Source organism: Dendropsophus ebraccatus, chromosome 9 (assembly GCF_027789765.1).
Source record: "Dendropsophus ebraccatus isolate aDenEbr1 chromosome 9, aDenEbr1.pat, whole genome shotgun sequence".
NCBI classification, from domain to species: Eukaryota; Metazoa; Chordata; class Amphibia; order Anura; family Hylidae; genus Dendropsophus; species Dendropsophus ebraccatus.
The window spans coordinates 49,968,506-50,040,594 of NC_091462.1; the positions used below are offsets into that span (position 1 = coordinate 49,968,506).

General features: G+C 45.9%; 1 protein-coding gene across 1 annotated transcript; it reads left to right on the top strand.

The window, feature by feature from the left end:
- The first annotated feature begins 16,018 nt into the window (after positions 1–16,018).
- On the top strand, positions 16,019–59,444 carry UBE2G2 (ubiquitin conjugating enzyme E2 G2). Its single transcript, XM_069985230.1, has 6 exons — positions 16,019–16,158; positions 32,663–32,698; positions 33,673–33,718; positions 46,970–47,088; positions 54,607–54,747; positions 58,635–59,444. Exons 1-6 carry the CDS (start codon positions 16,116–16,118, stop codon positions 58,745–58,747), a joined length of 498 nt encoding a protein of 165 aa, XP_069841331.1. The 5' UTR covers positions 16,019–16,115; the 3' UTR covers positions 58,748–59,444.
- The last annotated feature ends 12,645 nt before the right edge of the window (positions 59,445–72,089 follow it).

The window sequence follows — 72,089 nt, forward strand, 5'->3', positions numbered from 1 at the left end:
TATATACTATGGGGGAACACGGGGCTATATACTATGGGGGAGCACAGGGGGCTATATACTATGGGGGAGCACAGGGGAGTTATATACTATGGGGGAGCACAGGGGGCTATATACTATGGGGGAGCACAGGGGGCTATATACTATGGGGGAGCACAGGGGGCTATATACTATAGGGGAGCTATATACTATGGGGGAGCACAGGGGAGCTATATGCTACTGGGAAGCTATATACTATTGGGGAGCACAGGGGAGCTATATACTATTGGGGAGCACAGGGGCTATATACTATGGGGGAGCACAGGGGGCTATATACTATGGGGGAGCACAGGGGAGCTATACTATGGGGGAGCACAGGGAGCTATAAACTATGGGGGAGCACAGGGGGCTATATACTATGGGGGAGCACAGGGGGCTATATACTATTGGGAAGCACAGGGGAGCTATATACTATTGGGGAGCACAGGGGCTATATACTATGGGGGAGCACAGGGGGCTATATACTATGGGGGAGCACAGGGGAGCTATACTATGGGGGAGCACAGGGGGCTATTTACTATGGGGAAGCACAGGGGGCTATATACTATGGGGGAGCACAGGGGGCTATATACTATGGGGGAGCACAGGGGGCTATATACTATGGGGGAGCACAGGGGAGCTATATACTTTGGGGGAGCACAGGGAAGCTATATACTATGGGGGAGCACAGGGGAGCTATATACTATGGGGGAGCACGGGGGAGCTATATACTATGGGGGAGCACAGGGGGCTATATACTATGGGGGAGCAAAGGGGAGCTATATACTACTGGGGAGCTATATACTATTGGGGAGCACAGGGGAGCTATATACTATTGGGGAGCACAGGGGAGCTATATACTATTGGGGAGCTATATACTATTGGGGAGCACAGGGGGCTATATACTATGGTAGAGCACAGGGGAGCTATATACTATGGGGGAGCACAGGGGGCTATATACTATGGGGGAGCACAGGGGAGCTATATACTATGGGGGAGCACAGGGGGCTATATACTATGGGGGAGCACAGGGGAGCTATATATTACTGGGGAGCACAGGGAAGCTATATACTATTGGGGAGCACAGGGGGGCTGTATGCTATGGGGGAGCACAGGGGGGCTATATACTATGGGGGAGTAAAGGGGGCTATATACTATGGGGGAGCACAGGCGGCTATATACTATGGGGGAGCACAGGGGGCTATATACTATGGGGGAGCACAGGGGGCTATATACTATGGGGGAGCACATGGTAGCTATATACTACTGGGGAGCACAGTGGGCTATATACTATTGGGGAGCACAGGGGGCTTTATACTATGGGGGAGCACAGGGGGCTATATACTATGGGAGAGCACATGGTAGCTATATACTACTGGGGAGCACAGGGGGCTATATACTATTGGGGAGCACAAGGGAGCTATATACTATTGGGGAGCGCAGGGGGCTATATACTATTGGGGAGCACAGGGGGCTATATACTATTGGGGAGCACAGGGGAGCTATATACTATTGGGGAGCACAGGGGAGCTATATACTATTGGGGAGCACAGGGGAGCTATATACTATTGGGGAGCACAGGGGAGCTATATACTATGGGGGAGCTATATACTATTGGGGAGCACAGGGGTCTATATACTATTGGGGAGCACAGGGGGCTATATACTATTGGGGAGCACAGGGGTCTATATACTATGTGAGAGAGCACAGGGGGGCTATATACTATGGGGGAGAGCACAGGGGGGCTATATACTGTTGGGGAGAGCACAGGGGGGCTATATACTATTGGGGGAGAGCACAGTGGGGCTATATACTATTAGGGGAAAGAACAGGGGGGCTATATACTATTGTGGGGAGAGCACAGGGGGGCTATATACTATTGTGGGAGAGCATAGGGGGGCTATATACTATTGGAGAGCACAGGGGGGCTATATACTTTTGGGGGAGAGCACAGGGGGGCTATATACTATTGTGGGAGAGAACAGGGGGGCTATATACTATTATGGGAGAGCATAGGGGGGCTATATACTATTGGGGGAGAGCACAGGGGGGCTATATACTATTGTGGGTGAGCACAGGGGGCTATATACTACTGGGTAGAGTGCACAGGGGGGCTATATACTAATGGGGGAGCGCACAGGAGGGCTGTATATAACTGGAGGAGCTCATGAGGGTCTATATACTACAGGGACACCTTAAAACTATGGAGGCACAGAGGGGTGTAACTATGTAGGGGTACAGAGGGGTGTAACTACTGTATAGGGGTACAAGGGACCTAACTACTGTATGTGTTGGAGCCTAAAATATTTGTCTGGCAGATTCTGGAGAGAAGATTCACAGCCAGGAGAAGACTTCAAGGTAGCCCAGGCTGGATGGAGAGAAAAAGATAAGGTGACAGACTCTGATCGGAGAAGACGCCCCCGGTGAGTCACTGGATGTAACTGCACTCTGTTATAGGGTTGTAGTGTTAGGGGTCATGATGTGGCGGTATTATGTAATGGTATCATTGGTGATATCTTTCTGTTTTGTTTAGTGCAGTTTCTATGTAATATGTAATCACTGTATGGTGGAAATAGTGTTATTAGGTAACTACTGTATGTATTGGGGCTCTTGATACAGTGTGGGGGCAAATTCAGTACATTATACAATGTGCCAAAAGGGAAGGGGGGGCCCACTCTTGAGGGTTGTGCTTTGGGCCCACCAATGTATTAAAACGGCCCTGTTATCAGGCAACTTTTGGTGAATGCCCACAACTTGCTACTGCCCCCACCCCCGGCTGCGGAAGTATCAGCACGGACAGGCGGAGGAGAGAAGTGGAGCACTGGAGAGCAGAAGAGACAGGATAAACAGATAACCCCTTTAAAGGAGTAGTTCGGCCAAAAAAAAAAAATCTTTAAAATCAACTGGTGGCACAAAGTGCCAGAGATTTGTTATTTAATTCTATTTCTTCCAGTACTTATCAGCTCCTGTGTGTCCTGCAGGAAAAGGTATTCTTTCCAGTATGGAAACCAGGAGAGGTTTTCTATGGGGATTTGCTGCCGCTGGGACAGTTCTTGACATGGACAGAGGTGGCAGCAGAGAGCACTGTGTCAGACTGAAGACAAAACACCACTTTCTGCAAGGCATACAGCAGCTGATAAGTACAAGGCGACTTGAGATTTTTTATTGGAAGTAAATTACAAATCTATATACTTTCTGACACCAGTTGATTTAAAGGAATTTTTTTTTTGCTGAACTACCCCTTTAAAGGGGTTATCCAGCTCTACAAAAACATGGCCACATTTCCCCCTACTGTTGTCTCCAGTTTAGGTGCATTTTGCAATTAAGCTCCATTTACTTCAATGGAACTGAGTTTCAAAACCCCACCCAAACTGGAGACAACAGTAGGGGGAAAGTGGCCATGTTTTTGTAGCGCTGGATAACCCCTTTAACAACAGCTACTTTAGATCCGGCAAACAGGCAGCACGCCTAACTTTTATTTCTAATGCTGCGTTTACACGGAACAATAATTCGTCCGATCGTACGATTAAGGATGTCGGAGTAACGTTTTTTTTTTCATAACGATCAGCGTTTAAAAGGTGCGATATATCGTACGAAAAAATCGTTTTGCGATCTTTTTAAGATCGCCCGCCCGCAGCCCGATCCGTCCGCAGCCGTCTTTCCCGACGACTGTTTACACGGAACGATCTGCGTATTTTTTGCGAACTACGATTTTAGAACATGTAAGATCAAAATGAACGATTTCTCGTTCATCGTTAGATCGTTATCGTGCGAATTAGCATGATAATCGTTCCGTTTAAACGCAGCATTAGTTAGATGTGCAGCTGTCTACTGAAGCACCCCCCCCAACCGGCCGGGACTGAGGCGACCTGTGCGCTTGCCGCCCTGGTCCCTCTTTGCCTCTTACATGTCCCTCTTTTTGACCTAGGAATAAGATTTGCATTAATATACTTGCATTAAGATCAATGTTGGTCTAGAACAGGGGTGGGGAACCTCCGGCCCGCGGGCCGCATCCGGCCCCTGAGACCTCCCGATGCGGCCCGCGGCCCGCAGCTCCCCTGTGATGCGCGCCGCTCTGGAGGAGGAAGGAGCCGGCATACACAGCATCCTCCGGTGTCTGTGACAGCTGCCGGACACAGGAGGATGCTGTCTATGCCGGCTTCTTCCCCAGCAGAGCGGCGCGTGTCTTCAGTCTCCTGCGGGCCGCGCGCGATGACGTCATTTCATCGCGCGCCGCCTGCAGGAGAAAGACCGGCACAGAGGACCTGGGACAGAAGAGGACATGGGCAGCGTGGGAACGGAGGTAAGGTGAGTGGGATGTTTATTTTTTTTTATTTGGGGGTTAACTAGGCCACCAGGGACATGCCTGATGGAGGTTAACTAGGCCACCAGGGACATTCCTGATGGGGGTTAACTAGGCCACCAGGGACATGCCTGATGGGGGTTAACTAGGCCACCAGGGACATGCCTGATGGGGGTTAACAAGGCCACCAGGGACATGCCTGATGGAGGTTAACTAGGCCACCAGGGACATTCCTGATGGGGGTTAACTAGGCCACCAGGGACATGCCTGATGGGGGTTAACTAGGCCACCAGGGACATGCCTGATGGGGGTTAACAAGGCCACCAGGTACATGCCTGATGGGGGTTAACTAGGCCACCTGGGACATGACTGATGGGGGTTAACTAGGCCACCTGGGACATGACTGATGGGGGTTAACTAGGCTACCAGGGACATGCCGGTTGGGGGTTAATTAGGCCACCAGGGACATGCCTCATGGGGGTTAATTAGGCCACCAGGGACATGCCTGATGGGGGTTAACTAGGCCACCTGGGACATAACTGATGGGGGTTAACTAGGCTACCAGGGACATGACTGATGGGGGTTAACTAGGCTACCAGGGACATGACTTGGGGGTTAACTAGACTACAAGGGGCATCACTGGGGGGGTTAACTACAATAGCAGGGGAACTAGGGGAACAATACTTTGCCTTGCCCTGGGTGCTGCAAACCCACGCTACTAACTGCCGCACACGGTATGCGGCCCTTGAATGATTTTATTAATGCCCGACCGGCCCTCGACATGGAAAAGGTTCCCCACCCCTGGTCTAGAAAGTGTCTGGTTTCTTTCTGTACAATAGACCCAAACTTGCCCAAATCATGTGACATTATGGCCCTTTCACAAATCATATCACACATGCAGTTCATATGGCCCCATACACACATCTGTAGGTGTTACAGATCCGTTCTGGGGCACATGTTCTGTGCTGCAAAAAATTGTTAAGCCATTGTGCATCCGTGTCACCTATTTGACAGGGGTCCCTGCAAATGTGGACAGATACTTAAATACATCAGTAATCCTGTCCACAGTTGCGGGTCCGTAATTAACAGTGTTACTGATGTATGAATGAGACCTAAGGATGCTGTCACATATACAGGATCTACTGCAGATTTGCAGATATCGATGTAACTAAATGCATCAATCTGCGGCAGATCCTGTATGTGTCACTGTGTCCTTAAATTAAAAAGAATAGAAATGTCTGTAAAGTTTTCCTAGAATGAAACACAAGTGTCCCCCTTTGGCAGTACAAAAATTTGGGAGGTATGCATCTGAATAGAAGAATTTTTAGGATCCAATTTGCACCATATGATGAAATAATATGCACGTTTGGGTCTATTATACAGTAAGGTCCCTATTCCACCGGACGATTATCGTTTGCATAATCATTAATGATCTCAAACGACCGCTATTGCGAAAGACCTGAAAACGTTCACTCATTTCCATGGAACGATTATCGTTACTTATGATCGTAATTGCGCTCGTTTTTTCTTCGCTATTTATTCACTATTGCGTTTGTATCTATTGCGAACGACCGAGCGATGTCTTATTCAATGCGAACGATTTGCGAACGTTTTGTGAACGAACAACGATAAAAATAGGTCCAGGTCTTATAAAGTGATCAACGATTTCTCGTTCGGTCGTTAAACGTTAACTGCATTTCAACCGAACGATTATCGTTTAGATTCGAAAGATTTAACGATAATCTGAACGATAATCGTCCGGTGGAATAGGGCCCAAAGAAACCAGACACTTTCTAGAGCGACAGAAAAGTTTATTAACCCCTTAAGGACGGGGCACATTTTCGTTTTTGGGTTTTCGGTTTTTCCTCCTTGTGTTTAAAAGGCCATAGCACTTGCATTTTTCCACCTAGAGACCCACATGAGCCCTTATTTTTTGCGTCACTAATTGTACTTTGCAATTTCAGGCTGAATTTTTGCATTTGGTACACTACGACCCAGAAAAAAATTCAAAGTGTGGTGAAATTGAAAAAAAACCACGCATTTCTTTTATTTGGGGGAACTGTGTTTTTACGCCATTCGTCCTGGAGTAAAACTGACTTGTTATGCATGTTCCTCAAGTCGTTACGATTAAAACGATAAATAACATGTATAACTTATATTGTATCGGATGGCCTATAAAAAATTCAAACCATTGCAGGGCTCCAGACTAAAAAATTTACCTAGGAGCCATTGGCTCCTAACCTGAAAAATTTAGGCGCCAAATAGAATATTTGGTCGCCAACATTTTAAACCATGTAAAATTAATGTTATGTTAAATGGGACTTACTGTGTGCAGAGGCCGCGGCAGCCTCCTCCTCCTCCTCCTCCTCCTCCTCCTTTAGAGCCTTTCTTTTCTTAGTTTGAAAATGTTCAACATGGAAACTTGCAACCTGACAACCATATCCAGTCTGACAACCATATACAGTCTGACAACCATATACAGTCTGACTCAGTACTTCAGCTTCACTTGGCTAGCCTTTTAATGAGGCTTACTCTTCTGAACTTGAACTTAAAGGGAACCTGTCGACCCCCGTGCCGGGGTGACACGCTCCCAACCCCCCGTTAGAGCCCCCTATACTCACCTCATCGCGCCGGATCCCGCTTCTGAAGATGGTCGGGTCACGGAGATCTCAGCCGCTGCAGCCCGGCGTGCGCTGAGAGATGAGTCCAACGCTCAGAGAATGACAGGAGAGTCCAGCGCTCCGTCATTCTCTATGAGCGTTGGACTCATCTCTCAGTGTGCGCGCCGGGCTGCAGCGGCTGAGATCTCCGTGACCCGACCATCTTCAGAAGCGGGATCCGGCAGGATGAGGTGAGTATAGGGGGCTCTAACGGGGGGTTGGGAGCCTGTCACCCCGGCACCGGGGGTGACAGGTTCCCTTTAAAAGCTTGCAACAGTCTATACATACTGAGCTAGACTTATATATATATATATATAGATAGATATATCTCTCACCTAGTGACTAATGCAAGTGACCCCCTACAATACAGACACCTGAGGGGCCCTGATAATAATAATTGTGCATATATCTATCTCCCAGTGTCTGCAGCCAGTTTGCCCTACACTTATAGATGGCCCCCTCCCCATTATAGATGCCCCCTCCTCCCCCCCATTATAGATGCCCCCTCTCCCCCCCATTATAGATGCCCCCTCCTCCCCCCCCATTATAGATGCCCCCTCCTCCCCCCCATTATAGATGCCCCCTCCTCCCCCCCATTATAGATGCCCCCTCCTCCCCCCCATTATAGATGCCCCCTCTTCTCCCCCCCTTATAGATACCCCCTCCCCTTATAGATAGCCCCCTCTCCCCCCCTTGAACATGGCCCCTCTTCTCCCCCCATTATAGATGCCCCCCTTCTCTTCCCCCCATTATAAAGCCCCCCCCCCTTTCCTCTATGCTAAGCAGTATTTAAAAAAAATAAACACACAAACTCACCTGACAACCCGCTCCCCCGGCGATCCTCTTCTTCTTCGGGCGCTGTCCCCGGCTGATGCGCGGCTGCCGGGGGTGTCCCGTCCTATCCCCGTCAGCGCGGCGCATCAGTGAGCTCCCTGTACGCCGGGGCTGTGACTTCTGACACAGGAAGCGTCTCTGACGCGCGCTTCCTGTGCCGGAAGTCAGGGCCCCAGGCAGCTCACTGATGCGCCGCGCTGCCGGGGATAGGACGGGACACCCCCGGCAGCCGCGCATCAGCCGGGGACCCGGACTTAAAGAGACAGCGCGCCGCCGCCGGGGCCAGTCGCAAATGGCGCCCAGATTAATAAATCTGGGCGCCATTTGCAAAATATTAGTCGCATTGGCGACCATTTTGGTCGCCATCTGGAGCCCTGCATTGTTAACAAATATACGTTCCTTAAAATCGCTCCATTCCCCGGCTTATAGCGCTTTTATTCTTTGGTCTATGGGGCTGTGTGAGGTGTCATTTTTTGCGCCATGATGTGTTCTTTCTATCGGTACCTTGATTGCACATATACGACTTTTTGATCGCTTTTTATTACATTTTTTCTGGATTTGATGCGACCAAAAATGCGCAATTTTGCACTTTGGGATTTTTTGGGGGGGGGGGGGGGGCTTAGGGTTGTAGTTGTGCTAGGGGGGCTGTAGATGTGCTGGGGGGCTTGGGGCTGTAGTTGTGCTAGGGGGGGGTTGGGGCTGTAGATGTACTGGGGGGGGGCTTGGGGCTGTAGTTGTGCTGGGGGGGCTTGGGGTTGTAGTTGTGCTGGGAGGGGCTTGGGGCTGTAGGTTTGCTTGGGGGGGCTCGGGGTTGTAGTTGTGCTGGGGGGGCTTGGGGCTGTAGTTGTGCTGGGGGGGCTGTAGTTGTGCTGGGGGGCTTGGGGTTGTAGTTGTGCTGGGAGGGGCTTGGGGCTGTAGGTTTGCTTGGGGGGGCTTGGGGTTGTAGTTGTGCTGGGGGGGCTTGGGGCTGTAGTTGTGCTGGGGGGGCTGTAGTTGTGCTGGGGGGGCTGTAGTTGTGCTGGGGGGGCTTAGGGTTGTAGTTGTGCTGGGGGGGCTGTAGATGCTCTGGGGGGCTCGGGGCTGTAGATGTACTGGGGGGGGCTTGGGGCTGTAGGTGTGCTTGGGGGGGCTTGGGGTTGTAGATGTACTGGGGGGGCTTGGGGCTGTAGTTGTGCTGGGGGGGCTTGGGGCTGTAGGTTTGCTTGGGGGGGCTCGGGGTTGTAGTTGTGCTGGGGGGCGGCTTGGGGTTGTAGTTGTGCTAGGGGGGAATTGGGGCTGTAGATGTGCTGAGGGGGGACTTGAGGCTGTAGATGTGCTGGGGGGCTTGGGCTGTAGTTATGTGGGGGGCTGTAGTTGTCGGGGGCTTGGTGCTGTAGTTATGTGGGGGGGCTGGGGGGTTTGAATCAATGGGACAGTTGAAATTTCAAATCCTAGGGTTTCCAGGAAAGTATGGATTTAGCTATAGGCTGTATCAATGTTTTCCAAGACTGTTAGAACCTCTGTTGCAAAGTTAGTTTAAATTAGTGGACAAAAACTGCTACATGCAGCCACTGCACCATTGTACCCGAATAAACCCTAACAGACTCCATTGTCTTTAATGGAGTCAATCAGGTTTTTTGCTTGCATCCATCACTGTAACAGAGAAAGGGAAGTAACGGAGTAATCTTCGCACTGTACTAACACATTGGGGGAGATTTATCAAACTGGTGTAAAGTAGAATTGTCTCAGTTGCCCCTAGAAACCAATCAGATTCCACTTTTAATTCCTCCCAGATTCTTTGAAAAATAAAAGGTGGAATCTGATTGGTTGCTAGGGGCAACTGAGCCAATTCTACTTTACACCAGTTTGATAAATCTCCTCCATAGTGTCTGTCCAATAGCGTGAGGATTTAAAGGGAAACTATCAGCAGGTTAGACTAATCTAACTTGCTGATGGCTCCCTATTGTGCAGGAGACAGCAAGGATGAAGGTTTGTAACTTCCCTTGTAATGTCTTTGTTTTGTTTTATCATTGCAAAATAGAGATTAAAATGTTACTAACATTTATAGCGACAAGTAAGAAGTTTTTATCAGTGGGGGTGCAGGTGCTGAGACTTCCACTGATCACGAAGGGGCAGATGGGATCAGCAGCTTGCGTTCGTCCATTTATCTCTGCTATAAACTGCTACCGAATTATAATGAAAGCCTATGGAACTTCTGGCATTCCATTTACTGGAAATTCCATAGGCTCCCATTATAATATAGACTGCTTGTATTAGCAGTTTGGAGGGGAGATGAAGGGGCAGAGAGCATGTCTGACCCTTCGTTCTAACGATCATCAGGGGTCTCAGCACAAAGACCCCCACTTATCACTATGACATGTCAGAAGTTTGTCTGTAAAATGATAGTTACACATTAGGGCCAGTTCACCCAGAGTAAAACTGGCAAATTCCCGCCAGCCTCCGTCTCATACTGGATGTCTATGGGTGGCTTGCACGCGGAAATATTGACATGTCAATTCTTCTTAGCGGAGAGGCACGGACAGAGGAGGCGCACAAGCCTCCCATAGACAGTTTTACTCTGTGTGAACTGGTCTTAAGCTTTAACAGCACTCATTCTGGACTGCATACTGAGCCAAGGGGTGCTCGGTTGTTTCTTTCACTCCTATAGCAGTGTATGCAGAGACTCATGGACACGTGCAGTCAGCTCACCATTCGTTCTTCACCTGGATTTGGTGACAATTTATTGAAAGTGTTCTGATTAGTGATGAGTGAGTACTAAAATGCTTGTGTGCTTGGTACTCGAGACAAATATTTCCCGATGCTCGGGTGCTCGTTTTGAGTAACGAACCCCATATCATATTAGAGAGCTGCAGAATCCTTTCACAGTCAGACCCACCAGCATTGATCACAGTCAGACCCACCAGCATTGATCACAGTCAGACCCACCAGCATTGATCACAGTCAGACCCACCAGCATTGATCACAGTCAGACCCACCAGCATTGATCAGTCAGACCCACCAGCATTGATCAGTCAGACCCACCAGCATTGATCACAGTCAGACCCACCAGCATTGATCACAGTCAGATCCACCAGCATTGATCACAGTCAGACCCACCAGCATTGATCACAGTCAGACCCACCAGCATTAAAGTGACTGTACCATCAGGCCTGGACTGAAGCACTGGAGGCGGGCCGACCCACCCCAAGTGGGAGGAAACCCCTGGCCCTCTATGATACAGGTCTATTGATTCTAATGGAGCCGTGTCATAGAGTAACTGAGGTTTCCTCCCACTTGGGGTGGGTCGTTCCACCTCCAGTGCTTCAGTCCGGGCCTGATGGTACAGTCACTTTAATCACAGTCAGATTCACCAGAATTGATCACAGTCAGACCCACCACCATTAATCACAGTCAGACCCACCAGCATTGATCACGGTCAGACCCACCAGCATTGATCGCAGTCAGACCCACCAGCATTGATCACGGTCAGACCCACCAGCATTGATCGCAGTCAGACCCACCAGCATTGATCGCAGTCAGTCCCACCAGCATTGATCACAGTCAGATCCACCAGCATTGATCACGGTCAGACCCACCAGCATTGATCACGGTAAGATCCACCAGCATTAATCACAGTCAGACCCACCAGCATTGATCACGGTCAGACCCACCAGCATTGATCACGGTCAGACCCACCAGCATTGATCACGGTCAGACCCACCAGCATTGATCACGGTCAGATCCACCAGCATTGATCACGGTCAGATCCACCAGCATTGATTACGGTCAGATCCACCAGCATTGATTACGGTCAGATCCACCAGCATTAATCACGGTCAGACCCACCAGTATTGATCGCAGTCAGACCCACCAGCATTGATCAGTCAGACCCACCAGCATTGATCACAGTCAGACCCACCAGCATTGATCACAGTCAGACCCACCAGCACTGATCACAGTCAGACCCACCAGCATTGATCACAGTCAGACCCACCAGCATTGATCAGTCAGACCCACCAGCATTGATTGCAGTCAGACCCACCAGCATTGATCAGTCAGACCCACCAGCATTGATCAGTCAGACCCACCAGCTTTGATCACAGTCAGACCCACCAGCATTGATCGCAGTCAGACCCACCAGCATTGATCGCAGTCAGACCCACCAGCATTGATCACAGTCAGACCCACCAGTACTGATCACAGTCAGACCCACCAGTACTGATCACAGTCAGACCCACCAGCATTGATCACAGTCAGACCCACCAGCATTGATCACAGTCAGACCCACCAGCATTGATCACAGTCAGACCCACCAGCATTGATCAGTCAGACCCACCAGCATTGATTGCAGTCAGACCCACCAGCTTTGATCACAGTCAGACCCACCAGCACTGATCAGTCAGACCCACCAGCATTGATCACAGTCAGACCCACCAGCATTGATCACAGTCAGACCCACCAGCATTGATCACAGTCAGACCCACCAGCATTGATCACAGTCAGACCCACCAGCATTGATTGCAGTCAGACCCACCAGCATTGATCAGTCAGACCCACCAGCATTGATCGCAGTCAGACCCACCAGCATTGATCACAGTCAGACCCACCAGTACTGATCACAGTCAGACCCACCAGTACTGATCACAGTCAGACCCACCAGCATTGATCACAGTCAGACCCACCAGCATTGATCACAGTCAGACCCACCAGCATTGATCACAGTCAGACCCACCAGCATTGATCAGTCAGACCCACCAGCATTGATTGCAGTCAGACCCACCAGCTTTGATCACAGTCAGACCCACCAGCACTGATCAGTCAGACACACCAGCATTGATCACAGTCAGACCACCAGCTTTGATCACAGTCAGACCCACCAGCTTTGATCACAGTCAGACCCACCAGCATTGATCACAGTCAGACCCACCAGCATTGATTGCAGTCAGACCCACCAGCATTGATCAGTCAGACCCACCAGCATTGATTGCAGTCAGACCCACCAGCATTGATCACAGTCAGACCCACCAGCATTGATCACAGTCAGACCCACCAGCATTGATTGCAGTCAGACCCACCAGCATTGATCAGTCAGACCCACCAGCATTGATTGCAGTCAGACCCACCAGCATTGATCAGTCAGACCCACCAGCTTTGATCACAGTCAGACCCACCAGCATTGATCAGTCAGACCCACCAGCATTGATCACAGTCAGACCCACCAGCATTGATCACAGTCAGACCCACCAGCATTGATCAGTCAGACCCACCAGCATTGATCACAGTCAGACCCACCAGCATTGATCACAGTCAGACCCACCAGCATTGATCAGTCAGACCCACCAGCATTGATCAGTCAGACCCACTAGCATTGATCGCAGTCAGACCCACCAGCATTGATCAGTCAGACCCACCAGCATTGATCAGTCAGACCCACCAGCATTGATCGCAGTCAGACCCACCAGCATTGATCAGTCAGACCCACCAGCATTGATCACAGTCAGACCCACCAGCATTGATCGCAGTCAGACCCACCAGCATTGATCGCAGTCAGACCCACCAGCATTGATCAGTCAGACCCACCAGCATTGATCACAGTCAGACCCACCAGCATTGATCACAGTCAGACCCACCAGCATTGATCACAGTCAGACCCACCAGCATTGATCAGTCAGACCCACCAGCATTGATCACAGTCAGACCCACCAGCATTGATCAGTCAGACCCACCAGCATTGATCACAGTCAGACCCACCAGCATTGATCGCAGTCAGACCCACCAGCATTGATCGCAGTCAGACCCACCAGCATTGATCACGGTCAGACCCACCAGCATTGATCACGGTCAGACCCACCAGCATTGATCACGGTCAGACCCACCAGCATTGATCACGGTCAGATCCACCAGCATTGATCACGGTCAGATCCACCAGCATTGATTACGGTCAGATCCACCAGCATTAATCACGGTCAGACCCACCAGTATTGATCGCAGTCAGACCCACCAGCATTGATCAGTCAGACCCACCAGCATTGATCACAGTCAGACCCACCAGCATTGATCACAGTCAGACCCACCAGCATTGATCACGGTCAGACCCACCAGCATTGATCACGGTCAGACCCACCAGCATTGATCACGGTCAGACCCACCAGCATTGATCACGGTCAGATCCACCAGCATTGATCACGGTCAGATCCACCAGCATTGATTACGGTCAGATCCACCAGCATTAATCACGGTCAGACCCACCAGTATTGATCGCAGTCAGACCCACCAGCATTGATCAGTCAGACCCACCAGCATTGATCACAGTCAGACCCACCAGCATTGATCACAGTCAGACCCACCAGCACTGATCACAGTCAGACCCACCAGCATTGATCACAGTCAGACCCACCAGCATTGATCAGTCAGACCCACCAGCATTGATTGCAGTCAGACCCACCAGCATTGATCAGTCAGACCCACCAGCATTGATCAGTCAGACCCACCAGCTTTGATCACAGTCAGACCCACCAGCATTGATCGCAGTCAGACCCACCAGCATTGATCGCAGTCAGACCCACCAGCATTGATCACAGTCAGACCCACCAGTACTGATCACAGTCAGACCCACCAGTACTGATCACAGTCAGACCCACCAGCATTGATCACAGTCAGACCCACCAGCATTGATCACAGTCAGACCCACCAGCATTGATCACAGTCAGACCCACCAGCATTGATCACAGTCAGACCCACCAGCATTGATCAGTCAGACCCACCAGCATTGATTGCAGTCAGACCCACCAGCTTTGATCACAGTCAGACCCACCAGCACTGATCAGTCAGACCCACCAGCATTGATCACAGTCAGACCCACCAGCATTGATCACAGTCAGACCCACCAGCATTGATCACAGTCAGACCCACCAGCATTGATCACAGTCAGACCCACCAGCATTGATTGCAGTCAGACCCACCAGCATTGATCAGTCAGACCCACCAGCATTGATTGCAGTCAGACCCACCAGCATTGATCACAGTCAGACCCACCAGCATTGATCACAGTCAGACCCACCAGCATTGATTGCAGTCAGACCCACCAGCATTGATCAGTCAGACCCACCAGCATTGATTGCAGTCAGACCCACCAGCATTGATCAGTCAGACCCACCAGCTTTGATCACAGTCAGACCCACCAGCATTGATCAGTCAGACCCACCAGCATTGATCACAGTCAGACCCACCAGCATTGATCACAGTCAGACCCACCAGCATTGATCAGTCAGACCCACCAGCATTGATCACAGTCAGACCCACCAGCATTGATCACAGTCAGACCCACCAGCATTGATCAGTCAGACCCACCAGCATTGATCAGTCAGACCCACTAGCATTGATCGCAGTCAGACCCACCAGCATTGATCAGTCAGACCCACCAGCATTGATCAGTCAGACCCACCAGCATTGATCGCAGTCAGACCCACCAGCATTGATCAGTCAGACCCACCAGCATTGATCACAGTCAGACCCACCAGCATTGATCGCAGTCAGACCCACCAGCATTGATCGCAGTCAGACCCACCAGCATTGATCAGTCAGACCCACCAGCATTGATCACAGTCAGACCCACCAGCATTGATCACAGTCAGACCCACCAGCATTGATCACAGTCAGACCCACCAGCATTGATCAGTCAGACCCACCAGCATTGATCACAGTCAGACCCACCAGCATTGATCAGTCAGACCCACCAGCATTGATCACAGTCAGACCCACCAGCATTGATCACAGTCAGACCCACCAGCATTGATCAGTCAGACCCACCAGCATTGATCAGTCAGACCCACCAGCTTAGATCAGTGTTCCCCAACCTGTGGCTCTCCAGCTGTTGCCTGGCATGATGGGAGTTGCAGTAACAGCTGGAGAGGGTCACTGGCTTAGAGAGATGTCATTATTGTGTTATTTTTCACATAAGATGTAACTGAAAGGGGCTGAAAAAGCCTTTTAACAACTTGACAGAAAAAAACTGATTGCTTTCCCTTCAGTATTTTTCTATTGCTAGGTGACTGTTCATCCATTAGGCCCACAGGCATTTATTCACCCAGGCCGCTTTCCTTCCGTTTTGTAGTTGATAAGACTCCTACAGAAGGCTGAGGTCACGGTGCCGCATGCGCACACACATCGCTCCTGCTCGCCCGCCTGACATTGAGCTGTAGCGCCTGCGCAGTCGGGGTTTTGCACAAAGCGCAGGCGCAAAGAGACCTCTGTTCTTTGACGTGTCCCGGAAGCGGATTCGGGGATTTCCGTAAACAAACAACGGAGGCGACCTGGTTCCGGTGATGGCGGGGACGGCGCTGAAACGGCTGATGGCCGAATATAAACGTGAGTGGTGTGGGACAGCTCTTCATTATACGGCCATAGCAGCGGAGTATGCGTTATGTCTGGTAGTGACAGTGCTGGAGAAGAAGCACCGAGCATGGAGAGTACATCTACATCTACTGTACGGTTATTGGCAGCCTGACAGCAGTGCAGTGTGCTGCCCACAACAATGGCTGCCCCTGATCCCCAGTGCTGTCAGTCACACGTGTATCTGCCCGTCATCTCTTATTACACACTGTGCTGTACAGGGAACACCAATGCAGCAACTAATACCCCCACCCACATTATATATATATATATATATATATATATATATATATATATATATATATATATATATATATCTATCTATCTATCTCATACCCCTTCAGGGCACCCTGCTCTGTGCCCTATGTGTTGATGCCCATAGCGACCAGTCACAGCCCAGCCTCTGTATTGGATGTTCTGCATTCTGTGCATTAAAGGAATTGTCCAGCGAAAATCTTTTTCTTTAAAATCAACTGATATCAGAAAGTTATATAGATTCATAATTTTCTTCTATTTGAAAATCTCAAGTCTTCCCATACTTATTAACTGCTGTATGTCCTGAATGAAATGTTTTATTTTCAGTCTGACACGGTGCTCTCTGCTGACATCTCTGGCCGAGACAGGAACTCAGTCTTGGTTTTCTATGAATCCCCATAGAAACCCTTCCATCCTCTGACTGGACAGTTCCTGTCTCGGCCAGAGATGTCAGAAGAGAGCACTGTGTCAGACTGAAAATAAAACATTTCCTGCAGGACATACAGCAGCTGATAAGTATGGGAAGACTTGAGATTTTTAAATAGAAGTAAATTACAAATGTACATAACTTTCTGAGACGAGTTCATTTTAAAGAAAAAGATTTTCGCTTCACAATCCCTTTAATAACCTAGCATCTTGAAGACTGCAAATAGTCCGGCGTCTTGCGTTGCTTCTGCAGATATCCTTATAGTTTAACCTAACTTAAACACATTGATCAAAACTGGTTAAAAAAGAGGAAAACTAACTTCCTAATAAAAAAAATGGCAAGTGTGGCATTAACCTGCCAGAAAGTTAGGCCCCCTTCACACGTCCGGAAAATCTGTCCGGATTTCCTATCAGGAAATCCGGACGGATTTCCGGACTCATAGGCTAACATTGGACACGGACACCCTTCCGGATTTTTCCGGAAGGGTGTCCGTTCCGGAAAATAGGACCGGATTTTTTAGATCCTGTCCTATTTTCGTCCGGAAATCCGGCACGGACGCCCCCATAGAAGTCTATGGGAGCGCCGGAATCACGGGCATTTTCCTGATGTATATCAGGAAAGTGCCCGTGATTCCGGAATGGTAGAGAGCCAGGACCTCACCACGGGACCTCACCACCCACTCCGCTCGCTCGCCCGCCCGCCCCGCTCGCCCGCCCGCAAGCTCCGCCCGCCCGCAAGCTCCGCTCCGCTCCGGTCGCCCGCCCGCCCCGCTCGCTCGCCCGCCCCGCTCGCCCGCACCCCCCCCCCCCCCTCCCGGAAACTCACCACCGGCCCGCCGCATGCTCCGGACCTCCGACCGCTGCCGCCGCCCGGATCTCTGCACTGCACTCTGCCCGGACCTCAACCTCGCTCCCCGGACAGAGCAGGATCCAGGACAGGTGAGATTACCCCTTTAGGACTACTACTCCCACCATGCTCTGATGGAGTTGCCAGGCCATGATGGGAGTTGTAGTTCTGCAGCCTGTGGCCATCCAGGTTGCAGAAGTACAACTCCCATCATGGCTCTGCTGACAGGCCATGATGGGAGTTGTAGTTCGGCAGTCTGTGGCCATCCAGGTTGCAGAAGTACAACTCCCATCATGGCTCTGCTGGCAGGCCATGATGGGAGTTGTAGTTCTGCAGCCTGTGGCCATCCAGGTTGCAGAAGTACAACTCCCATCATGGCTCTGCTGACAGGCCATGATGGGAGTTGTAGTTCGGCAGCCTGTGGCCATCCAGGTTGCAGAAGTACAACTCCCATCATGGCTCTGCTGGCAGGCCATGATGGGAGTTGTAGTTCTGCATCCTGTGGCCATCCAGGTTGCAGAAGTACAACTCCCATCATGGCTCTGCTGGCAGGCCATGGTGGGAGTTGTAGTTCTGCAGCCTGTGGCCATCCAGGTTGCAGAAGTACAACTCCCATCATGGCTCTGCTGACAGGCCATGATGGGAGTTGCAGTTCTGCAGCCTGTGGCCATCCAGGTTGCAGAAGTACAACTCCCATCATGGCTCTGCTGACAGGCCATGATGGGAGTTGTAGTTCTGCATCCTGTGGCCATCCAGGTTGCAGAAGTACAACTCCCATCATGGCTCTGCTGGCAGGCCATGATGGGAGTTGTAGTTCTGCATCCTGTGGCCATCCAGGTTGCAGAAGTACAACTCCCATCATGGCTCTGCTGGCAGGCCATGATGGGAGTTGTAGTTCTGCAGCCTGTGGCCATCCAGGTTGCAGAAGTACAACTCCCATCATGGCTCTGCTGGCAGGCCATGATGGGAGTTGTAGTTCTGCAGCCTGTGGCCATCCAGGTTGCAGAAGTACAACTCCCATCATGGCTCTGCTGGCAGGCCATGATGGGAGTTGTAGTTCTGCAGCCTGTGGCCATCCAGGTACACTAGGGGCTGTGTGGGTACCTGTGATTTATGTTGGCATACTAGACCATCTCATCAGGAAATCCTGAAGGTTTTTCCTGATGGTTTCCTGATGGTAAAAACGGATTACTGTCAGGAAATCCTGATACTATCCTGATGACATTTGAGGTCTCCTGATCAGGATTTCCTGACAGTAAAAACTGACACGGACGTGTGAATGGGGCCTTACAGTTCGCAGCTTAGCATTGTGTAAAAATCCAGTAGTGAGTATACCTAAAACTGGTCAGTTATGTTTGTCTATTGCACCTAAGGCCACATTAGGGAAACCCAATAGCAGCACAGGTAATGGCTGTGTGTGCGTCAGAGATTTTATTACACCCAAGTAGGACTATTTCTGTGTAAATCTATTGCACATAGGCCCAGAATAGGACATGTTAGTAACAGACAGCATAAAGGTTATATTGCACATGGCCCTAATGAAAGGCCTTATTAGAAGCTATCTTTATGGCAGTCTTTCAGTTACTGATGTTATTGCACATAGCCCACAGTACATTTGCTCACTTACATATAGAGTGTTAGACCACCGTGCACATTGCACATAACCGCATATTACTTTATTGGTGAATCACAACAACCAATGAATAATAGAATACCTAAAATAGGGCACTTACTCATTCACTGACCCAGTGGCCATGGACCCTGGCTCCTCCACTCCCCACCCCAACGTGTTTTGCTACTAATCACAGTTCTCTTCCTGTCAGTGTTCTCTGCGGGGGGTAATTGACAGCAAAAGAGCCTTCTATGACCCAGCATTGTGTGAGGTAGAAGCCTCTTTTCCTGTCAATAACTACGGCAGAGCACGCTGACAAGCAGAGAGCTGTGACCAGTCACGCTCTGGTCTATGCCCCCATGTCTAGATAGTATACCCTGCGCTCCACAATACTTATACTGGAGATGGGTGCAATTGGTCCTATTGGCATTTGAAAACCGTGGCTGGTGAAGTTGGATGCAGCCCTAAGGAATCCTGGAAAACATGGATACAACTTTTTACGTAGAATTCTTCATTATGTTCTCCCCACCCCCTGTCTGCCTGGGATTTTTAACTTTCAAGCAGAGTTTTTCTTTAAAGAGGTATTCCGCCCCAAAATTATTTTTGCATTAATGCATTGCCCACCCACAGCTTTCCATCTTTCCAATATCAATTTATTTCGGATTCTGCACAGTTTTGCTTTTATCTAGGTGCCCCCACCAAACACATAAAATCATCAAATCCCAGTCCAACCCAACTCCACTCCCTGCTCCTGGCCCCCACCGGACGGCATCACATGTCCTCCGTCAATTCAATAGGCTGGGTTAGCGCTTCTAACCCAGTCCACTGAAGTGAAGGAGGACACTGACAGGGGTGGCTGCTATTAGAGAGGGAGACAGTTATCAGTGCAGCTGTGACTGTCTCCCTCTCTAACAGCAGACATCCCTGTCCCCCGCACTGTGTGCCCCCCCCCCAGCCCCAGAGCACTCTGTGCCCCCCAGCGCTCACCTGCACTGTTCACAACGACCCCCCCCCCCCGTCTCCCCGTGGCAGCAGAGCAGTCGTCCCCCACACCCGCAGCGCTCACCTGTGGCAGCACACTCGCCTCATTATCACCCGAGACGCTCACCCCTAAGCCCCCCTCTCACCAGCGACGCTCAGCCCCCTCCCCCGTCTCACCCGCAGTGCTCGCCTGCGGCAGCACACCTGCCCCCATTATCACCGACGGCGCTCACCCCTCCGCCCCCCCCCGTCTCACCCACGGTGGCACTTAGCTCTGGGGAAAAAGCAGAGCTGAGATGGTGATGGGGATACAGCAGAGCTGAGATGGTGATGGGGATATAGTATATTCCCATCACCATCTCAGCTCTGCTGTATCCCCATCACCATCTCAGCTCTGCTGTATCCCCATCACCATCTCGGCTCTGCTGTATCCCCATCACCATCTCAGCTCTGCTATATCCCCATCACCATCTCAGTTCTGCTGTATCCCCATCACCATCTCAGCTCTGCTACACCATCATCACCATCTCAGCTCTGCTACACCTACACCATCATCATCGCCATCATCAACTCAGCTGTGCTACTTCACCATTATCAGACATAAGCATTGCATGATGGGAAATGTAGTTTCCTATCTTGATAATAGACCATCTTTTAGAAAAACTTGTAACTCAGGAACGGCAGCAGACGGCTCGAAATACTCAGGGGGACTTGGTGAGTAAGGCCAGCTAGGTTTGGGAGCATTACATTTTTTTTTTGCTCTTGGGGGGAATACCCGTTTAAGTGCTAAATGTGCCCATTCAAAATAAATGTCACTCAACAGAGATACCAGAGTATAAGTATCAAACACAGTGGCACATAGGCCAAAAGCCCACTAAACTCTGATTATCTCTGTATGATTAATATGTAACGTTTATTGTAATACAATTAAAATAATGAAGTGATCTGAACAAAAATGTGAAAAAAATGTTAAAATCCCACTACCTATAACAGCTGTGTAATGTATAATCACATAGGTCACCATACATGACTCACAATCACTTGAGCTGCAGAGTACAAACAGCTAGACTGTGATATATGATCACTTATGTCACTACCATGACTCTCAATCGCATGAACTAGATGAGCTGCACAATCCCCAGACTACATATTCATAGCTGCAAGGTAGGAAACTAAAGACACTACAACATTGCCTAAACAACTAGTTTCACTGCTACATGGAGCGACATCAGGTGCAGGCAAATGGCATTTGCCTGTTCCGCATAGAAATTCACCGTGATCCTGTGTACTATCATTTCTATGGCTTAACATACTTGCAGCAGATTTTCATTCCGCTGCGAGTATGTGATGCTCCTTCCCACTTAACCCATTGCTGCCCGGCTAATACGTTACCTGCCCGCACTCCTGGTTGCTCAGCCAATCAGTAGCTGCGGCGGGAGCCTGAGAAGCAAGCAGGTGGGAGTGCGGGCTGGTAATGTATTAGTCAGGCAGTGTTGGGTTAAGTGGAGGGGTTTTACATACTCTCAGCGGAATGAAAAATCTGAGTATGTAAACCCATAGAAAATTACAGTACTGCAAATTGCAGCGGATTTTGCTGTGGGAACTCGCTGCATGAAATCCGGTGCTATCTGGTACGTATGAAGGTACCCTAAGGGTATGTTCACACTGATGAATTGAAGAGGAAATTTTTCTGCCTGAAATTTCTTCTTCAGCTTTGGCGAATATCAAGTGGAAAACAGAAATTCAAGGCCCCAATGACTTCTATGGCATTTCTCTAGTGGAATCCGCCCAAAGAATTGACTTGTCAATTCTTTGGGCGGAAAGTGGATCGGCAGCAGAATATCCTGCGCATAAATTCCATTGTGTGAACAACAAAGCGGAAATTCCATTAACACAATGAGACATTGCTCTTTACTTATTTTACAGGTGGATTCTTTTTTTAGCAGAATATGTGTAAAATGAAAGAGGATGTACCACCAGGTACATCCTCTTTAATCTGAACCCACGGATCGAACGGCACGATGAAGGTTCCCGTTCACGGCGCCGTTCTATGCACCAAAACCGTCCGGCGCTCAAGCCCTGGAGGCCAGCCGGCTAGCCCCCAGTGGGAGGGAATTCCCTCCCTGTATGATGCTGCTCCGTTCATTCCAAGGGAGCCGCTTCATAGTGGGAAGGGAATTCCCTCCCACTGGGGGCGGGCCGGCCTACCTCCACTGCTTGAGCACCGGCCGGTTCCGGTGCATAGAACGGCGCCGTGCACGGGACCGCGGCACCGGCTTCCCTATGCTGGCACCGTTCGATCATTAACCTGATAATTAACCTGATAAAGAGGATGTACCTGGTGGTACATCCACTTTAAATGCGGATTCAGCTTGAAACTCCCTGCCTATTTTTCAGTATGAACATACCCTCTAGCACAGCACAGTGCAGAGCTGTGGCCTGCAAACAGCAGACACAGGAAGAAACAGGAAGAAACACTGGCCAAGGGAATGTGATTGTGTAAAAGCCACTGTGAGTGTGTGATGCCAAGACACTGGGGTACTTGGAAAGAGCAGCCTGTGTGTGTGTGTCCCAGTGCTATCATGAAGAACAGAGGGGGACCCTGCAGTGAGGGAGAAGGGAAAGCCTTGTGTGCCAGACTAGATCCCAGGAAGTGCCAGCACTGTCAACAGGATGGGATCATGGATCATCACTTAAAGAGGTAACGCAGCATTTTGCTTTTTCTGCTTAATTAACACACATTACAAAGTTATATAACTTTTTAATGTGTGTTAATAAGCTGTCTGACCCCGTTCCCTACTTAAATAAAGTATACATACCAAAACACTGTCGACCCCGCACTACCCCTTTAAGCCCTGGTGTAAGTCTGTTCAAGGATGGCACGCAACTGCAAATATCTTTTTTTTTTTTTTTTTTAATGTGTATGTGGATAATGTGATTCCTGATATATGTCATGTCTATCTATCTATCTGTCTAGTAAAACACAAATCACACAGCACTCTGCAAAATGAGAGGTGCTGGGTGCCTGCTGTCCCATCTCGATCCACTGGTATCTATGTAGGTATACACAAAACAACTGCAGCAAAAACTTTCTTGGGAAGATTTATTACATAGAAAAACACACGGAGCAAAATAGCGAATTTCAGTCCTTCAATTTGGACCAGCTTGAAAAGGGTCCAAATTGAAGGACTGAAACGTTGCTATTTTGCTCTATGTGTTTTTCTATGGAATAAATCTCAAGAAAGTTTTTACCTAAACTTTGGAGTGCCATAGTCATTTTGTGTCTGTCTGTCTGTCTGTCTATCTATCTATCTATCTATCTATCTATCTATCTATCTATCTATCTATCTCTTGTCTAACTCAGTTTGTCCATTTGGTTTAACATCTTGGGGGCGTCAGAACCAATTACCAGTTTTCCATAGAGTTATGGACTCAACATACAATGGTTTCAGCATACAATGTTGCTCCCAGAACTAATTAATACTGTATGTTGAGGGACCATTGTATATCAATAAAAGTGACTGTATCTGCAACTTTGTACCACTAGATGGTGACATCACCCAACTAACAATGTGTGTTTACTGTCTCCTAAATCCTGTGTACTGATCTAACCACAAGCTGCTTAGAGGGGCAATCTTAAAAGGACCATCTTGTGTTGAAGAGAAAAAGACTTCAAATATAATTCAGTGTTTAAATAGAATGTGATGGCTACGTGAGTTATTTAGTAGCGTAGGCGCTCATGCTGTTCAGAGATATGTAGACAGGAAGGGACTGGACAAGTTACTGATAACTACTTCTGAGCATTGTTCACTAGACATAGGGTCATATGAGTGATACACATTTGCAACAATTATTTCCATAAATATGTAGCCAATGCTCATCTTGGAAAGTACAATGTCATTTATGATAGAAAAAAAAAGATATACTGTATGTTTTTAAATTAAAATTAACAATTCTGGGTAAACTGGCTTGAGAAAGGGTTAAAGTTAGAGCCTCCTGTTGGAAATAACTCTGGTGTTTTTGAGAATCCTTTGAGAAATGTGCAGCAAATATGCAAATCAAAATTCATGCTAATTTTCGGTCTTTACCATGGAAAATGCCCTTGTAGTTTGCATAAAAGAAATATCATTGGTAGTCATGTAGTGGAGATTTGTGGTTTTTGTGAGCTGGAGTCTGGTGCTAGCTAAAGTCAGTGTATCCCGATCTTGAACCTTAACTTGTGGAAGAAGGTGCTGTCCGAGGCTTCCCAGGTCACGGTCCTGGAATAGTTGCATATTACCGCATGCAGTGGTAGCATAGTTTAAGGTGCAGTATATTGATTATCAGATCTGTGTTTTCGTATTCCTTTTGCTTGTTCAGCAAGAAGAAAAAAAAAGTTGAGATGAAAATAAAATCACCTTTAAGTTTAAAAAAAATGAGGCTTTTATATTAGGCTATAATCACTCGGCCCTTGCTGGAACTAAGGGGCCTAGACCCTAGAAAACACCCCATAGCATTTTCTGTTCTACATCAAACTATATAGCTGGCACAGTACAGTCAGGCAGGACTCAGTTCTATCAGACTGCCAGATAGGGAAGAGCAATGCTTCACTCCATAAAACATCTCCAGGCTGCATTCACACACTCAATTGCGGACAGAACATAGGACCAATGGTATTTAATGGCCCCATTCAGACGTCCATACAGATCACTATGCTAATGAAGCAGCAATGTAGTGCTCCGTGAAGCACTACAGATGCACATCCGTATTGCGGGCCGCGGGTCCATGGTCGTGAGCTGCACTACTGGTGTGTGAATATAGCCCCGGAGTATAGTGGCAACTTCTTTACACCTTTTCATCTGACACTTGGTGTTTTGCTTGTGATGTAAGCAGAGATGAGCGCAATGCCAGCATGCTGAAGTCCTATTGTTTGGCATTTGCACATCGGTGGCTGGAGAAGTTGGATGCAGCCCTAGGGAGTCCTGGAAAACATGGATACAGCCATAGGGTTCCATCTCTTGATGTAAGGCTTTCATACAACCATAGGCTGTATACATGTTTTCCAGGACTCCCTAGAACTGCATCCAACTTCTTCAGCCTCTGGTATTCAAATGCCGAACAATCAGACTCGAGCATGCTGAAGCTGTGCGCATCTCTAGATGTAAAGCTTGCATGCAGCTGCTCAGCCACGGAAACCCATGTCATGAAGCTTCTCGCAGGGCGCGGTTTTTGTGCTGACTTTAATACCAGATGGGGTTTGGTCTCTGCAGCTATTAAAGGGGTATTCCCCCCCCCCCAATTATTTTTGCATTAATACATTGCCCACCCATACCTTTCCATCTTTCCAATATAAAGTTATTAGGAATTCTGCACAGTTCTGCTGTTATCTAGATGCATTCAGCCCCACCAAACGCATTAAAATCATCAAATCTTAGTCCAACCTGTCACCGCTCCCTGCTCCTGGCCCCAACCCTCTGTGTTGGGATCACGTGTTAGCGCTTCTAACCCAGCCTACTGCTGATCAGTGTGTCCCGACTCCCTCCCCTGTGTGCTCCCCCCAGGTCACCTGTGGCCCCTGACGTTGCCCCCCCCCCCCTACAGCTTAACTGAGTCACCCGCAGCGCCCTTCCCCCGGAACTCCCCAGCAGCAGAACGCCCCCCAACCCCCCCACCCGGTCTCACCCGCGGCAAACCTCCACCCCTGGGACTCACCCGCGGCACAGCAGTGACAAGCAATTTGTGCAAATGCTTACTGCTTCCCGGGATTCGCCATCTTGCCTGCACAGTGAAGGTGTGCAGTGTCCACAGCTGCACATTAGGCACTATGTTTAGTTTAGGTAACACATGGGCTCGCGGCTGACCTGTGGCCCCCCTCACTCAATTTACTCATCTCTGCTATGTCACACACTCAACTCTGGTATGTCACACACTCAACTCTGCTATGCAACTCACTCAACTCTGCTATGTCACACACTCAACTCTGCTATATCTTGTGGATATCGGCTCTGCTACGTCATGAACCAATCAGAGATAAGCATTGCATGATGGGAGATGTAGTTTTCTGTCCGGCACCATGTTGGATATAGTTCGACTTTTTAAAAACTTGTAACTATGGAATGGAAGCAGCTAGAAAGACAGGAGACTGCTCAAAATTCTTGGTGAGTAAGACCAGCTCGCTAGGGTTGGGAGCATTTTATTTTTTAGGTCTTGGGGGAATACCCCTTTAAGTCAGCAAAGCATGGACGACTTTTACACGCTATCTGTGCCTCAGCACTCAATGACCCTTCTCCAGTTGCTGTGGTTCCTAAACGCTTTACTTTCTAATATTACCACAAAAAGATGATCATGACCTGTTCCTTTATAAGTGTTTGTAAAGACACACACACACACACACACACACACACACACACACACACATACATATACTGTGTGTGTGTGTATATATATATATATATATATATATATATATATATATATATATATATATATATACACACATACACACACATAATGTCATCTGAAGAGGTAGCCATAACACAGTTGCAGCCTAGAGAGTAGTGAATCTTTTGAAGCTGTTTTTCTAGTCTCTCTTAACTTTTGCTCTTTGTACTTACTATATTCTTGTGTCCCAGACAAATTTATTCCTATTGCTACGTAATGTGATACAGCCTAGCGTCTCGCCCAACATTTTCTGGGTCGCAAGTTTAATGCAGACCTCAAAACAAAACCAAGCACTAAGTAGACCGCATTGTATTGATTATTACTCAATGATGTATGGCATGAGTCACCAGACTCCATTACCCTCCACAACATGCTGTACAGGACTGAGCTGTTCACATGTAAGGCTAAGAGCCTAAAGGTAGAGCCTGAATGTAAGGTAGAACCTGAGTTCCACTGAAGGACATATATATCCTATAAATCTATATACGCATAAATCTTTTTATACCAGAATATAATAAATGTCACCGTCATTCAACACCGGTTACATTGTACGCACAGATGTGCAGTCAAATTTATTTCATTGAATGTCAACCTCTTGATGTGCCTCCAGGGACACGTTTATTGGGACCTATATGAACACATATCATTTTCACTTGTTCTGCAAGCATTCCTTGTTGGTTTTAGTACATTTAGGTATCTTATATTACAAAAAAAAAATAATAAAATCTCAGACCATAAACTTATTGGGGCCTTCGATATGTACGGTGTCGTTTCTGTGTGCTTATTATATTCCTGATATGTTATTGGAAGTTTTGAAGAAGCTAGGAATGCTAGTGACACGGTCATTGCCTCTACATCCTATCAGGCTGGGTTCACACTAGGTTTTTTTTCCCATCCGTTTTTAGGAAAAACAGATGCATTTGTGTGTATCCGTTGTGGTCAGTTTTTCCTTTTGACTTCCATTATAGAAAAAGGATCAACACCCATCCGTTTTTATTTAACATACACAAAAACGTGGATGCATTTTGATCCTTTTTTTGTATATAATGGAAGGCAATGGAAAAACAGGCCAAAACAGATGCACACTAATGCCTGTTGCACGGGACGATTATCACACGGAAAATCGTTATATCGTTCTAATTTAGGGGTGCCTTCACACCTACCGTATTGCAGCAGAAAATCCGCTGCGGATCCGCAGCAGATTTAACTAAATGAATGAACACAGCATTAAATACGCACTGTCAAATCCGCTGCGGATCCGCAGCGGATTTGTAAGTGCGGATTTGATGCTGTGTTCATTCATTTAGTTAAATCTGCTGCGGATCCGCAGCTGATTTTCTGCTGCAATACGGTAGGTGTGAAGGCACCCTAAACGATAATTGTCCTGTGTAATTGAAGGCAACAATTCAAGAAAATCATTTCTGTGTTGTGGATCGTTGATTTAGATCTGACCCCAAAATCATTGTTAATCGTTCGCTGTAATTCCACATTTGTTTGCTGTAGTTCCTCATTTGTTCACTAATCGTAATTCTAACCCCCTTGACCCGCCTAGCACGCCCCTCCCGTGCTGTCCACTATGCATATTTATATATGCACAGTTAGCGGCACGGGAAGGGGCCTGCTGGGTGGGCCGGGGGGGGGTTGCTCCAGTCTGCCCACTATGCATATTTATATATGCATAGGAAGGGGGCGGGCTGAGCTTGTGCTCCGTGCCATTGGGTCACACCCCAAATGCTCCTAAGCCCCGGATTAGCATAGGGGCAATTAGGGGCTATATCCAAAATGTGGGGGAGAAGAGGAGAATGATTCATAGCCGTGCAGTCATTAGGGAAAGAACTGCTGGGGCATATCAGTAGGTTCATTGGGCAGATTCATTCATCAAATAAAACAAAAGTTATACAAGTTACATATCATTGTAATCATACCGACTTGAGGAACATAGATAACATGTCAGTTTTACTATAGGGCGAATGTTGTAAACACAACATCCCCCCCCCCCCAAGAGAAAGACCCCAATAATGTGATACTATCTCTACATAGCTTAGGGAGCCTGGGTTACAGACCTTTTTACAGTTATAATTCCAAAATGTGAGGTGTCATCAGATGGGCGTGAATTAAATTTTAATAAAGTGAGTGGCTGTCAGGTGATGGGGTGGGTTATACAGTCAGGTTATACACCCCCCTGACCGTAACCCTGCCCGTCACCTAATCCCATGCATTATTAAAAGAATTGTCAGACAAACTATAAGCTCACATTCCTTAGGAACAGAAGGGAATATCAAGAAACCGCAGAAGATGTGTGATCAGGACCTAGAGTACCTACGGTATGATTCCTGGCATACTCAAGACCTACCGTTTTAAAGGTCATTTAAAGAAGTACGCCAGAGAAAAATTTTCTTTTTCAAGTCAACTGGTGTCAGAAAGTTATACAGATTTGTAATTTACTTCTGTTTAAAAAATGTCAAGTCTTCCAGTACTTATCAGCTGCTGTATGTCCTGCAGGAAGTGATGTATTCCTTCCAGTCTGATACAGTGCTCTCTGGTAGTACCTCTTCATGTTAGTGTTTTGCATAATAACTGGCCATGCTTTCCATTCCGGGAGCTTAGTATAACTGGATGAGGACCTCTGTGGGATTGTTATATAGGTTGGCACACAGTTTACTCGGAAGCAGATTTTGGCTGCATTCACACTACGTATATTTCAGTCAGTATATTTCAGTCAGTATTGCAACCAAAACCAGGAGTGGATTAAAAACACAGAAATGATCCGTTCACACAATGTTGAAATTGAGTGGATGGCCGCCATATAACAGTAAATAACGGCCATTATTTCAATATAACAGCCGTTGTTCTAAAATAACAGCAAATATTTGCCATTAAATGGCGGCCATCCACTCAATTTCAACATTGTGTGAACAGATCCTTTCTGTGTTTTTAATCCACTCCTGGTTTTGGTTGCAATACTGACTGAAATATACTGACTGAAATATACATATACTGACTGAAATATACGTAGTATGAACGCAGCCTGAGGCTGTATTCCCACGTTCCATGTTCCTCACGGAATACGGACGTGGAATGCCTGTAACGGACTCTCCCCCGTCCGGGCAGCATCTGTAATTAGATGATGGGAGCTGGAGAACTGTACAGATATGCGCCATGCTGTAATGAATCAGCCGTGCGGCTCTGTCATTACAGCGCGGCGCATATCTGTACAGTTCCCTCGCTCAAAGCATCTTATCACAGATGCTGCCCGGGTGGGGGAGACTCCGTTACAGGCATTCCACGTCCGTGTTCCGTGAGGAACACTGAACGTGGGAATACAGCCTAAAGTTGAAAAAACAAACAAAAAAAATGTATAGTTTGTCACAACATAAAATGACGATTGACTATGGTGCCATTGCCATGGTGCACACTCTTTTACTTGTGCCTAGGGTGAAAGTTTGACAGCGAGAAGGTGGGGGTAAAAAGAGGAGTGGGATTGGGGGCTTAAGATCACAAAGAATCTTCCTGTCCTTGGATTAGCAGACTTGAATCCTTGGAGCTTAGGACTTGTCAGCTTTAGGAGAACCTCTGTAGTTGCAATGCTTTTCATCAGAACCCACCGGCCTTACACACTTTGTTTTGCTTTGTTCGGCTGCTAGAAATAGAGTGCATGGTGGTGCCGTATAACCGTATAAACTTCACAACGATATATTGTGACCCATTCATAACTATATATTACCTGTCAAGTATCCAGAAGGCCAAAATGCTGCAATGTCCTACAGTAAGTATTAGGTGATGGGGGCTTAGCAGGTTGCTGATGACTATTATTATTGCTCTAACAATGTTTCTATGGGAAAAGTGACTTGTATGTAAGACTTTTGGGATGGTGGTAATGCTGGGATCACTCAGTGACATACGCCCGTTTGCCTGGACATGTAGTGGGTAAACGTGATATGGCACATGTATGCAACACTAGGGGCATCGGATTCTGTACATCTGTTTATATATTTGGCTGGAGCCATTGAAATGGGCAAATTTGTGTGTGCAGAGTTTTCTTGACCTGCTCACAAACTTAGATTTCTACATTGTTGTGTTTATGACTGTGTATATGTGTTGGGGTGAGCGATATAGGACAGAATCCCATTGTAAACCCTTATAATTAAGAGACTGACTCAGACAAGTGCTAATTCAGTGTCGGCCGTCTGTTCCGCACTATTGCTCCATATCTGAAGAGCTCCCATCTGGACTGAGCACATTTGTAAGTGTCCAGCCTTGTTATCCTGTACCCTCTGAGTCACAGGTCTGGTACTCGCCTCCCGCAGCTGAGTGACAAACAGCTGACTGTACGCCGTACCCTCTCGGCTGATCTCCTGGCCATTAAGTCACAAAAGCTGAACATCAAAGATGCTGGGTAAAGGTTTGAAGGTTAGAAACCGCACAAACACAAAAAGCCCTGCGCTAATAATGGATGTAAACAAGGCACTTCAATGTAGCAATTCTAAATGGGATGTGGTTAGGAGTGGAGGCGCAAGGCTTTGAAATCCGTCTATGTTCTCCCATGATCTGGAGACATTGTATGACAGTAGTCCTGTACCTGTGCAGTCATAGCCTGCAACATGTAGGGATAGGCAAAGTATTCACATACATTTTTATATTCAAATAAATAGAGAGTATTGGGCTAGTAATAACCATTACTAGGATTAAACATGAAGCCCTTTTAGTTGATTTTAAAAGCCGAGCCATATGATTTTTCCTGCTTTAGGACAGTTTTGTTGTATATTCCAGATTTGGGAAGGGGTGGGGGTGATCATTTGCTCCCAGAGTGATCACATTGAAGAGCCTAGGGACCTATATGGGGGATGATATCTTACTTCATAGGAAAACAGCACAGCTGACCCAGCATAAGAGACTGAAGGGTGGATGATGTGTGCATTGGCTCCGTATAGTGGTTTTCCAAAGCCTTAAAGGGGAACGATCAGCAGGTTACACAAATCCAACCTGCTGATATGTCCCTATTGCACAGGAGACGCAGAGGAGGAAGGTATGGCTCTTACCTTCCTCCTCTGAGCCGTTCCGGTGCAGTTAGTAGTTTTCTCCACAGTCCAGTGAGACCGTTAGAAGCACTGGGGAACCCGTTATTGGTCTCTCTGCCTTCAGTCATCTCCGCACTGCTGCGACTAGTCTGCTGACCCTCTCCCTGCCTCGCGCGGCATAATAAAACTTCTTTTTCCCCTTTGTAAAGCTGCTGCTGATGTTCTGCAGTCGGCACAGTAGCTCTATACTTTGCTGCTGGGAATCACATCTGCACAATCATGCTGATTGGTTACCTTTAAAGGGGTTGGCCAAGATTAGAAAAACATGGCTGTTTTTTCCCCCCCCAAAAAAGTGAACCACTGCCCACTGCTATCCTCAGGTGGCATGCAATATAACAACTTGCTCCATTCACTTTCATGGAGCGGAGCTAAACAATACCACACACAAACTGTGAGCAAGTGTGATGCTGCTACTGAAAGAAAGCAGTCATGTTTTCTATTTGTGGCCTACCCTTTAATGGCCTGAATGTAGTCAGCAAGTGGCTGACTAATTTCTCTTCATTTCATGTGGCTAGACTCAATAGTGTAGCAGACCACCCTATTGGGTCCAGCTAAATAACTGTGTCCAAAGACAGTCACTTTCTGGTTATGTTCAGAATGTTACAGTGAATCCAGTGTTGCTGTATATGTCCCCTTTTGATGAAATGCTGACGTATATCCAGGATGCACCACATTACCGTCTGCCGTGATCCAATTAAACCAGTCAAGGTGTGAGTGAGAATGCACTCTTTAGTACCTTAGCAGCCCCTTGCCCAGGCATCATAGAAAGCTAGCCAACTCATTTTTTTCCCGTAGTCATACATTTCATTAGTATCTTTTTTTCACTCCAGATCTAATTTTATTCTACTACTTTTGTTTCAGAGCTGACGCTGAATCCACCGGAGGGGATTGTTGCAGGTACGTTTGGATCAGGACAGTCTGAGCTCCTTGTTGCAGCCCTGTTAATGTAATTCTGGTGATGTTGGAAATATGGTTATGCTAGAGATTGTCCTAGAATCTGTGAATAAGAAAAAATAGTTCTCATTCTCTCTGAGCAAATTAGACATTTGTACTAGATGACAAGGGTAGATGGGAAAGGTTTTTCCTATTGCATTTAACTAGATTCCTGCTACCATTTTGCAAGTCAACGTTAAAACATAGTAAGGGTTATTTGCTTTTTAAGTTTTACTTTAGAGTGCTAATCCATTGAGAGGACCCTATTACACACACAGATTATCTGACAGATGTTTGAGACCAAAGGCAGGAATGGATATGAAAAGAGGAGAAATCTCAGTCATTCCTTTATGACCTGTTTTCTGTTTATAGTATGTTTCTGGCTTTGGCTTCAAAAGTCTGTCAGATAAATCTGTGTGTGTAATAGGGCCTTAAAGGGAACCTGTCGCCCCCCCGTGCCGGGGTGACAGGCTCCCGACCCCCCCCCCCCCCCGCTACAGCCCCCTATACTCAGCTGATCCAGCCGGGTCCCGCTTCTGGATCCAGTCTGCAGCGGCTGAGATCTCCGTGACCCGACCGGATCCAGAAGCGGGACCCGGCGGGATCAGGCGAGTATAGGGGGCTGTAGCGGGGGGTCGGGAGCCTGTCACCCCGGCACGGGGTGGGGGGGGGGGGGGTGACAGGTTCCCTTTAACATATGATACCACTGAAAACACCAGACAAAATAACTTAGCCAGTAGACTACCATGTGCCATGATGGAGACCTGACAGACCTGAAAGTCTGAAAGACCTGACAGACCTGAAAGTCTGAAAGGGTCTGTAGGGCCTTGTTTGCTAGGTTTTAGGTTTTCTTGCTGCATTTATCTATACTTTGTAATTCCATGAATACTTATGTTTTGTGATTCCCATGCATATTTCTTTGTTTTTTTCTCTTGCAGGCCCAATAAATGAAGAAAACTTCTTTGAATGGGAAGCTTTGATCATGTGAGTACAACACTGCTCTCAATGTACAGTAACATCCCTAACAATTTCCGAATTTCCTTACATACTGGATTATTGAACACTCTCGGCGCAGCCTTCTGGTTATGGTTAGATTACAGACTATTCCCAGGATATTTAGCTTCAGTGTTTGTAAGCCAAATCCATGAGTGGAATATAAACAGAGAAAAGGTATAGTAGAAAGATCCTTTCTGCTTCTCTGGATTTTTCTTAAATGGGCACTGTCATTTAAAGGACCGTTTGACATGCTACACAGACATGTCTAAAGTTTGATTGGTCAGGGGCTCACTGCTAAGACCTCCACTGATCAGGAGAATGAGCCAGGCGAATCATGCGTTACTACATTTTACTCCCTGGATTAAAGACTTGAAGAGGCTCTGTCAGTAGGTTTAAGCTGTCCTATCCTCCATTATAAATCTATGCGGCCGCTGGGCAGAGATGATTGACATAGAGGACATAAAGCACACTACTTACGCACACTACCCCCCTGCTCATTCTCCTGGTCGATGGAGGTCTCGGCAGTGAGGCTTCAACCTTTAAAATTTTTTCGAAATGTCCCTGTTGTATCTCAAAAATGTTCTTAATAACAGGTATAATTTAACAGATATTATCACAAGCTACGACCTTAGTGTTCTGTGCTGCAGTTCTGTTCTGGAGGCAAGTGCGGGAACTTCTAGAATTTCAAGAGAGGCTCTGGATGCCAAACTAACACCCAACAACGAATGACAGATATATCGTACAAAGCTGTAAAGCTTCTTTTTTGATATTTCATTTGATGTCAAAGAAGCATCTTTACACCTCCGCTTTAACCCATTTCTGGCTGTTCCGAGGTGAGAAGCTGTCAGTAATTACCACCAGGAAAAGAATGGCTTTCAGCTCTGAAAGATGTGTATAAGACTTAATGGTACTCTTCTAATGGAGTTTCCACTATTATTGGGACCAATTACAAAGGCCTCTCTTCATCCTTAAAAAGGTTATCCAGGGTTAGAAAAACATGACAGATTTCTTTCAAAAACTGCACCACTTTTGTTCTCAAGTTTGTGTTTCTGGAAGAAGGCGACCATGTTTTTCTAAGCCTGAATAACCCCCTTCAAGCGTCCATTCACACTTACAAGACATGCAGCAGATTTGATTCTGTAGATTTAATGCTTTGTCCCATCATTTTGTTACATTGATATCTTCGACGTTAAGTCTGCAGCAGATCCTGCAAGTGTGACTAGACCCTAAGGGCCCTTTTAGACGGAGGCTGATCAGGACTGTCATTGTTCATTTGCAGTGCCTTTACATGGCGTGATTAATCCAGCGGCCGGCCATCATGAATGGCCATCAACATTTATTGTTATTGGCCGCCCATCTACTATTACACAGAGAGATGTGCAGCCGATAACGATAAATTTTAATTCACAAACGATCAAATCCTCGGCAGCTGACCTTTTGGCACTTATACACGTGCTGATTATCGATGGAATGAGCGTTCCTAAGAGCGCTTGTGAGCGATAATCGGCCTGTATTAAAGGACTCTTAAGTCAATGTTGTAAGCAGAGCCTGATTCATCTAGTCTGTCCTGATATAGTTTTAATTTTTTTTTCCGTATTTGAAGCCGTCCTATGTACAGCACTATAAAAATAGTATAAAATTTAATATTGTGCACACTATACTAGTGTGGATGATGACTGTGGTAAAGCAGATCTGTTCTGTTTGGCAGACCCCCCTCCCCCCTCAGACCCCCTTTTTGTCTCATTAAATTTCAGACCATGAGCACCTGAATTAATGTCCCAGTTTACCGTCCTCTAGGGAGTGGTTGATGCGGGTTCTGTGCCCTGCTCACCTGCTTGTCTGGAGGTTGTAATACTTAGGAATTCCCCTTTGCTGGAATGGTAGATTACAGTTGCTTCTGGTAGATTTCCAAGGTCTAAATAAACACTTGGGAGGGGAAATATAAACATCTTTAATATCTTTAAAACAATCATTATGCTAAATGCTTTGTCTATAATTTATCACACAATGTTTTTCTGTTTTCTTAACAATTAAACTGCCCATTGTTACTGTAGAAGTTAGCGTTCACACGTACTCCCAGTGAATCATTTTTTCACAGGCTGTTAAGATGCTACAACGTGTTTTAGATTTTTATTTTGTTAGCAGTTGTGATCTTGTTAATTAAGCTTTTATTTGAATACCGAATTCCTTTCACACAGGGCCATGGAGTCGGTAAGACGCAGCTCCAACTCCGGCTCCTTCATAAATGTCCATAATGGCCTAGTGTAAAGTACAACTGGCTTAGCAGCACTTCTTCATAATGTCCTACATAATCCCGGCAAGCAAATTCTCCTCTTTGTGTATGTGCAGTAGATGCAGCTATTTTCCACCCACCATGTCCTGAAGAACTCAAAACTAGACTAGATGGAGCAGGTGGTCTTTTCTGCTGACAATCTTCTATGTTTCTAACTAAATATTTACCACACACAAAGCAAAATTGCTAACAATGCCAGATACCTGTCATAAAGAGGTCAGACATAGGCCTGGATTTAAAGTGAATGTACCACTAGGTACATTGTTTTGTGTTTTTTTTTACATGAGTAGACTGGCGTGGAGATGCCGCGGTCCTTTTTTGAACCGTGACCCTGTTCCTGCACACAGCACCGGTTTATTCCCAGGCACTGGCTGGCATGAAGACTACTCTGCTCATGCTTATAATGGAGTATGGATTTAATTAGGGGTAAGAGGTCATATAATGTATGGGGTGCTCACTTCCACTGGAGATATAGTGTATCATGGTAGACATCGAAAGGAGGAAAATGTAGAGGGCACTCACTATTAAAACTTGATTAGAATTGATTGATTGCATTGAATAGAAGCATGTGGCGTCGTCTCCCATGCTCGTCCAGCTATGGTGTTTTTAAGAAGATAATAAATAAAGAATAAGTTTTAATTGTGAGTGCCCTCTACGTTTTCCTCTTTTCGATGTCTTCTTATTGTCCATGTTATTCAGGAGGATATCTCTGGATCAGCTGCACAGAACAATGTAAGTGATACATCGTTCTGCTCAGATTCTCTGTCACTAGTTTATACTACCCTGAGATAGGAAAGCATAAACCTACTGACCAAGTCTCTTAAAGTCTTTATACCAGTTTCCAGGTATGAATGATATGGAAGAATATTGCTGCAAAATGGAAGATGAATATTCAAGAGGTGGGGTGCGCCGAATTTGTGCTCTATGGTAAATAGTCCAATAAACTTATACAATTAACTAAAGATTTCCTTAAAACGGCCCTGGTAATGAAGGTAAAAATATGATCTTCATCCTCAGCTTTCTGTGCCATATGGAAACATAACAGCTGGTTAGAGTCTTCTAACCTGCTGTTAATTTCCCTTTAAGGGTCAGTTGAGACGTACATACTCGCAGTGTAAATCTGTCAGGTCCTGGCAGTTCACTGTCACAACATACTCGCAGCGGTCGGAACGACCGCTGCGTGTATGTAATTCTGCCGGCCCCTTAACCTTTTCGGCTCCCGATGCTGCCGCTGCCCGCTGTGTCTGTATATACATTACCTGTCCTCTCTGCACGGGGTCCCCGCGTACTGCTCTCCCGCCCGGCCAATCAGGGGCTGCGGCTGGGCAACACACTGATTGGCCGGACGGTAGAGCAGTATGTTGTGACAGTGAACTGCCAGGACCTGACAGACTCGCAGCCACTCGCTGCAAGTCTGTACGTCTGAACTGACCTTTAGGGTGCGTTCACATGTACAGGATCCGCAGCAGATTTGATGGTGCAGATTTGATGCTGTGTTCGTTTATTTAGATCGAATCTGCTGCGGATCTGCACCATCAAATCTGGGACCCCTACTGTTCATTAGAACGAACAGATACTACACTAGACAGCGTTATAAACTTATAATGGGACCATCTAGTTGCTGTGAAGCACGTCCCCGCTAGTTCTCATGATCAGAGCTGAGACTCTGACCAATGTCAATGTTTTTTTTTAATTTTTTTAAATAGCAGGTATGCTTTAAAGTGTATCTGTAATGCTGAGCTCTTACCTGTTCCTCAGATTGAGTTTAGAGAAACACCTATGTCCATGCTAGACATTCAGATTGCCAAAGCAACTTTATGGTGCCCAGCAAATTCAATGCAGAAATCTTTAGGCTAGTTTGACATTGGGTCCTATTCCACGGGGCGAGGAGAGCCCGATCAACGATGTAAACGAGCGGCGATCTGCTAGATTGCCGCTCGTTTACTGGGCTTATTCCACGGCCCGATGATCATTGAGCGAGGGCTGCAGGGACATCGTTACCGATGTCCTTGCAGCATCATACATTACCTGTCCAGGCTTGTTCTCAGCACTGTCTTCATCCCCGGGTCCCGCGCGCTCTATCTTCAGAATGGCCGGTCAGCTGACAGGCCACACTCAGCCAATCACAGGCCGCGGTGGTCCCGGCCTGTGATTGGCTGAGCGCTCCGTCAGCTGACCGGCCATTCTGAAGATAGAGCGTGCAGGACTCTGGGATGAAGACAGCGCGGAGAAGAACCCTGGACAGGTAATGTATGATGCTGCTTGTCAAATTGTCGGTCGCCTGCCTCGCACAGCTATTCAACCGTAGCGATGCGTGGTGGGGGAACGATGATTTTAGGTCTGGCCCTAAATGAACGATCAGCCGATGACACGATCATCGGCTAATCGTTCTCTCTAATTCACCGAACGATAATCGGCCGAATCGGGCAAAATGGGGCCGATCCGGTCGATTGTCGTTACTGTGGGATAGGGCCCTTTGACTTCATCCGGAGTGCAGCAGTGTTTTACCTCGACTAATATATGTATAGTAATAGTAATATAGTGTAAAGTATATAATGTAATAGTTTCTGGCATTGATCTCGCTGGATATGATATAGGTTCTCCACACTTTATCTAAAGAACTTGAGTGTATACTATTGTGGAGAGATACTGGGAATAGAGACTGTGCTCCTGGATGTCCCTGCTGTTGTGTTAGTATGGGTACAATGTAGCATGCATTCAGCTCATTTGGAGGTGACCTGTACAGAGCAGAGAGGTGGTCTATACTGGACATCCCATTGAACACTGCGTTCAGTATTAGTTGTGGGCTGAGGTATAAGCCCCTATGTTAACGTCAGGGCTCATGTATATACTAGTAAGGCTTCCTGTTAGGGCGTAGTTTAACAAATCAGTGTGAACCTAACGTATGTATTAGAGAATGATATAAACAGCAATTCCGTAGTATACACTTATCAAGAGAATCTCTCCATTTACGAGTCAATGCAGCCTAGATCACAGAGCTACAGGTTCACATTCTCCACTGTCGCCATACAAGTTCATTAGCCCAAAAGAGGAGGAAAACAACCTGTGTCTGCTGAAGCCGAGAGGAGTTTGTAGCCGCTGCTTTATAGCTCTGTAATCAGTTCCCTCCTGCTTGTGAAGGGAGGGAGTCTGATTATAGGTATACGTGTAATGGGTTGTCGAACATGTCCAGAGTCCTACCATGGAAGCATTGTACTATGACCTTGGCATAACATACAGTGAAGTATAACCGGTAGCAGTGGGCAGAATTCAGACTGTAAGTTTAAGACAAAGTTTGTTTTTTACCTTTTTAAAGATTCCAGACAACCCCTGTAAACAATTGCTAAACTAAAATTTGTTCTCTGGAATACCCCTTTAACAGAGCAGAGACAAAAGCAGTATTGCTGCCACAGTAATATACAAAAGCTAGGGGGGGGGGAATGATCATCTGCTTTTAAAAACAAAAACTAAGGCACACTGAAATACACTGTTAACTTTATGTTGTTCACCATGCACAGCTGTATACACTCATTTAAAGGGGTAGTGCGGCAGTAAAAGATTATTCACAGAATAACACACATTACAAAGTTATACAACTTTGTAATGTATGTTATGTCTGTGAACGGCCCCCTTCCCCGTGTCCCACCACCCCCACCCCTGTACCCGGAAGTGTAGTGCATTATACATTACCTGATCCGTGTCGCGCCTGTCCGCCATCTTGTGCCAAACGTCATCTTCGGCCTGCCGGCCCGAACACCTCCGGTCTTCCCGAGTGCCGGGCGCCCTCAGCTGCGTCATCAGCCGCTGAGCCGCGATTGGCCGAGCACAGTTATGCTCAGCCAGTCGCGGCTGAGCAGCTGATGACGTGGCAGAGGGCGCCCGGCACTCGGGAAGGTCGGAGGTGTTCGGGCCGGCAGGCCGAAGATGACGTTTGGCACAAGATGGCGGACGTGTGTCGACACGGATCAGGTATGTATAATGCACTACATTTCCGGGTACAGGGGTGGGGGTGGTGGGACACGGGGAAGGGGGCTGTTCACAGACATAACATACATTACAAAGTTGTATAACTTTGTAATGTGTGTTATTCTGTGAATAATTTTTTACTGCCGCACTACCCCTTTAATAGTTGGACCAAGCACCGCAATTCTGTGGTCCAGTCATGGAAATGGGATTGAGCTTTAGTTGCAGGCGCAACTGCTATAAAACATAAGGAGCTATATACAACATAGGTAGACTTTTAGAGCATTGTGATTCCTTAACTGATTGTTGAGGCCAGGGCCGCTTCAACCAGAGGGCACATGGTGCACGTGCACCGGGCCCACTGGTTAAAGGGGCCCCCCCGAGCAGGCCGGCCGTTGCTATGTGCGACCAGTGCGGTCGCACAGGGCTCCGGCCTCCAGCCTGTCAGGGGGGAGCGCCATGGATGGGTAATCTACTTACCCCTCCATGGCGCCCCCTGCAGGGCCCCCCCGTCCGCCGCTGCTTCCGCCCCCATCCGCTGCTGCTGCGGCGCTTCAGCAGCAGCGATACTGACAGAGAGAGCCATTGGCTCCCTCCCTGTCAGTCACTCTTGTGGCCGCACTCTCCCTCTAGCGCCCGACGTCACTGAAGCGTCGGCGCGAGGGTAAGGGGAGTGCAGCCTCTTGTTACCGCTGCAGTGCGGCCACAGGAGGGAAGAGAAGAGGAACGCGTGGATCCAGGTGAGTAAAAGTGTTTGTTTTTTTCAATATTATATGGGAGGGGGAGCGCATATGCTATTGGGGAGCACAGGGGGCTATATACTATGGGGGGGGCCGGCTATATACTATGGGGGAGCACAGGGGAGCTATATACTATGGGAGGGGCGGCTATATAATATGGGGGAGCACAGGGGAGCTATATACTATGGGGGAGCACAGGGGAGCTATATACTATGGGGGGGGCGGCTATATACTATGGGGGAGCACAGGGGAGCTATATACTATGGGAGGGGCGGCTATATACTATGGGGAGCACAGGGGAGCTATATACTATGGGGGAGCACAGGGGAGCTATATACTATGGGGGAGCACAGGGGAGCTATATACTATGGGGGAGCACAGGGGAGCTATATACTATGGGGGAGCACAGGGGAGCAATGTACTATGGGGGGGAGGCTATATACTATGGGGGAGCACAGGGGAGCTATATACTATGGGGGAGCACAGGGGAGATATATACTATGGGGGGTTATATACTATTGGGGAGCACAGGGGAGCTATGTACTATGGGGGGGGCGGCTATATACTATGGGGGAGCACAGGGGAGCTATGTACTATGGGGGGGCGGCTATATACTATGGGGGAGCACAGGGGAGCTATATACTATGGGGGAGCACAGGGGAGCTATATACTATGGGGGAGCACAGGGGCTATATACTATGAGGGAGCACAGGGGGCATTATACTATGGGGGAGCACAGGGGAGCTATATACTATGGGGAGCACAGGGCGGCTATATACTATAGGGGAGCACAGGGGAGCTATATACTATTGGGGATCATAGGGGAGCTATGTACTATTGGGGAGCACAGGGGGCTATATACTATGGGGGAGCACAGGGGGCTATATACTATGGGGGAGCACAGGGGAGCTATATACTATTGGGGAGCACAGGGGAGCTATATACTATTGTGGAGTACAGGGGGCTATATACTATTGGGGAGCACAGGGGGCTGTATACTATGGGGGAGCACGGGGCTATATACTATGGGGGAGCACGGGGCTATATACTATGGGGGAGCACAGGGGAGCTATATACTATTGGGGAGCACATGGGAGCTATATACTATTGTGGAGCACAGTGGGCTATATACTATTGGGGAGCACAGGGGTCTATATACTATGGGGGAGAGCACAGTGGGGCTATATATTGGGGAGAGCACAGGGGGGCTATATACTGTTGGGGAGAGCACAGGGGGGCTATATACTATTGGAGAGCACAGGGGGGCTATATACTATTGGGGAGAGCACATGGGGGGCTATATACTATTGGGGGAGAGCACAGGGGGGCTATATACTAATGGGGGAACGTACAAGAGGGCTGTATATAACTGGAGGAGCACATGAGGGTCTATATACTACAGAGACACCTTAAAACTATGGAGGCACAGAGGGGTGTAACTATGTAGGGGTACAGAGGGGTGTAACTACTGTATAGGGGTACAAGGGACCTAACTACTGTATATGTTGGAGCCTAAAATATTTGTCTGTCAGATTCTGGAGAGAAGATTCACAGCCAGGAGAAGACTTCAAGGTGGCCCAGGCTGGATGGAGAGAAAAAGAAAAGGTGACAGACTCTGATCGGAGAAGACGCCCCCGGTGAGTCACTGGATGTAACTGCACTCTGTTATAGGGTTGTAGTGTTAGGGGTCATGATGTGGCGGTATTATGTAATGGTATCATTGGTGATATCTTTCTGTTTTGTTTAGTGCAGTTTCTATGTAATATGTAATCACTGTATGGTGGAAAAAGTGTTATAAGGTAACTACTGTATGTATTGGGGCGCTTGATACAGTGTGGGGGCAAATTCAGTACATTATACAATTTGCTAAAAGGGAAGGGGGGGGCCCACTCTTGAGGGCTGTGCACTGGGCCCACCAATGTATTAAAACGGCCCTGGTTGAGGCCGTCAAAGTTGGACACCTACTGATCAGATGTGATGACCCAACAAAATGGTACTTGCAAAAAACTTTTTTCCTTGTTATGTATATCTTGAAAAGTTCAATAATACAAGGCAAAAATACATGGCACAATTGTGTGAAGACCGACAGTCATCTGTCCAGTGCACTGTGGTGACTTTCCTTTTTGTTTCTTTATGAGAGCATTTTTGCCTTGTATTATTGTTTTTTTTTTTCAAGATCTACATAAAAATAAAGTTTTTGAAAGTACAATTTTGTTGTGTCCCATTACTTATATATTGTTTGAAAGTTATACCAAGTAAGCAGCTTGGTTTGGGACTTGGTCACACAGTGCAACCAGCACCACTATACGATTTTGTATATACAGATATGATGACCCATCAATAGTATTTCTTCACTGTCATTTAAAAAATACTTTAAATATGTCATAGAGGAAAAAAATTTTTTTTCTTTCTGTGGTGACAGTGCTGCTTTTCTGTATGGGTTGTTTCTAGTATTAGACTAGTATTGTGTCTAGTATCATACTCCACTTATAGGGGATATCCCGGAAGCAGAAGAGGTCCTACCTGCATATGAGTGCATGCTCAGGTCTGATTGATAGGCATTTGAATATCTGAAAAGTTTGGTGCAGTCCTACGGAGTCAGCAACGATTGTACATTGCATTCAAGTGTAATTTCGCCTGATCACAATGCTGGCAACATGTACCAGCCCCCTTCTTGTCTCATAAGGTAGACTTTCAAGATGGCCAGAGGGTGGAAGTAGTGCATTGGGAGCAGAACAGGTAGGACCTTTTCTGCTCTCCGGATAACCCTTTAAGCATGTTGTTCTCCTCCTTCTTTTGTGTCCTCTTATTACCATTTCTTTTTGTGTCTTCTATATTGTTGATGTGTTGTTCATTACATTCACTTAGGCTGTCTAATAAGCAGCATGTTGTACTAGAAGTGTTAATGTTTTGTGGCGGTTTACGATGTGGAACCTCTGTCCACTTGAAACAATTGTGCCAGCTTTCCCAAACAGCTGCCTCTCTCTTACATGACATGTATCCTTTAAGACATGCCTCGCAGGCAGATAGTTCAATTATAGCCTCACACACCCTGCCTATTAAGAGGAGCGCCGTGACCTTGCCATTAGAGCATGCTTTGATTCCCAATGTTTTGTGTGGATGTGTGTTGTTTTTTTTTTCTTCTCTCCGTTAAGTCCGCCTAGAAAAAAAAAAGGCACACATGACGGTGGAGGGACTTTGATGTGCATGTGTTACACTGAAACTACTTTATTTCTCTCCCTTTCATTTATAATGGGTGAAACTGGTCGTATTATCAATGAGTTAGTGAGATGAAATGTGTAATGCGCACACTGGATCCACACCTGGAGGGGTAGAAATAAAGCTACAGCAGGATTTATGGTGTTAACCGTTCTGTATACTGTGTATTATTGTAGGTATATGTGTCTGGGGAATCTGGGTATTCAAATTATTTATTAAAATGGTATTCCCTTTGGAAGCTCTTGGGACCTTCAGTCGGAGCTGCACAAACTGAGTGCATCTTGGTTGTATAAAGCTTCCTGACCTCCCAAGCAGGCTGGAGACAGATAGCGGACCCTGGTTCTTGAGATAGGTGCAGGTCCCAGAGGTGGGCCCATGTCTGTCAGATATTTATGACATATCCGTTCTATGTATAGCATGGGCAAAAAGCTATTAAGCTGTGCCATTCTGATGTCTGCAGCGCATAGCTCTTAACTAGAGTGTGCTCTCTACTTGTCATCCTGGCTAAGTAGCTTTGTATTTACAAAAACTGTGGCACTAAAAGACTAAGCAACTTTTCCCCGATTTAGGGTTCTTGTCTCCAGGTTTTTGCTGCCATCTGGTAAATGATGACCTTTAAAGGTGCGTTCACATGTACAGGGTCCGCAGCAGATTTGATGGCGCACATTAGAGGCTGTGTTCAGTTATTTAGTCAAATCTGCTGCAGCTCTGTGACATCAAATCTGCTGCGGAACCTGTACGTGTGAAGCTAACCAAAGACATTATATAGGTTGTCGGGGTATACAAAAAATGTTTGGCTGTGGGTGGGGTAAAAATAGAAAAGAACCTGAACTCACCTGCCCTGATTCCCAACAGCCTCTGTGCAGACACTGACATTTCTCTTAGCTGCTTCCTAATTTCTGATGATGATTTGATGTTGCAAGGGGGGGCATCTGTATGGCAGCTGCGGGGGATCCCGAGGTTGAGCGGTTCCTTTTTTACCCTACCCTTAGCCACATAGCCCCAAACACAGCCTCTTTAGTGATTGCAATACCCAGTGACTACACGTAAATACTCATAGCTGCCACGTTCGCACTATGTTTTTTTGCAATAAACAACGGCTGTTGTTGCAGGCTGCAACAACGGCCGTTGTTTATTAACAACGGTCAGTTACATTACAGTACATGGAACAACGGCCATAGTGTATACACCCTGTATACACTACGGCCATTGTTCTCTGTGGCGTTCAATATAGGTGAACAGCGGTCGTACAAAATAGCCTGTGCTCACAGTGTAAAGTATGTCTCCCGGCCATACTTTACACTGTTGTCTATTGTAAATTGGAGTGTGGGCACACCCGAATGTGCCCGCATCCCAATTAAAATGAAATCATGTTTATCCGGTCGATACTGCAGTATCGGCTGGGTGAACATGTAGGAAATCGTCCGTGTCAAAAAACGGCCGATCATGCCCTGTGTGACCTTGGCCTTAGGAAGGGGCTGTCTGGATAAGACAAACATTTTAAAAATTCCAACTTTAATAAAATATCATCTTAATAACAGGCATACACAATACAGGAAGGTACAAACAGGAATATAATAGAAACTCTTTGGCTAAGTTTCCATAAGTAGACAATAAGTTGTCGTAATGTTTCTTGAAATTAGAGGCTCAGACTGCAAGTTGCGCATACTTTACTTGTCTGACATGCTCCGTACACAATAAGACATATATGTAAGGCTAGAGGTCAAGCTAAATGTTTGTCCCCTGCAGCTTTTTGTCTGAGATGACAAATAACTTCATGGAATTCTTTCTTGGTTACATTTCCACTTGTTGCAGTGTCTGCTAAAGGAGTATCAGGTTATGTAATAATCCTGTGTGAAACCATGTCACAGTTGGATAGCAAGGCTGGAGGGGATTTCCTGCTTTTCCCCTAAAGGGATATTCCCATCTCAACTAATACAGTTAAACTTGTAGGGTTTGTCAGTGGTCTGGCTGGTTTATCTAAAGGTATTAAAGAAGTGCAAAAATGGTATACTGTGGCCTGTTAGCCCCTTCAGTGGTGTGCAACGCCATTGTAAGCCGGGTATCAGCTCTGGGCCTGCCCTTGGCCATGTGATGTGCAAACAGATCCGTTGAAAGCTATGTGTGGCAGTCTCTCCAATGACAAGCAAATCAACGTCCTGGCCAGGAACGAGGTATACAGTCAAGGAGGTGGCTGATGCCCCTGTGGACTTAACTCACTGTTTTCAAGCAGAGATCTATCACTCATCTTTAAAGCTCATGTAATGTTTTGGAGTAAATAGTGTTTATAGGGGATCTATCAGCAGGTAAGATTTGCCTGGACATCCCGCTCAGCTAATCAGTGGCTGCGGCAGGGCTGATTGTCAATCCCACTGCTAGTACGTCTTCTCATAGAAATTAGAGGCCATGAATCCGCTGCAGATCTGACCTGTGTGTTTGTACCCTTAAAGGGAACCAATCAGCCCAATTGGGCTTATATGGTTCCCTGGAACGCTGTATAAATCTCCTGCAGCACGTACCGACCGCGGCTGCTGCAGGAACCTTATACCAGAGAAAAACTAGTTTATGACCTGGACGAATGGTAGGCAGAGCCAGGCAGGTAGTCATCTTGGCTGATTGGTTCCCTTTAAAGCCAATGCAGATTGAAATGCATTATGAAAGTGACATTATATTATGCCTTCTGACTTTAGCACTGTACACCATGGTAATATTCTGCAGTATATTGTAGTATTATCCTGGTAACCCATTTGTCCTTTTGAAATATTTTTCCATTAAGTGCCCGCAGAGGAGTTTGTTAGAACCAGACATAGTATAGCTCCCCTATGAAACTAAACTTTTAGATTGCAGCAGTATACGGATATTTACTCCTAAAACAGACCATGCCTATATTATAGAACACAAAGTAATGGAATGTTTTTATCATTTCGCTATTTTAGCTTTGGAATGCTTTTAGCACTTTCCCATTGTCTGTAACTATAAATGTTTCCTACCTAGCTATTAACATTATAATATTTGTCTGTGCAGGGGCCCAGAAGACACATGCTTTGAGTGTGGAGTGTTCCCAGCCATTCTCAGCTTCCCTCTAGATTATCCTCTGAGTCCTCCTAAAATGAGGTTTACCTGTGAGATGTTTCACCCAAACAGTAAGTACAAGTATATATGTATATACTTCCATCTACTTATCAGCCATAATATAAACACCACTGATAGGTGAAGTAAATAGTACTGATTATGTCACTACAATGGCAGCTGTCAAGCTGTCAATATTATTATTAACCCCTTAACGACATCGGGCGTAAACTTACGCCCTCGCAGCCTGGTACTTAACGCACCAGGGCGTAAATTTACGCCCGATGTTTACCCGACCGCTGCGTGTAAACACGCGGCGATCGGGTAATGATGGCTGCTGTTACTAACAGCAGACCACCGCAGCTTGCCGGCACGGGGGGGTGATTAACCCCTCCGTGCCGACGATCGCTGTAATTGGCTGATTTATCCAAATCAGCCAACTACAGTGATTTTCCGGTTCCCGGGTCATCGGTGACCCGGGGACCCGGAATTTAATGATGATTGGTGCTGTCCGAGACAGCACCAATCATCATTAGTGTGTATACTAGAGGGGGCCATGGTGCCACCCCCCAGATCGCTGCTATTGGCCGGCCAAGCCCGGCCGGCCAATAGCGGCGATCAAAGTAAAAATAAATATTTTTACTTTGATCTGCACGCCTCAGTCGGTTACCTGAGGTGAGCAGAGCAGGTGTGTGTGGTGTGTAGTGCACCATACTCACCTGATCGTAGCGTCCGGTGCGGCGAATCGGCGATTCCGTGGCGTCCGCGTTCGTTCGGCGTCGGCTTCTTTCCACGTCATCGTTCGGCTTCTTTGTTCGGGTCTTGTCGCTTTTTTTCCGGAGATCTTCGGCTATTTCCGTCAGGTACGTAGTACTGCCCCCTAGCGGCTGGTTAGTGTATATCATACACTAATCAGTGGCTTTGGGGTGAAGAAATAGCATTTTTTTTTTTTTTTCCCCTCCATTTTTTTTTTTTTTTTTTTTTTGCGTCCTTTCGCCGCTGAGTGCCGATCAGCTTTGCACGTAAGTGCGCCGCTGATCAGCAACTCCGCTTTTTTGGCGTAGGGGGTTTTTTCCCCCCTTTTCACCCTTTTTTTTCTATATCCTACTGCCACTGTTTGCTGAAAAGTACCGCACATAAGTGCGACATTTATCAGCAACTCTTTTTTTGGCGTAGGTTCCCCCCCCCCCCCCTTACTGTGAAAAACACGTAAAACACAAAACACTACACTACACTACCACACATTACATTACAATACATCTAATAAAGCTTTACACTACACCACTACACCACATTACATTTACATACCCCCCTACCCCAATCCCCGTATAAAAATGTCACAGAAACGATTTTCGGTGGAAGAGGCGTACGCACTTATCGCCTCTGACACCGAAACAGCCAGTGAGGATGAATGGGGGGATCCTTCATTCCTCCATTCATCCTCATCATCATCATCATCATCCAGTGATGATGATTATCCACCACGGCGTCCAAGGAGAACGCCTCGGGCTGCCCCCCGTCAATCCATCCCATCCCCTGCCCCCCAGACAAGTCATCCCATCCCGCCCCCTGCCCCCCAGACACGTCATCCTATCCCACCCCCCGTCCCCCAGACAGGTGACCCCATCCCGCCCACTGTCCCCCAGACAGGTGACCCCATCTGGAACCCAGACCCCCAAAATCATCAGCCCTGGATTCCTGGCTTTACGGCAACGGCGGGAATCCAGGTTAACCCCACAGGTCTCAGAGAAATAGACTTTTTCAAACTCTATTTCTCTGGTGACCTTGTAAATTTGATGGTGGCGCAAACAAACCTGTACGCGCACCAATTCCTGGCCCAGAACCCCTCCTCTTCTTTTGCTAGGCCCATGGCGTGGACCCCTACTGATGCAGCCGAAATGACTAAATTTTGGGGGCTCCTGCTGCACATGGGCCTAGTAAAAAAACCCACAATGCGGCAATACTGGAGTGGGGATATTATATATAATACCCCACTTTACAGAATGGCCATGGGACGGGTACGATTCGAAACCCTCCTAAAATTCTTGCATTACAATGACAATGCAAGGTGCCCCCCACGAGATGACCCCTCATATGACCGACTGTACAAAGTACGGCCGGTCATAGAGCACTTCTCAGCCAAATTTACTGAGATGTATATCCCAGAGAAATACATCTCAGTAGATGAGTCCCTCCTGAGCTTCAAAGGAAGACTCCATTTCCGCCAGTACCTTCCCAATAAAAGATCGCGGTATGGCGTGAAATTCTACAAACTCTGTGAGAGTACCTCAGGGTACACTTACAGATTTAGAGTGTATGAGGGTAGGGACACCCGAATCCAGCCCCCAGAATGCCCCCCCATCCTCGGAGTTAGTGGGAAGATCGTTTGGGAGCTGATCTTCCCACTGCTGGATAAAGGTTATCACCTGTTTGTTGATAACTTTTATACCAGCATCCCCCTGTTTCGGTCACTCGCTGCCCGAGCTACAGTAGCTTGCGGCACGATCCGAAAAAACCAAAGAGGCCTCCCAAGTCACCCTGTTAGAGAAACGATGAGAAGGGGTGCGTGCAAGGCCTATTCCTGTGAAAACATGTTGTTGGTCAGATATAAGGACAAGCGCGATGTCCTTATTCTGACCACAATTCACAGGAATAGCACCACCCCTGTCACTGTACGTGGTACCACAAACGTGGTGAACAAACCTGATTGTATTCTAGAGTACAATCAGTATATGGGAGGAGTTGATCTCTCAGATCAAGTCCTCAAGCCATATAACGCCACGCGAAAAACCAGAACGTGGTACAAAAAGGTGGCCGTACATCTGGTACAAACAGCGATGTACAACGCTTTTGTGTTGTACCGATGTGCCGGCCACCAGGGGAAATTCCTTGATTTCCAGGAAGCAGTAATCAAAGCCCTGATATTCTGCAGCCACGGAGCGGGCCCCAGCGCTTCTGGATATGAAGGACCCCGTATCGTAGAGGGACAACATTTTCCAGGTGAAGTCCCCCACACTGGAAAAAAGGGGAGATCCCAAAAGAAGTGCAGAGTGTGCCACAAAAGGGGGATCAGGAAGGACACCATTTACCAGTGTGACACCTGTCCTGATCACCCCGGCCTCTGCATAAAGGATTGCTTCAAGGCGTACCACACGTCATTGGAGTTCTAAATTTTCAATATTCTGTCCCTTATTCTTATTTCAGGGGTCACGTTGATCCAGGGATTAGTCTGATTGCCAATATGGAGTCGGGAAGGAATTTTTCCCCTGTGATGAGGCTACTGTTTTCTGCCTCACTAGGGTTTTTTGCCTTCCTCTGGATCAACACAGGTTGAATTTGATGGACTCCTGTCCTTTTCAACCTTATAAACTTCTAATTGGCCCAATACCCCCAAATTAATTAAAATTGTTCCTTTTCCCCAACTAAATAGGCATGGCCCCCATTCCCATTAGAGGATGCCATGGTGCAATTAGAAAGCCCCTGTGCGGCCAGGACAGTACAAACCCCCCACAAGTGACCCCATTCTGGAAACTACACCCCATAAGGAATCTAACAAGGGGGGCAGCGGGGATATGCCCCCCTGGTGACGGGCACATTTGTGCTGTGAAAGTGAAAAAAATAGTATTTTTCATCTTCACAGCACATGTTCTACATATGTGCTCGTCACCAGTGGGGTCCATATGCCCACTGCACCCCTTGTTAGATTCCTTATGGGGTGTAGTTTCCAGAATGGGGTCACTTGTGGGGGGTTTCTACTGTCTTGGCAGCACAGGAGCTTTGTAAATGCAACATGGCCTCCGTCCTCCATTCCAGCCTCTAAATGGCGCTCTGTCCCTTTGGTGGCTTGCCCTGTGCCCATATGGCATATTATGTCCACATGTGGGGTATTTTCGTACTCAGGGGAAATTACCCTACACATTTTGCATTTATTTTCTCTTTTAACCCCTTTTGGAAATGAAAAATATCAAGGCTGGACCAACATTTAGTGTAAAAAAAATATATATTTTTACACTAAATCATTGATCTAGTCTTTATTTTTTCATTTTCACAAAGGGTTAAAAGATAAAATAAACACTAAATGTGTAGCGCAATTTACCCCAAGTATGGAAATACCCCACATGTGGACATAAAGCATCATGCGGGTGCAGGGTAAGCCTCCAAAGGGAAGGAGCGCCATTTGGCTAGAATGGATGGTGAATGCCATCTCGCATTTACAAAGGCCCTGTGTTGCCAAGATAGTGGAAAACCCCCAAAATTGACCCCATTCTGGAAACTACACCCCTCAAGGAATCTAACAAGGGGTGCAGTGAGGATATTGACCCCTTGATGACGGGCACATTTGAGCCGTGAAAGTGAAAAAATGAAATTTTTTACTTTCACGTCACATTGTTCCACATTTGTGCCCGTCACCAGTGGGGTCCATATGCTCACTACACCCCTTGTTAGATTCCTTGAGGGGTGTAGTTTGCAGAATGGGGTCACTTGTGGGGGTTTACCACTGTCTTGGCAGCATAGGGTCTTTGTAAATGAAACATGGCCCTTGAAATCCATTCCAGCCAAATCCAGCCTCCAAAAGCCAAATGGCGCTCCTTCCCTTTGGAGGCCCGTCTTGCGGCCGCAATGCGCTTTATGTCCACATGTTGGGTGTTTCCGTACTCGAAACAAACTGCTCTACACGCTTTGAGCTTTTTTTCTCTTTTAAACCCTTGTGAAAAGGGAAAAAATCAAGTATAGACCAACATGTAGTGTAAAAATGTTTTCATTTTTACACTAAATCATTGACCTAGACTTGGTTTTTTCATTTTCACAAGGGGTTAAAAGAGAAGAAACAAAACAAAACGCGTAGAGAAATTTCCCCCGTGTACGGAAATACCCCACATGTGGACTTAAGGCACTATGCAGCCGCAAGACGGGCCTCCAAAGGGAAGGAGCGCCATTTAGCTTTTTGGGGCTGGATTTCGGTAGAATGGATTTCAAAGGCCATGTTGCATTTAAAAAGTCCCTGTTCTGCCAAGCCAGTGAAAACCCCCACAAGTGACCCCATTATGGAAACTACACCCCTCAGGGAATGTAACAAGGGGTGTAGTGAGCATATGGACCCCACTGGTGACGGGTACAAATGTGGAACAATGTGGCTTGAAAATGAAATATTACATTTTTTACACTATAATGTTGGTCTAGCCTTGAATTTTTCATTTTCACAAGGGGTTAAAAGAGAAAAAAAGCCACAAAATGTGTAGAGCAATTTCCCCTGAGTCCGTAAATACCCCACATGTGGACATAAAGCGCCATGTGGGTGCAGGGCAAGCCTCCGAAGGGAAGGAGCGCCATTTGGATTTTGGAGGTTGGATTTGGCTAGAACAGATGATGAATGCCATGTCGCATTTATAGAGCCCTTGTGCTGCCAAAACACTGGAAACCCCCCACAAGTGACCCCATTCTGGAAACTACACCCCTCAAGGAATCTAACAAGGGGTGCAGTGAGGATATGTACCGCTGGATGACGGGCACATATGTGCCGTGAAAGTGAAAAAATGAAAATTTTCAATTTCACGTCACATTTTTCTACATTTGTGCCCGTCACCAGTGGGGTCCATATGCTCACTGCCCCCCTTGTTAGATTCCTTGAGGGGTGTAGTTTCCAGAATGGGGTCACTTGTGGGGGGTTTCCAGTGTTTTGGCAGCACGAGGGCTCTGTAAATGCGACATGGCCCTTGAAATCCATTCCAGTGAAATCTAGCTTCCAAAAGCCAATTGGCGCTCCTTCCCTTTGGAGGCTCGTGCTGCGCCCCCTTGGCACTTTATCGCCACATGTGGGGTATTTCCGTACTCGGGAGAAACTGCACTACATGTTTTGTGTCTTTTTTTTCCTCTTATCCCTTTGTGAAAATGAAAAATTGAAGGCTAGAACAACATTTTAGTGTAAAAAATAAATTTTTCTTTTTTCACGCCATATTGTTCGGAAAATCTGTGAAGCACCTGTGGGGTCTAAATGCTCACCGCACCCCTTGTTACATTCCTTGAGGGGTGTAGTTTTCTAAATGGTGTCCCTTTAGGGGTGTTTTTTAGGTTTTGGCACCCCAGAGCCTCTGCCAACCTGAAGTGGTACAGTCAGAAATGACCAAATATAACGGAGCCATTGAAATGCACTAGGCGCTCCCTTATATCTGAGGCTTGTGGTTGCGTCAAATAGCGCAATAGGGCCACATATGGGGTATTTCTATAAACTGCAGAAACGGGGCAATCAATATTGGGGTGCATTTCTCTGGTAATAGGTTTATAAATATGAAAAATATTGGATTACAATAAAATCTCTGCACGGAAAATTTAAATTTTCAAATTTCTTACACACTTAGCTTTTATTTCTGTGACTCCCCTAAAGGGTTAAAACACTTTCTAGATATGCTTTTGCAGAGTGTGGGGGGTGCAGTTTCTGAAATGGGGTGCTTTGTGGGGCTTTCTAACATACAGGCCCCTCAAATACACTTTAAACCTGAACAGGTCCCTAAAAATATCTGATTTTGAAATTTTACTGAAAATTTGGAAATTTGCTGCTTATGTTTTAAGCTTTCTATTGTCTAAAAAAAATGAAAGATCGTTTAATAAATGCCGCCAACATAAAGTAGACATGTTGCTAATGCTATTTAATATATAATTTATGTGGTATAACCACTTTCTGTATACGCAAAAAAGTTTCAAAGTTGGAAAAATGAATTTTTTTACAATTTTTCACGTTATTTGGGTTTTTTTCATAAAGATTTGTTATAAGTATCGACTCCAATTTACCAGAAATGTAAAGTACAATATGTCACGAGAAAACAATCTCAGAATCAGACGGATAGGTAAAAGCATCCCGAAGTTATTAATGAATAAAGTGACACTGGTCATATTCATAAAATTTGTCTCTGTCATTAAGGCCATTTCAGGCTCTGTCCTTAAGGGGTTAATATTAATAATAATAATAATAATAATAATATATTCGGCAGCAAGTGAACAGTGATTTCTTGATGTTAGTGTGTTTTAAGCAGGAAGAATCATGAGACATGGGGGACTTGGAACAAGGGTTAGATTGGGTGGGACAGCAAAATTTTCAGGGAGGGAAGAATTTTCTTGCTGTATTTCATTTTATCATAGATAGGAAGGAAAGCACACAAATGTTGAGTGTGAAAGGGAGGCAGACTGCAGGGATGGGTTTTGGGAATTACACATTTGTCAGCATTACTGTCTGGTAGCACAAGGGAGAAGAGATTCTTCATGGGCTACCTAAGGGAAGATCGGTATATGAATGAACTTTTGCTGATACATCAGAGTTGGAAAAAACCTCATATCCAACAGATCAGGAGGTCTGTGTGTGAATGAAGATTGCAGCTTGAAACTGCAGGAAACACTGACTACTAACATATGTAAAGAAGAGAAATTCTGTGGCCTTATAAGTTTTTAATTTACAAAAAAACACTTCAGTATTCATAGCGCATACTAACACTACATAAATATCTGATCCACTATATTCGCCACAGGAAAAAAGTTATTACAGGATTTCTTTGTGTGATTCCCCATACATACTGACAGTTCTGTATCCTTCTTCCTTGCAGTATACCCAGATGGTCGGGTGTGCATCTCAATCTTACATGCTCCTGGAGATGACCCCATGGGCTATGAGAGCAGTGCTGAGAGGTGGAGTCCTGTGCAAAGTGTTGAGAAAATTCTGCTCTCGGTTGTAAGCATGTTGGCAGGTATGTTGATCTGTTCCAGTGTCTCCTATAAAAGTTGGGGGAATTTACTAAGCAGATACAAATTGGTGTGTTCACATTTATTGCACAGTTCCCTCATTGCTTAAAAATCTGTGACTTTTTGTTTCTTTTGGGGACGTTCACACTGATTAATTCTCACGGAATTTCAAGCGGAGCCCATGCCACGGACTCAGCTTTAAGTTCTGCCTGTCCTATTCATTGAGTAGGTTGGCTATTGTGTCCTCCGCTCTTCACTGAAAGAATTGACAAGTGAATTCGTTCGGCGGAGGGTGCACGAGGTATCCTATTCAATGAATAGGACAGGCAGAACTTTAAGTCTGTGGCATGGGCTTCGCTTAAAATTCTGTGAGAATTACTCATTGTGAACGGGCCCTTACACACCCCAATAAATTCTGAAGTGAGTGCCCCACATGTAAGTACATAATTTACATACCATGACATCAAGGAGGAGCAAACTAACAGGCAACAGGAAAATTCCTGTGGATAGGCACCGTAAGCCTAGTTAAAGGGGTACTCTGGAGACTGAAGAATATTTTATTTGTTTTTTTTTTGCTAATACATTGCTTGCTTTAATATAACTTGAAAAGTTATAATTATGTACATATGTACTTCCCTTGGGTGACAGCAGTAAAGGTTGACACGACACCCTCTACTGCCACCAACATCTGTGTCAGGAACTGCAGGGCTATCCAAGCCCTGATATCCCCTGCTCTGTTTTAGCACTGCCAAACAGCGTTATTCCGAGCAGGGTCCCTTCTCCCCCAGTATTTTTATGTACAGTCCACCGAAGGGAGGCTGCCTGTGCTTGAATCAACCAAGGCTGCCACAGTGATCACATTGGGCAGCCTGTCCCCATATAAAAGAATATACAGCACATGGGGGAAACAGGACCCTGCACTGTATAATGTATAACACTATTCGGCAGTGCTCAAGCAGAGCAAGGGATCAGGAACTGCAGAGCTTATATAGCCCTGCAGTTACTGACACAAATATTGGTGTCAGAGGGGTGGAGAGGGGGCCATGTCACCCCTTAAAGAAGTATATATGTACATATAAAACTATGATCTAAGTGGAAGACAGAAAACATGGTGACTTCGGATCGCCCATAAGAATGTGCATAAAGTTGAGCCTGACCAATGATTAAACAGTAACTTTATTTGGGTGAATTACACAGAACAACGCGTTTCAAAGGTCTTGTATTGCCCTCTTCCTCAGACCCTTGAAATGTGTTGTCCTGTGTAATCCATCCAAATAAAGTGAGTTGCTGTTTAATGTGCGGTCAGACTAAACTTTCTGCACATTATGATGGGCAAGAGTGCTATCTGAAGTCACCACGTTTTTTTGTCTTACTCGCTGATCATTGATCACCGAATCCAGGAAGAAATCTCAGAAGGTGGCAGCGTCTCCCCATCTACCATTACATCTAATGTTGTATACAGAGCTGTGTCTATTACACAACCATTCCAGGTGCACGGCTCTTTGTTCTCCTGATTTAACTGTAGTTTGTCTAAATAAGGATTTAAAGTGACACTGTCACCCCCAATAATCATTTTTCAATCTTTACAGGTGTGTGTAACCCGCCTATATCTCTCTGCATACCTGTAACTATTTTTCAGTTTCATGAGGTAGCTTTCCCTGAAATTGTAATTTGGCCGAGTATCTTCTAGCGCCACTGGGCGGGGCTTGGTCCCTGAAGCGCCACATAGCCCCGCCCATTACAGCGCCGTTGACCCCGCCCCCTTGGGCTCCGTTTTGAGGCCTCCTTGACGTGCGCGTCCACATCTCCCGCCGTCTTCCGTGTGCGGGAGCGTCATGTGGCGCGCAGGCGCAGAAGGTGACCGCCGGGTCACCCACAGCCGGGCTGTGCGTGCGATCCCACAGCCCGCCGATTACACCGGCCGCACCGTCCCTTGTTGCGTGGGACTCTCCGGAGGCCTCGCTGCGGCTGTGAAACCCTCCTCGCAGCCAGCAGCGAGGCGCAGACATAGTGCGCAGGCGCACTGCGGCTGTCCTCTTCGGCGCATGCGCAGTGCGCGGCGGACACCGCAGTGCGCCTGCGCACTATGTCTGCGCCTCGCTGCTGGCTGTGAGTAGGGTTTCACAGCCGCAGCGAGGCCTCCGGAGAGTCCCACGCAACAAGGGACGGTGCGGCCGGTGTAATCGGCGGGCTGTGCGATCGCACGCACAGCCCGGCTGTGGGTGACCCGGCGGTCACCTTCTGCGCCTGCGCGCCACATGACGCTCCCGCACGCGGAAGACGGCGGGAGATGTGGACGCGCACGTCAAGGAGGCCTCAAAACGGAGCCCAAGGGGGCGGGGTCAACGCCGCTGTAATGGGCGGGGCTATGTGGCGCTTCAGGGACCAAGCCCCGCCCAGTGGCGCTAGAAGATACTCGGCCAAATTACAATTTCAGGGAAAGCTACCTCATGAAACTGAAAAATAGTTACAGGTATGCAGGGAGATATAGGCGGGTTACACACACCTGTAAAGATTGAAAAATGATTATTGGGGGTGACAGTGTCACTTTAAGTACACATGCGAGCACCCCTGGTGTATTTTCTTTTGTTTTACATAAAGAAAAAAAACTATAAATTCTTTACAAAGTAAAATTACTGTATTAAAGCAATGCATAGTTTTTTTCTGTTGCTGGAGTACCCCTTTAGGCATAAACTTACAAGCAATTCACTAAAAATCATGCGACAGTCTGATAAATTGGTTTCTTGTAAGTAGATCACTTACAGGCATAAGAATGGCTGTACAAAAGAGGAAAATGGTCCCTTTGTTCTTTCTACTGTACAGAAAGGTAGATATACACAGAACCCTATAGACTTCAGAGCCAGCTGAGCCACTACATTCTAATGAAGAATCAATAACTGGCACAAATATGTACGCCTTTTGCTACCCGGTTCATACAATATGTCCAGCACTGAAGAAAGGCTGTCTCTTATATTGTATGCCGATGTTGTCTTTACTGTATGGGAATCCTGTCTGAGTTTCTATGTTTTGTAGGTCAAAGGGGTAGTGACTCTCCTCAAGGAGAGCCCGTCATAAAAACATGTGGAGACTTAGAGACCACTGCTGTATTACTGAGAATTCTGGATATGTAAAATAGCTCTCACTTCTCTTTAGCAAGGAGATGTCCATTCAAGTCAAGTCTCACTCAGTCAAGAAGCCTTAGAACATTGACTTGGGATTTTATGCCAAAAGGAAAGATTTCCCATCTGCATACAGCTGTTTCGAGGGTTTTGCCTCTCATCAGTGCAGAGTAGGGTGTTGGCTGGCTAGTGAGAGGTCTATCGACGTGGGTCAAAGGGGTAGTGACTCTCCTCAAGTCTTTATGACACATCTTTATGACAGCCTCTCCTTAAGGAGAGTCACTACCCCTTTTACCCATGTTGATAGACATCTCACTAGCCAGCCAACACACTGCTCTACACTGATGAGGGGCAAAAACCCCGAAACAGCTGTATGCAGATGGGAAATCTTTCCTCTTGGAGAGAATGTTTGGCTTGGCATTATATCCCCAGTCAATGTTCTAAGGATCCTTGACTCAGCAAGACTTGACTTGAAGGGACATCTCTCAGAGGTGTGAGAGCTATTTTGCATATCCTTTCTTCCTGTGTTTTGTAGGAAATAAAGGAACACCCGATGAACTAACTGCATAGGGTTTGTAGCCAGCTCTAAAGTGCAGTGCCCCCTTTTTATTGAAGCAGTAGCCCAAACAAGGATTGAGCATCATTCACACATGAGATTAGATGGGAATATTGTTAGCCTAGGGATACAATGACTCTAAATTTGGATTGGTTTGATCAATGCTATACAATAACATTATTTTAATTGACATGTATTTTTCTTCTTTTCTTTACAGAACCCAATGATGAAAGTGGTGCAAATGTGGATGCCTCGAAGATGTGGCGAGAAGACAGGGAGCAGTTTAACAAGATAGCCAGGCAGACAGTGCAGAAATCCCTGGGATTGTGATGAGAAACTTCAGTATTGCACGCCAACAATGAGGATTTCTGTGTGTTCGTTTTTCTGCCTAAGAGATACTGTCGAATAGTCCTTGCAATTCTGGGATCTCAAAATCTTTTGGAAAAGGAGATTCTTTTTTGACTTTTCAAATGATCTGCTCCATTTCTTCACATTTCAAGGTGTTGTTTAATGGAGAATTGGTTATTCAGCAATTCTTGTATGTATCAAAATCAATAGAAAATGCTGAACACTCAAGTTCCTATATCCTTACGTGGACTTTGGACTTATGAAGCTCTTACTCTCTACAAGTACAATTCATACCAGTATTCTCTACAGCACATCAGCATCTAAATGTATTGGAAGTTATTTTATTCCTTACATATATTAGGAGTTGCAGGTGATTTTCTATGGAACACGGAACAATGATAATAAGCAGTGGGTGGGTAAAGCTAGAATAGGTAAATGTTCCTATGAACTTGACACTCTTCTTCCCATTCTGTATTCAGCAAATCCTGCTAAACTCCTCATCAGGCTTCCAGCTTCTTATATAGGGTCCACAACCTTCCTTATAGTGTTGGTGGCAGTTTATGCTGTTTGTGCGCAGACCCTTTATAATCCAGCATTGCTAATATGTGGACGGTCTAAACAGCTGCCTTGTTATGTTCTGACTCTTCTTCCTGTAACAATAAAGGAGTGATATATATAATGTGTGATTGTATATGTGATTGCAAAGCTTAGTTTACAGCCTAAAAACATCCCTATGCCTACATTACTGTTAGGGCCCTATTACACTGAGTGATAATCTGCCTATTCAGGCTGATTTGGTAGATTATCGCTCCGTGCAATAACCAGGATCAGCCAATGAAACAATCATCGGCTGATCGTTGACGTTTAACGATCTCGCGCCCTGGTACTTAACGCATCAGGGCGTAAATTTACGCCCGATGTTTCCCCGATCGCTGCGTGTTCGCACACAGCGATCGGGGAAGATGGCCTGCTATAAATCATAGCAGGCCATCTTAGCTTCTCGGCACGGGGGGTGGTTTACACCCCCCCCCCTTCCCCCGTGCTTACGATTGCCGCTATTGGCTGATCAATTCAGATCAGCCAATAGCGGCGATCGGAACCTTTCCGGGTCATCGGTGACCTGATGACCCTGTAAAAAGTAATGGCGGTCACGGTGCCACCGGCCCGATCGCCGTGAACGTTCACGGCGATCGGGCCGGTGGCACGGCGATCAGAGTCCCCCAAAATAGTAAATACCTGCTCTGGACCCCTCAGCTACCTAGCTGAGGGGTCCAGAGCAGGTATTTGTACATTACTCACCTGTCCCGGGTCCTGATCGGCGTCTTCCGGGTTCGCGGCGTCCTCCGTCTTCTCATTCGGTCTTCGGCTCTTTCCGGCGGTCCCCATCGGCTATTTTCGGCTCCAGCCTCGTCTTTTTCCGGATTTTGCGCTCTGCTGCCCCCTAGCGGCTGATATGTGTTATACACTTATCAGCAGCTACAGGGATGTTCAGAATGTAGAAAGGTTTTTTTCCCCCCAATTTTTTTTTTCTATTTTCCCGCACCCTATCGCCGCTGAGTGTTGATCAGCATCGCACGAAAGTGCGCTGCTAATCAGCAACTCCTCCTTTTTGGCGTAGGGTGTTTTTTTTCTATATCCTACTGCCACGGTCTGCTGATAAGTGCCGCACATAAGTGCGGCATTTATCAGCAACGCCTTTGTTGGCGTAGGTTTTTTTTTATACTTAGTGTAAAAAAAAAAAAAACACGTAAAAAACACTACATTACACCACACTACATTGAATAAAGTTTGACACTACACCACTACATACCCCATATACTAGTCCCCGTATAAAGATGGCCCCCAGGGTGTTTTCGGCGTCAGAGGTTTACGTTATTATTCTCATCATCCAGTGACGTGTCTGGGGGTAGCGTAGCGTACGCTGCCTCCCAGACACTTCTTTTCCGCCAGTACCGTCCCAATAAGAGATGACACTATGGTGGGCGCATGTCTCTACCCGTGTCATAGACTCCATTCTATGCACAGGCGGATTCCATCGTCCATCCAAAGAATGAATACGTTGGACGGAGAGCGGAATCCGCCCGTGCATAGAATGGAGTCTATGACATGTGTGGAGATGCACGGCTGCATCACTCCGCCGGCGGGTGCCAACTGCGGAATGCACAAAGGGTTATCTGTCGCGATTCCGCAGTGTGCACGTACCCTTAGAGTGTATGTAGGAAGGGACACCCGAATCCAGCCCCCAGATGCCCTCTCCCCCCCCATCCTCGGAACAAGTGGGAAGATCGTCCGGGAACTGATCTTCCCACTGCTGGATAAAGGTTACCACCTGTACGGGGATAACTTTTATACCAGGACCCCGTATCGCACCAGGTCAACATTTTCCAGGTGACGTCCCCCACACTGGAAAACAGGAGACCCCAGAAGAAGTGCAGAGTGTGGGGTAACAGGGGGATCAGGAAGGACACCATTTTCCCGTGTGACACCTGTCCTGATCACCCCGGCCTCTGCATACTGGATCACTTCAAGGCGCACCACTTGTCATTGGGGTTCTACATTTTCTAATGTCCCTTATTCCTATTTCAGGGATCACGTTGATCCAGGGATTATTCTGATCTCCATTATGGAGTCGGGAAGGAATTTTTCCCCTGTGATGAGTCTATTGTTGTCTGCCTCACGAGGGTTTTTTGCCTTGCTCTGGGTCAACACAGGTTGAATTTGATGGACACCTGTCATTTTCAACCTTATAAACCAATAATTGGCCTAATACCCCCAAATAAATTAGAATTGTCCCTTTTCCCCAGCTAAGTAGGTATGGCCGCCATTCCCATTAGAGGATGCCATGATGCAATTACAAAGCCTCTGTGCGGCCAGGACAGTAGAAACCCCCCACAAGTGACTCCATTCTGGAAACTACACCCGATAAGGAATCTAACAAGCGGGGCAGCGGGGATATGGCCCCCTGGTGACGGCCACATTTGGGACGTGAAAATGAAAAAAATTGTATTTTTTATTTTCTCGGCACATGTTCTACGTAAGTGCCTGTCACCAGTGGGGTCCATATCCTCACTGCACCCCTTGTTAGATTCCTTATGGGGTGTAGTTTCCAGAATGGGGTCACTTGTCGGGGGTTTCTACTGTCCTGGCAGCACAGGAGCTTTGTAAATGCGACATGGCCTCCATCCTCCATTCCAGCCTCTAAATGGCGCTCTGTCCCTTTGGTGGCTTGCCCTGTGCCCATATGGCACATTATGCCCACACGTTTTGTGTTCATTTTCTTTTTTAACCCCTTGTGGAAATGGAAAAAATCAAGGCTAGACCAACATTTAGTGTAATTTTTGTAAAATTTTTACTCTAAATCATTAAACTTGTCATGATTTTTTCATTTTCACAAGGGGCTAAAAGATAAAAAAACACTAAATGTGTAGCACAATTTCCCCTGAGTACGGAAATACCCCACATGTGGACATGTGGGTGCAGAGCAAGCCTCCGAAGGGAAGGAGCGCCATTTGGTTTTTGAAGGCTGGATTTGGATGGAATGGATTTCGAGGGGCCATGTTGCATTCAAAAGGCCCCTGTGTTGCCAAGACAGTTGAAACCCCCCCCACAAGTGACCCCATTATGGAAACTACACCCCTCAGGGAATTTAACAAGGGGTGTAGTGGGCATATGGACCCCACTGGTGACGGGCACAAATGTGGAACAATGTGGCGTGAAAATGAAATATTACATTTTTTACACTATAATGTTGGTTTAGCCTTGAATTTATCATTTTCACAAGGGGTTAAAAGAGGAAAAAAAAAAAAATGTGTAGAGCAATTTCCCCTGAGTCTGTAAATACCCCACATGTGGACATAAAGCGCCATGTGGGCGCAGGGCAAGCCTCCGAAGGGAAGGAGCGCCATTTGGATTTTGGAGGTTGGATTTGGCCAGAATGGATGATGAACACCATGTCGCATTTACAGAGCCCTCGTGCTGCCAAAACACTGGAAACCCCCCACAAGTGACCCTATTCTGGAAACTACACCCCTCAAGGAATCTAACAAGGGGTGCAGTGAGGATATGGACCCCTTGATGACGGGCAGATTTGTGCCATGAAAGTGAAAAAAATGAAAATTTTCCCTTTCACGTCACATTGTTCCACATTTGTGCCCGTCACCAGTGGGGTCCATATGCTCACTTCACCCCTTGTTAGATTTCTTGAGGGGTGTAGTTTCCAGAATGGGGTCACTTGTGGGGGGTTTCCAGTGTCTTGGCAGCACGAGGGCTCTGTAAATGCGACATGGCCCTTGAAATCCATTCCAGTGAAATTCAGCTTCCAATTGGCGCTCCTTCCCTTTGGAGGCTCGTCCTGCGCCCCTTTGGCACTTTATCACCACATGTGGGGTATTTCCGTACTCGGGAGAAACTGCGCTACACATTTTGTGTCTTTTTTTTCCTCTTATCCCTTTAAGAAAATAAAAAATTGAAGGCTAGAACAACGTTTTAGTGTAAAAAATAAATTTTTCTTTTTTCACGCCATATTGTTCAGAAAATCTGTGAAGCACCTGTGGGGTCCAAATGCCCACCGCACCCCTTTTTACATTCCTTGAGGGGTGCAGTTTTCTAAATGGTGTTTTTTTAGGGGTGTTTTTTAGGTTTTGGCACCCCAGAGCCTCTGCCAACCTGAAGTGGTACAGTCAAAAATGACCAAATATAACGGAGGCGTTGAAATTCACTAGGCGCTCCTTTATTTCTGAGGCTTGTGGTTGCGTCAAAAAGCGCAATAGGGCCACATATGGGGTATTTCTATAAACTGCAGAAACGGGGCAATAATTATTGGGGTGCATTTCTCTCTGGTAATAGGTTTATAATTATGAAAAATATTGGATTACAATAAAATCTCTGCACAGAAAATTAAAATTTTCAAATTTCTTACACACTTGGATTTTATTTCTGTGACTCCCCTAAAGGGTTAAAACACTTTCTGGATATGCTTTTGCAGAGTGTGGGGGGTGCAGTTTCTGAAATGGGGTGCTTTGTGGGGCTTTCTAACATACAGGCCCCTCAAATACACTTTAAACCTGAACAGGTCCCTCTCCGCTGGCTCCATAGGCTCCCTTATTCACGTCAATTCTTTGGGTGGACAGTGGAATCCGTTGGAGCATATAATGGAGAGGGAAGCAGAAGCGCGGGGATGAGCGGCTTATTCCGCACAATTACTCCTTGCGCATTTACCCAAAGATTTATCTGACAGATTTTTTAAGCAAAAGTCAGGAATGTATATAAGAAGAGGAGAAATCTGTCCTTCCTTTATGATCTGTTCTCTGTATATAGTCTGTCCCTGGCTTTGGCTTTAATGACCTGTCAGATAAATCTCGCTGTGTAAAAGCATCCTTACATTATGCCACCATTTTCCCTGCTTATTCTCCTGATCAGTCATGGTCTGAACACATAGGGGGAAATTTATAATGGAGTCTAATGTGGGCAACTATTCTAATGAGGATTAGTGTGTATTTTTTTCCGATATCTTGTGACTGATTCATTAATAAATTGATAAATTGCAAAAATAGCGTAATCGTATTCACCTGGTACTGACCACACCTAGGCGTGCACCTGTTTTTGCGACTTTTTAAAAAGTCGCAATTCATAAATTGAGCGCTAATCCTGGATTATGCGAACTTTTGGGTGAATACTCAATACTGGCAGATTAAAAATAAGTCGCATCTACAAAATATTCCCCAGTTGAATGCTGGTTCATAAATATATTTTAGACCAAAACTGGGTGAAAAATCCAATTATTCAGCATAAAATAGGCACAAAACCCTTGATAAATTTCTCCCTTTAGACCCTGAATGATCAAAACATGTCAAATCTTTTTCTTTTTTTTTACTAATGATGGGTACGCTTTAAAATTTGTATATTGTGCAGTCATTCTAATTTATTTGGGTTAAAAAAGAATAGAGGAGTATAGCGTTTATAACTGAAGTGAAAATTATCAAACATATAATAAGAATCTTTTTTGCCCATAACAACCAATCACAGTTCAGCTTCCATTTTACTAGAGCTCATTAACCCCTTAGCGACCCATGACGTATCTGATACGTCATGGTGCCGCGGGGGGTGTTCAGAGCGGGGTCCCGCCAGGACCCCGCTCTGAACGGCGCTGATCCCGGCTGACACGTGCAGCCGGGCAGTGCCTCTGTTAGCCGGCGCGGGTCCCGTTTCCGCGCCGGCTAATTAAGCACTTCAATGCAGCTGTCAAACCTGACAGCTGCATTAAAGTGCTTTATGCACACTATCCCTGGTGTCTAGTGGGTCGGATCTCCCCCCCGCGATCGCCGGCCCGGGCCTCAGCGTCGGAATGACGCTGATCCCGGCTCGGCAATAGATTGCTATGGCCTGCAGCAGGCCATAGCAACCTATGACCGATCTGATGGATCTTTGCTGTGTATATACACAGCATTGATATCTATGAGAGATCAGTGCTATGTATATACAAGCCCCCCAGGGGGGCTTCTAGTCCATGTAAAAAAAAAAGTAAAAAAGTGTTTTTATTAATAAAAAATTCCCTCCCCTAATAAAAGTCCAAATCACCCCCCTTTTCCCATTTTATAAATATAAATTAATAAATAAACAAATAAATAAACATATTTAGTATCGCCGCACACGTAATCGCCCGAACTATTAATTAATCACATTCCTGATCTCGCACGGTAAACGGCGTCAGCGCAAAAAAATTCCAAAGTGCAAAATTGCTCATTTTTAATCGCATCAAATCCAGAAAAAATGTAATAAAAAGTGATCAAAAAGTCGTATATGCGCAATCAAGGTACCGATAGAAAGAACGCATCATGGCGCAAAAAATGACACCTCACACAGCCCCATAGACCAAAGGATAAAAGCGCTATAAGCCTGGGAATGGAGCGATTTTAAGGAACGTATATTTGTTAACAACGGTTTGAATTTTTTACAGGCCATCAGATACAATAAAAGTTATACATGTTATATATCATAGTAATCGTAACGACTTGAGGAACATGCATAACAAGTCAGTTTTACCATGGGACGAACGGCGTAAATGCAAAACTCCCCGAAATCAAAACAAATTAGTTTTTTTTTCAATTTGACAGCGCAAATGATTTTTTTTCCGGTTTCGCAGCATATGTTATGGAAAAATAACGCCTGTCATTACAAAGTACAATTGGTTTTGCAAAAAATAAGTGCTCATATATGTCTCTAGGTGAAAAAATGCAAGCGCTGTTGACTTTTAAACTTAAAATGGAATAAGCAAAAGCGCAAAAACGAAAATTGGCTTTGACCTTAAGGGGTTAATATTTGAAAGCTGAGCTGTGATTGGCTGCAATGAATAACAAAGGTCATTCTTACTATAAGACTGCTTGATAAATCTCCCCCTATGTCTGTTGCGGTTTTTGAAAATTTTGAAAATTCCAGCCGACAATCCTTGCAAATAGAAGGAAATTGTAGAATCACTTTTCTACTATATGGAATAAGTAAGGTCATGGTGAAACATTAAAGGAGTTGTCCAGGACAAAATACTTGATAGCCTATCTACAGGATAGTTGATCAGTGACATTCGAATACCCAGCCTCTCTGCCAGTCAGCCATTCTGAGCCAGAAGTAGTTGGCTTAATTCCCACATAATGGCAGCGCCAGAGTACTGCAGCCCGCTCCTTCATTCTCTTTAATTCTCACTTTAGAGCAGGCACCGAATGGCTGATTGGCAGGGGAGCCTTTTAGTTTATTTATTTTATTTATTCTTTTATTTATCCAGCCTCAATTTTTTTTTTTTGAAGAGAAGAAAAAGCAAAACGGCCAATTGTTAAATGTTGGTGAATGAGATTTGTTTAAAAGCTATGTTCACACTTAAAAGCAACATGCAGCAGGAAATTTGTATAAAGCAAACATCTGTATTTATAATCTCATATGGTGCTACATTAAAGTTTATGGAAAACAGCCATCCAAGTTCATATTGTAAAAACAATAAAATAAAAATGATATATGTATAATTTTTTGTTTCAGTATGTGCATGGATGACTGTTTTTCCATAAACTTAAAGGAGAAGTTCGGCCAAAAGTATTTTTTAATATGTTATTACTTATGGAAAGTGAGACAATTTCCTAATGTACATTAATTATGGGAAATGCACATATAGTACTATTTCCCTTAATTTAGCAGATCATAGAGACTTTAAATTCTCTCAAATGCCGTGACGTCACAAATCAGAAGTCTGCTGAGGTGCTTGGTGCTGGGGATCTGTCTGGTACTAATCCTCCCATCATCTGCTCATACTATGAGCAGATGATGGGAGGATTAGTAGTGTCTATCTGTCCCACTGCACCAAGCAGAGAGGGGGGAGGTACATTTGGGGAGCAAGTCTCCTTGCTCCCCAAATTATTCCATACACATAGTCCATTAATAAAGTGTAGTTTTTACATTACATACTCCATATACTTCAATACAGTCCATAGGCTTTTACATATACTGCGCCCCCTGCTTGACACTCCATTAGAATTACACCTGATTCATGACGTCACGGTTTTTGAGAGAATTTGTAGTCTCCATTATCAACTAAATTAAGGGAAATAGCCCTATATGTGCATTTCCCATAATTAATGTTCATTAGGAATTTGTCTAACTTTCCATAAGTAATAACATATTAAATACTTTTGGCCAGAGTTGTCCTTTAACTGTAGCACATTTATTAGCACAATTATTTATTAAACTATGTTCATACATAGTTTTTTGTTCAGTATTTTGTCATTTATTTTTTTAACCCAAATCAGTGGATTGAAAACAAAGAAACTGCACCTTTCTAGTATAGTATAAATACAAGTGAAATTTAAAATTTTTACTGTCATATTTGGCTTTTATTTTACAGTGTTTGAAGCTAGCCCAAACATTATTTACATTTTTACCTGTTTTTAGGGCTTTGTAATATATATATATTTTTCATTTTATCACGTCAAGCCCTTTTTGTTGATTTCTTTTCCTAGAACTCTTACAGCAAAGTACAAACCTGGCCTTAGGGATACAGTCGTTGGGTGCCCTCTGCATGCGTGATTTACCACCTGCAGATATGAGCAACTGCTAGGCCCTTATGAATTGCTTTGCAGCTCGCATACATGTAGAAAAGAAGCAACCTTAAAAACACATCTATAGCACAGCATATCAATCAAGATTATTTTATATTTTCACTTACACATTAATAAATTCCACCTTAGATGTAGTTGTTTTATCCAGTAGGAGGCAAAAATATAACCCTTGAGGAATAGTAGCCATTTCTACTTAATTGAAATAGGGGTCAATAATTCACAGTATAACTTCATCCTACCATTATATGATGTATTTTATTCCATAACATACCTGATTTCTATTTAAAGTGCCACTTTCATTTAAAAGGAACATTATATGCCAATGAGACTTGCCAAAAGGTTTGGGCACTGAGGTGATCAGGGAGTACTCTCTCTGCTGCAGGAAAAGGGCCGATAGACTTTGTATAGAATTTGTCTCCTGCAGTGAGAAGTGGGACAGCTGAGGGCAGTGGTTGGGATCCCAGGGGCCAATTATTAAAAGAAAACAATTTTGCTAATGCATCGTTTGAGTACATTTGTCCACATTGTTTGTTCATTTGCCGGGACCAGGTGGAGTAAATGATCGTTGTAACGATTGTAGCTAACAATTATCGTTCTGTGATATATGGTGAACAATTTCAGGTAGCTCTCATTCACGATTGCTTACAGTTAAGAATTGATTAGTCCCATAGGACCCTTGCACTGTCATGGTGATCACATGATCATTGTCATTGCCCATTTGACCAACAATGGTAAGAGCATTTATGTGTATGAAACCTAAAAGTAATCAGGTAATGTTTTAATGGGGTTACAAAAACATGGCCACTTTTCCTCCTCTCTTGTCTCCAGTTTAGGTGTGGTTTGCAATTAAGCTCCATTTACTTCAACGGAACTGAGTTCTAAACCTCACCTAATCTGGAGACAAGAGAGGGGGAAAAAGTGGCCATATTTTTGTAGTGCTGGATAACCCCTTTAATGTATAGCAACTGTGGGATGGGTCTTCTGAAAAAAAACAAACACATTTTATACATGCATCTTAAAAACAGAAAAAAACTATAAAAGAGTCCTCATGGAGGTACCATAAGGTGTAGCACAGTGTCTGAGGGACTGTATTCCTTTCTAAGGCCATCTTAAAGCAAATGTACCATCAGGTATATTCGCTTTAAGTCCTGCATGTGTATAGAACGGCGCCGGCGCTGGAAAGCTGGTGCCACCGTCCTTTTTTTAAACCACGGCCCGGGTTCCCGTGTACGATGCCGTTCTATTCCCGGGCACATTCCCTGACGGTACAAGAGCCTATATACCTGCAGTGTTCATGAACCGTAATGCTCATGTCTGTTTAGTACTCGGGAAGAGGCATTGTATTCCCAATCGGATCTCTGCACATGAAACCATGATTTTCTCTTTTACTGTATCCTAATGATCCACTCTTGTTTAGCTAAACCAAGCTAGAAAGGATTAGACTAGAGGTAGGAGCCGAGCCTTATGCATCATGGGGGATTTTTTTTAAATTCCTTTTTTCTTTTCTTTTATCCGCCATGCTATGTGAATAATCATTTGGAATGCTGTTCTGACCCCTTTTAGCCTCGCTGTAGTGCACTGCGCCTTCATTAAAAGAAATGCTGGTGACTGCTAGGTTTCTCATCAATTCCTGATTAGTACATCTATAAACCCAAGCATCTTAGCTTCTGAAGGTCTGCTCTAATTTTGATCACCCACTGATCCATTAATATGTACGCACTCATCGTAGAACTATTATGCTAAATGTCTTTTAATAACATGGACGTTACCCTTGTCTGTCCATGTCCGTATTCAGAGCTATAAACTTTCAGAGCAACGTACTTTCAGAAAGGGATCAAACACCATTATTAACTATTATCGTCATCATTATCTACAATTATAACAAAGAATGCCAGCCTCTTGCTTTTGGCTGACACCCTTTTCCACTGAAGGGGACGTTAAGAGGCTGACATCTCAAGGTTCATATCTATCGGGCATTTCTTTTCTAAGCACATCACATCTACGGTATAAGGCATGTCTGCTTACAATGTTGTTACTGAGTTTGCTCATAGGCTATTCTGATAAGTTATTTTAAAGAATAATCATGCAAAAGGGTCATATAGCTAATTTAGTTCAAGGGCTAGAGACACACATAAACATTATATGGACAAAAGTATTTGGAAAACAACAAGATATGAGCCAAGCAGATTTGTTTTGCGCCCATGCTCTGTGCATAGGGAGGATGCTGCCCGGGGACTGTTTGGAAAGCATGGATGCAGCATTATCTCTCCTTCACCATACCGCTGGCACAACACAGCCGGGCAGGTAACATTCTTCTGGCACTTGCCAAACCCAGCATTATGCATCAGACTGCCAGATAGTAATTTATCACTATGGTTTGCACTGTGAGTCAAGTGATGGTGGGCCATTCACCAATACATCCAATGCTTAAGGCTGCATTCAAACGCCCCGTAATGTTGTCTGTGGTTGCGGATCAATGACCACGGATAATTTTAGGAACCATTGAAGTGAATGCAGCTATTCACATGATCCGTGCTGCCACCCCCACTGCGAGAAATAGAACATGTCCTAGTATGGATCACAGCACGGATCCCCCCGAAGCAGCCCACCCCTGCCCGGCAGCAGAGATGACAGGAGTGCAAAATGTGCTCCTTTTGTCATTGGATCTTCCGATGAACGTGTGTAAGCCATCTGGCATCGGGGCAGTAGGTGAGCAGTGCTATGGCAGGAGCATGCATTATGTGCTCCTGTCATCTCTGCTGACGGGCGGCGTAAGGCTAAACTATTAGGGGATACGTGCACAATCCTCCTCAAGTCATATTAGAACGACCCATTGCATTCTGAAATCACTAGTCATACGAATACTGTGTCAATAGGCTTTACACAAAGTGTACACATATATATCAAAAATACTATAACAGCTGCTTAGTGTCTCTAGTGATCAGTATTTTTTTTGTCCAAACTGACCCTGGTCTTTTCTATACCCATTATATTAAAAAATGCTGAAAATAATAATGACATACACCATGTTATTTTGTGTTTGCCCAGATTAACATAGCAGAAATGTTTTTGCACTAGAATCATTGATTGCATTGTGGGGGAATGCAAACAGCATTCACCAAGCCATGAATATATATTTGCTCTATTGTGTCCTTGTAGCATTTGTGTAACAGACCATTGGATTTTTTCACTTTACTGAAGAGATGCTTTGTTTGTTTTAAGCCTACATTTGTATAAGTAAAGAAAATTGTGGATTAAAAAAAATCCCATATAAGCTTATCTCACACAATCTTGAGGGAACCAGTGATATATTAGAACAATGGAGAAAATCCATATTTCCCTGTACATCAGATGCAAAATACAGATTGCCTTTACCCGTAAGAACTACTCATGGCTCCTCTATCTATCTGTATGCAAGGAGTCACAAAGATTTCTATCTTCTTTTTATTATTGTTTTCTTTACATTTTTTTTTATCTCTGCCTTCAACAGTGTTGACATCTGCCTGACTAGCAAAAAAAACAAAACAGAAATCCCGATGAAAAGTTAAAAGCACCAATTTAAATATAGCCATAAATAAATGTCATCAGCTTGGATAATGTCTGTAGATACCTGTTAGTCAAATGAAAATACATCCAACAGGTATATCCCCTTATTCTCCCTAGAAACATGCAGTATCAGACTGGAGTACCTTGGTTTCACCCTTCAGCCACCATACTTACTAATCAAATCCAGTATGCCAAGACCATTGATACCAATAATACCAGTATACATGGAGGAATATTAGCACCATCCATATAACCATATTACTGTTACTGACCAAATCTAGTATATTGAGACCAATATACCCGTATACAAGGGGCAAATATTACCACCATTCCTTGACTATTATTAACATACTGCTACTGAACAAAACCAGTATACTAAGATCAATAAAACTAACAGTACCAATTTACAAGAGACAAATTTTACCATTGCATAATAACTAACAGGCCCGGATTGGTAATCTGGCAAAGCGGGCAAATGCCCGCTGGGCTGCCAGTATTACCAATCCGGGGGCCGCCGGTCCTGCCCCCCATGTGCACCGGCCCTCAGCAAAGGCTGCAAGAATAGCGCAGCCGGCCGCTGCGCTATTCATTCAGCCTCTGCAGAGGGCCAGTGCCCTGGCCCTTTAACTGTGAGCGTTCAAGATGAACGCTCACAGTCTGCAGTGGCCGGGCTCTGACTGACA

What these genes read in the sequence shown, in the direction of transcription:
- UBE2G2 (XM_069985230.1), top strand. Translation starts at nt 16,116, where the DNA reads ATGGCGGGGACGGCGCTGAAACGGCTGATGGCCGAATATAAAC. An exon ending in GCTGATGGCCGAATATAAAC is followed by an intron (nt 16,159 to 32,662) that starts GTGAGTGGTGTG and finishes CTTTTGTTTCAG; the next exon opens with AGCTGACGCTGAATCCACCG. An exon ending in TGAGATGTTTCACCCAAACA is followed by an intron (nt 47,089 to 54,606) that starts GTAAGTACAAGT and finishes TCTTCCTTGCAG; the next exon opens with TATACCCAGATGGTCGGGTG.